Genomic DNA, 72,089 nt, shown 5'->3' on the forward strand with positions numbered 1-72,089 from the left:
TCCTTAGTTTTATAGAAAATATTTCATTTAAATTCTAAAAAAAATTATAAATAAATATATTAATGCATTTACGGTTGATTTTGTACTTTTGGAATTTGTACTTGTTCTCCAAATTATCAATCTTATTCTTGTAATGCTGTCATGTAGGACATTCCGATAATTATTTAATTTTGACCTCACAATAAGACTATATTGAAGTTAAATGAAACTTTTTTTAATTCAAATATGATACTTTAAACTTTAAAAACCAAAATAAAATTATATCCAAATGTAGGAGACCAATTTAGTGCTTTACCAAAAAAATAATACTACATGTACAAATTATTTTAATAACCAAGTCTAACTAAGTTAACTCATTAACAATAAAAGATCCTCTCAAAATAACACGCATATATGCGCTCTGCTAGTGCCTAATTAGAACATGCATTGCATTTTTTTACATTTTCTGCTACGCACACAAATTTTGAAGCATGGTACACAAATTTTCGAAGTATAATATACTAAATTTTGCACGTAACACAAATTTATTGATATAACTCACAAATTTTTGTACATAACACAAATTTTTAAAACATAGCACACAAATTTTTAAAACATAATACAAAATTTTGTCCAAATTTATTGAGATGTTCATGGTTTAGAGTTTTCATATAAAAATGTTATAAACATATTATAATGTAGTGCATCAATTTAAATTAATTTATAAAAATAAAATTAATTTTAATTTAATAAACCAAGTTAAATTAATTTATATAAAAAATATATTTAACTCTTCTTTTCTCTTTTTCTCTTTCCGTCTCTCTTTCCTCTCTCCATCTTCCTCAATTTCACTTCTTTTTCTTTTTATCATCATTTATCTTTTATTTAGTTTTTTATCATTATTTTTTATTTTAACACAAAAATTTTTTATTTAGAGTAAAATACTAAATTAGTTATCCACTTTTAGACGTAATTTTGTTTTAGTTCTTAAGATTTAAAGTGTCTTATTTAAATTTAAAAAAAATATTTTAATTTTAATGTAATCCTACATGAAGTGAAAATTAAATAATTAACGAGTGACAGTAGTACAAAAACAAAATTAATAATCTGAAAAATAAGTATAAGTTTCAGATGTACAAAATCAATCGTAGATACATCAAATACATTTATTTATCATTCTTTTTGTTAGTTCTATAGAAAATATTTCATTTAAATTGTAAGAAAAATAATAAATAAATGTATTGATACATTCACGGTTGAATTTGTGTTTCTTGAACTTATACCCATTTATCGATCTTGTTTTTGTACGGTTGTCATGTAGAATATTTCGTTAATTATTTAACTGTGACCTCATGATGGGATTATATTGAAATTAAATGAAACTTTGTTGGATTCAAATAGGATACTTTAAACCTTAAAAATCAAAACAGGATTACACCCAAATGTAGGAACCAATTTAATACTTTATCCTTTTATTTATTATCCTCCTTCTTATAAAATCTTTCATTCTAATATGGTCATAGATTGATCAAATTGAAATTGTATATTTATGGCTATACTGTAACATAAAATTTCTAATAATTTATACTAAAAAAATTGATTAAACTAAATTTTTTAAATATTTTTAGATATAGTATATAAATTTGTATATAGCACACAAATTTTTACACATGATATATAAATTTTGTTGTGAATATACTTTATTAGTTGGATGTGTCAATGTTTTGGATATGTAGTTCTCTAAAAATTTATGTATTGCACATCAAAATTTATGCATTATGCACTAAAATTTTTATATTATGCACTAAAATTTATGTACTGTGTGTATTTAATTGGTTGGGTGTCAATGTTTTGAGTATATAATTCTTTCAAATTTTTTGTGTTGTATACTAAAATTTATATGTTGTACACCAAAATTTATGTATTGTACTTCAAAATTTTTGTATTTTTTTTCTAAACATTTATAAAAAAAAAGATGATGATAAGTACAATGATAATAATAATAAAAGAGAATAAAAAAAATAAAATTAAATAACGATAACAACATCAATAATAATATAATCATCAACAATAAGAACAACAAAAAGAAACAATCGTAAAAACAGAGAAAAAATGCTGCATGAGTGATTTTTGAATTTCAACCATTTAATTAAATTTATTTACTCAAAAAACTTAAACACTTAATATTTAAAAAAAATAAATTAATATAACTAATTTAAATTTACCAGATAATCAATTTATTCATTTATTTAAATAACTGTTAAAAATCTAAACTTCATTTTATATATATTTATATATATACTAACAATCAACAGACTCTTAAATAAAAATTTAATCTGCTACAAATTAATCCCATTAACTTAGATATACTGTGGAAAACAAACTGAAGTGCATGTAATTTATATTGTAGGTAAATTTAATATCGTTTTCCCCTCATAAAACTCAAAGGTTTTATTTTTTTGGGAATTATTTCTCGCTAAATTCCGTAATTAGAGGGGAAATTATTAAGCTAAATCAGGTTATACTTGAGAAGTGGGTTCCACATGGTTTATAAATAAGAACAAGAATGTTCTATGGTTATCTATTTGTTCATAAGAAAATGTGGGAGTAGGTAAGTACCCAATCAAACATGGGGATTTGTATGTCAAAGAATGCTATCTAGTCAATAGAGAATGCCAATTTTTCAAAGCCCCCTATTCATTTTAGGCCAATTTTATGGTGTCTATAAATTTGTGTCTAAACTTTGCTTAACTTATCTTTTATAGTAAGTTTTAATTTTTTAAAAATTATTTATTATTATATCTTTTAAATTAAATATTATTTTTTAATTTTTTTTAATAAATAGACAATAATTTTTAAGCACCATAATATTCACCTTCATTTTAAGCTCTCATTTTTCAATGTCAGTCAAGATTTGCTGAATGCTAACTCTTTCTTCAATTGAGTAACCCAATTATAAATAAACACATTGGGAAGTATAATAAAATTTTCATGTTAAAATTAAGTTTAATTTGTGGTATGAAACTATGGCACGACTCACCACAAGCTATTAATTATGTATTGATGTACGTAAAGCATGATTAAATAAATATTTTTAAGGCATCTTTTGAAAATATGTAACGCAAAAATTGAAAAAATTGTTCAAAAGAATGCGACTGAAAGAGACAAGCATCTCAAAAATCAAAATATAGTTATTTTCTTATTGGAGTAATATATATAATAAGTGTATTAATAGGTAATAAATTCTATAGGATAAATTAGACTAAATTTCCATTTTGATACCTGAAATTCATGCGATTATTTATTTTGGTTTTTGAAATTTAAAATTATCTATATTGATCATCCAGATTTAAATTTAAGTACCAATGTGGTCCATCGATTATTTTCGGTGATGATAAGACAAACAAAGTGTTAAGATGACACATTCCTTATCACACTGGACACTGCAACGGCTAACTGATGTGGCGAGAGTTGTATTTGTATCCAATTTAGTCTCTGGAACTCTAATTATCTTATTATTTAATGACAACCTTCGCCACATCAACTAGCCGTTACATCGTTCAACGTGACAGGAAGGGTGTCATCTCAGCACTCTATTTGTCTAATCATCACTGGAAAGAGTCGAGAGACTATATTAGTGTCTAAACTTGAATCTAAAGGATCAATATAGGTAATTTTAAATTTTGGAGACCAAAATAAATAATCGCATGAATTTCATGGACCAAAATAGGAATTTAGTCAGGTAAATTATTATATTAAATCATTTCACATTAAATATTATTCAATTGTCTTGTTTTAATTTTTGTTATAAAAATGTCTTTATAAAAATCTATATAACTTAAACTAATTTAGTATTATAACTTGGTAAATTGTTTTAAATTAAACTGATTTACTCAATAAAGACGTCATTATATTATAAAAATCATTCTTAGTAAAAACAATTTAATAGGTGTTATCCAATTAAAATATTGACAATCGATCAAGGACGGACATACGGGTCGAGTGGAGGCTTCGGCCTCTCCAACTTTTTAAAAAAAAGATTAATAGCAATAAATTATTAAGTATGATTTAATTTTTTAAAAATTTATTTAGTATTTAATTTAATATAAATAAAAATTTAATCTAACTTAAATATCAATAATTTCTAATATCTAAAAAGTAAGTAACAATATTAAAAAAATCTAAAAAGATATTATTACTAATATTTTTAAATTAAATAAAAAATTTTAAATCTCATAAAGTGGATTTTTTTCTTTTTGTGAATGTCCTTTTTTATTTATTTGGTATTAATTTTCTATGTTTCAACTACTACAACTGAGAAATCTTTTTCAACTATAAATGGTGTAAAGAATAACTCAAAAACAAAATTAAAGATAAATTTCTTGCTAATTGTCTTTTAATTATATTAAAAAAATTGCTGAAAAATTTGACAGATTGTATTATCGATGAATTTTATGATAAGAAAAATCGACCACTTCGTTAATAAAAAATACATACATATTTTTTGTATTTTAAAATATATTTTCTATTGATATATTTTTATAATACATTTTACATTATATAATTTTTTGTATAATTTTTAATATTATATATATTATTGGCTCTTCATAATTAATAATATTCCTAGATCCATCCCTACAACCGATAAGTCAAATTTTAGATATTAGTAATGTTTATTGAGATAAAAAAAAAAATTTTTCAATTGGTAGAATTGACAAAACAAACGCTTATCTACCTAAGCTCGACAACCAAACAAATTGAATTAACTCTAATAGTGTTATAGTTTGATTTGGAATCGAAGTTGACTAGATGATAGAACAATTTTTGTCATAACTAAAAAATTGTTTAATACAAACATATTTATAAACAAATTTAATGTTTATTATAGATAAATTTTTTATTATCGATAAAATTATTGATGAATTTTGTTCTTCTATAAAAACATATAAAATTAGATTTATATATACGAAATTACTTTGGTAGAATTTGGTAAAATTCCTTTAGCCACGGTAAAAAAATATATATACAAAATGAGGAGCATGAATCACATCATCGTGGTTCCAAAATTATATCTAACATATTTGATTATTTTAAAACAAAAAAGAGTTTAATTTGTATAGAGATTATAACAACTATATTATACGCATATGAATATGAGATATTTTATTGTATAAGAATATATATTTGGTGTCTATAAAAAAGAATGTTTATGTTGTTATAAAAAAATTAATTATTCTGCTATTATAAATTTATTTATTTTGGTGGTTGATTATCTTTATTGAAAAAACATAAAATAATTAAATATACACAAATATATAAAAATTAATTTAGTAGTTCATTTTTAATATCTAAATAAAAGATACTTATTTTAATTATCTTTCAATGTAAAACTTTAATTATTTGTAAATCTTATTATCTTAATCAAAAGGTAATTAAAATATTATTTTATTATTTTATCAATTTTTTTCCTTAGAAGAGATTGATCTTTTCCATACATGTATTAATACAAAAAAAAAAAAAATCCCTTTTTCAAGCCCAAACAAATAATCCAATAATGATAGAAAAAAATCCAGTTAAATGTATATTAGTAAATTTTTTTAATATTTAATATTTTTTTGTATGATGTTGTATTTTAGTACCAAACTAGTATTAGTTTAGTATTATTATTCAAATAATCCAAAATTATCATATACTTATGTGAATACTCGGCATTCTTTTTCTCCCTATTTTAAAACAACTGTTCGACTGAAGAAAATGGATTGCTCGTAAGATCGAATGTAAGGTGGAAAGTTGATGGACCATTAGACGGATTGCTTATCGAATCCAAAGCATTGAATCTTAGCAGCAGACAAAACCACAAATGGAATAGTGTCCGAAAGAATCTCACCATAAGATTCACTTTAACATCGCTCCTACTACAGTAATTATGTAAAGCATTTCACCTCCTGAAGGAAAGAAGAAAGGCCGGGTTTCCTATTATATGAGGATTGGTTCCTAAACAAACCTTCCATTACTAGACAGAAGACAAAGAAGAAAGCAAAGTCAACCTAAATGAAAGGCTTCGGGGATGGCGCTAGACCTGCAACCGCATTCACTCGATCTACGACTTCGAAGACATCAACTGAGGGAAGAACGAAAACACCTTATTTGACTGAGGAGTTAAAGAGTCTCAAGACTAAGCCAATGCTCCTTCCACGACTAAGACACAGACGAACCGGGCCACTAGGGGTTCTTACACGAGAATTGATTCCCTTTCGGCCGACTAGTTGCATTAGTCAAACCTACACGCTACCTCTCCGCTTCCTCATGGAAGAAAAGAAGGAATAGCAAACAAATTAGATTAGGCAATTACCGATTCGACTGCTTGAACTGCTAATAGAAGGCTTGCACGAGGAGAGAGCTAGACGGACTAGGGGAATGTGGCAAAGGCTGCTTCATCAAGGAAGCGATAAAAGGAAGAAATCCTTGATGAGGGGCAAAGACCGGGCCCTCGCTTCAACGAATATGCGGAGGGATAAGTTAGCCTACGGGACTCTTAGAGGATTTCTGCCCGGCGGGGCCGGTTACACTGAGACACTACTTCGAATCCTTACGGGATGAAGAGCTAACGGAATGATTACCGAATCGACTGATATACGTAATGCAAAGCGGGCAGAGAAGCTTAGACCGCTGAAGGAACTTTCTTATAGAGTGGGGAAGAAAGTCAACTTAATCCACTCCCTATACGAAAGAAATGAAAGAATGCGGGAAAGAGATCAAAGAGTAGTCAAATCAACTTAAAGGAGGTTAATGTGCCAGGCAAGAAGCCGCTTACCAAACAAGAAGAAGATCGATAAGGGTTCACCCAACGGAAACCCGCGCTACAACCCAACCAGAAGAATCCATTACAAGACTTCCAAGACTTACCAAAAATCCATACTCTTGCTTAGACGGGCATATGAAAAAAATTACCATACATACGTAATGGAGTACTTTTCAGACAACAATCTTTCCCACTTTGACTGATAGCCCTAAAGGATTAGGCCAGGACTCATACGATTACAAGGAGTAGGATGCTTGAAAGGCTGGCTGATGTGCTTTTCCCCAAAGATGGAATATTCCTTGGGGGCCCAAGAGAACGGAAAGATGGAAAGAATCAAAAGATGGGGATGAATGCAATACGGAGAGAGGTAGAAAGGCAAGCCCCTGCATTTCTAGGCGGGGCCTCTCTGATGCCTACACTTCCCCTTAGGGAAAGGGGGAGAGGATGATTGGTAGGTCCGCTTACAACAAAGCCACATACCTAATGGAACAAGTCAAGCTAGAAGGAAAGCACTTTTAGATCGGTAGTAAACCAAAAAGAATGAGCTGCTGCAATACCAAAAGTAAAAAATCAGCACTTGAGGCTATCGGTCCACGAATCATATTTTATTTCATCCCAAGCCAGCAACTGAGAAAACAGCGGATATTGGTGCTACTGTCGCAAACCCATAACATTGAAGGGTGGCGGTGATAAAGAGGGGTCATGCATTTACAGAATTCCTCATTGGTCTCGCAGCGCAAAAACAACTGGGAATTTGACTTCAAAGGCCTTCTGGGATATTGAATGATAAAAATATTTCTATTTTCTCTGCAAGCCCTAATGCCGCTGCAACAGAATTGAGTTGAAAGCTAACCGTCCCACCTTAGAAAGGCCTCGCTCCACGCTTTCTTTTGAGTCAACTCTATCCATTCTTGTTTCAAGCTAAAAGCTTGACTTCTTCAACTCGAGTTCGCCATAAAATTTATCTCTAAAATTAGAACCGAAATCAAGGCCCGAGTGTAGGTCAGGAAAAACCCAAAAAAATTTAAGGTAAATTATTTAAATAAATCGAATGTATTTTAATATTATTTAATTATAACTTTTGTAATAATCCGTTAACATTTCTACCAAATTACATAAATTTAAACAAGATTGAAATATAAGTTTTTTACGGAAGTTGTAATGGGATAATATTAAAACGTATTTGATTTATTTAAATAACTTATCCTATAATTTAAGAGAGAATGTTAGAGAATTAATACTTTTTAGCTTTAAAAAAAATTGATTAGTATAAGTTAAAATAAAAAAAATTGTAAGAAAAAAAAAAACATAGGTCATATAATATTTTTAACATTACTATTACGAACATTGGTTTTGTGTGAAAAGTTATTGATTAGAAACTCATCTTCCTGGAAAACATTAAATTTAACTTAATTCTTCTAAGTTATTTTGTTTCCATAAATATTACATGTTTGTTTGAATGTCATTAAATTAATAAAAAAGATTTTTTTTAATGAAAAATATCTTTTTTAATTTTTAGTGTGTTTGACAAATTTTTAATAGTAAAAGTAAAAGTACTAAAAAAATAAAAAAAAAATCTTTTTTGAGAAGTTATAATTTATATCTTCTTTTAAAGATTTAATTATTCTATTGGTTCCTATAGTTTTGTAAAATTTTTAATTAGGTCTCTATACTTTTTAATTGGATCTCTATACCAATTTTTTTTCAATTAGGTCCCTTTTAATAGTAATTGGTTTAACTGTATACGGACCAAACTATAAAAAAAATTGGTGTAGGTATTCAAATAAAAAAAAGTTTAAGGACTCAATTAAAAGAAAAAGAGTATAAAGACCTAATTAAAAATTTCACGAAACTATAGGAACTAATAGAGTATTTAAACCTTTTTTAAAAGATCTTTTTTTTTTAGAAAAAAAATCTTTTTCACATAATAAATGAACAAAAAAATATTTTTATCTTATTTTATTCAAATATAATTGATAGATAAAAAAATATTTTTATATAAAATATTCAAATATAAAATTACTTTATTTTTATAAAAGATATTTTTAAAAAATATCATTTAAAAAAATATCTTTTTTAAAAATGATACCCAAACAAATTCTATATGTATTTAGGACACCTTATTATGCATTTAAATTTCTAATGAGAAAAAACATAAATTTAAAAGCTATTTTCACTTTTTAAATAAAAATAATTCATTCTAACATGGCTTTAGAGTTTAGCCTAAACACCCAAGATAGATTTATTTATTTATAGTATAGGGTCAAAGTCTTCAAACAAATTGCCCCAAGAATCACAAAGTTTTCAATTTGATCAATGACAATTCAGGTTATCAACTAATTCTTTCAACTTTTAAGTTTCAGCAATCATAAAGAGGCTGACAAGACAACTTGGGTTTAGTTTAGACTTTAGATAACACATCGAGACAGGAATATTGAATCAGAAATACAAAATAAGAATGCGTTTGATTTATGGTTTTTTTTTTATTATTGAAATAAACTAAAAAAAAGTAAAACAAACAAAATAAAGGAACTATTTAAATAGAGAAAGAGTCTCGTTTAAAATTATTTTTAAACTTTTTCTAAGGTAAAAGAAGTTTCATATGAAAAAATTGTAACTTTATTGTCATCTTTGTCATAGTGTCTGCGACTGTGTTTGCATCTCTCATAATTAAACAAAAATCAACATGCCAATTTCAATGCATGATATCTCTTATTTTTAGCACCAATTGATGGTGATTAGTAACTAGATTAAACACTTTCACACAGTCTGTTTCACAAATAACATCTCGTTGACCTACATCTCAAGTTAAGAGATATCCTCTTCAAATAATAAACAATTCCTCTTGAAAAATACTATTACTCTCAATTATTCCCAAATACTCTCTTTCCCAACTCTCATTACAATTTTTAATATCACAAGCAAAACTAACACTATCACCCGAACCAAGATAACTAGTATCATAATTAATCTTGAAAATACCAATGGATGGGAGATTCCAAAAACTATTTAGAGTTGAGGGAAGGGACATACGTTGTAATTCAAAAATATTTCTAAACCTCTTTTCTAAAGTTAATGCTAGACAAATCACTTTTTTCCAAAGGTCAAGTTTCATGAGGATTAAAGATGTCATTATTCTTTACTCGCTATATCTACCAAAGTCTCGAAAAGAACTTGAACGGATGCTCTCTGCTATGATACAAGAACCAGTTCTTCAAATCCAAAGGATGATAAGAAATATCCAACCTATGCCATACAAGTTGAGCTTTTGGACAATCCCGAATACAATGTAAAATCGATTCCTGGCTAGAAAGATATCTTGGCACCTATCCGATGACGACATCCCTCTTCTGAAGCGAAAACTTGCAGTAGAAAGAGCCTCCTTAAGACACAACCAAATCAAAAATTTGTACTTTTTCGGAATAAGCCGGTGCCAAAGCCAAAGCTAAAGCCAATTCTCCTGCTCCTCCCAACCAAACTGTTGCTTATACAACCACAAATAATAATTGCCTGAGTCATACACTTTGATAGTAGGCTCAAACCAATACCAATTGACTTCCGAACTCGCTTACACATCTGAATTGTAAGAGATAATATTACTTTTTATTTTTATATTTATTCTTTTTATTTTTAGAATTTTATAAAAAAATAAAAATAATAAAATTTTAATTTCTATTTTTACTCGTATTTTTTATTTTTTATTTTGCAAATTTTAACAATAAAAATTACTAAATGGATATAATTATCCTTAGGTAGTTAGGTACATTGATGGTTCGGCAATGGTCTAGTAGTTTTTAGCGGGGTAAGTGGTACTCTGGTGACAACTGGTAGTGGTTGGCAGCGGCTGAGAACCGTCGGTGGTGGTTCGACGAGATGACGATGGCTGTGTTGGTGGTTAATTTGTTTGAGGTTGGTGCAACAGCAACAGTGGTTCATGGAATCATGGTCAATTAGTCACAGTGTGGCAAATATTGTGTATTAGAATTTTCACCAATGTCACGACTCACGAGACATAGTATCATTACTTAATTGTCATCATTACTAAACACATTTTAGTATTGTGTTTTGTTCTAATAATTAAAATAATAATAATAAAACACTGATTTGATAACAACTTTCACAAGTGTACCGAGTCATTTAAGTTTGATTGATAAAGTGGAAAGAACCATGCACCCTAATCAAAATTTGATTTTTGCCAGTAATTGCAAAATACCTTGGTGTGGGGCAAGCACCCCACTACAATTTAAAATTTTTTTGAGTGATATATAATAATAATATTTATTTATTTTTATTAGATTATTAAATTTGATCTCATAATAATTTTTTATTTAATTTTTAGTACTTAATCGTCAATTTAAAAATTTTATATTAGATATTCGTTAGAATGATCAATTTTTGGATTTAAACGAAATTAGTGTTCTTTTTTAAAATTTAACTCAAAAGAATATTATTTATCTTCTTTTCAAATTAGCTTTAATTTTTGCGTAGTAACTATATTAATTGAAAAAACTTTTTAACTATGAATATCAATAAGAGTCGGCTTCTAATTGTATTGGGAAGTGAATTTTTAAATAATTGTTTAATAATATATATAAAGAGAAAAATTTTGATGACAGTATTAAAAAAAATGACAAATTTTTAAAAAATATAAAACCTAAAAGAATAAAATTTTAAATTATATATTATTATTTAAATTACTATGTTAGTGTTTTAATTTGTATATTAAATATTTTGAAGGCTAATTATATTTTACAATAACAAAATATAATCATAATAATAATCATGCTATATGTACATAAAAAATAATTATCTGTATAAAATATATATTAAAATATAAAATACACATTAAAAATAAATTAAATAATACATATATTTATATACAGATATATAATAATTAATAAATAATTTAATATTTAATTTTTTATATACACATATTATTTTTATTATAAAAATTATTACCATATTATATAAATTTTGTTTCCATTAACAAAAATTTTCTAGATCCATTGCATATGCTTTGGACCCATGTACGAAGAAAAAGGAAATTTTCCTTGGATTAAAGTGCAAAAGCTCTTAATACCCCACAAAAGAAAATAAATAAATAAATAAATAAATAAAAAGGTGCAAAAGCTCTTGTCATAAGTGGACTATTTTTGCTACTGTTCGAGGAAATCTCTCGAGTTCTACACTTTTTTTGGTTAGGTAATGATTTTTTATATGGTTTTCTAAATTTATTTCTTTCCTTTGATTTTGTTTGAACAAATTTGTATATTTATTTTTAAATAAGATTGAAATTTGTGATACCAATAATACATAGCTTGTCTTGTTCCTGTTTGTTGGAATAAGAGAGGAGATGTGAATAAATAGATTAAATAAGTAATTATAATATTAACCTGAATGTCACGTCTTAACCTATATGAGTACTCTATATTATATATTTCTCACTTAATTATCTATTAATGTGCATGTTAGATAATATTAGGATATTTGTTTGTTAGTTAGGATAATATTAGGATTTTTTTTCATTAAAATTTGTTTAAAATTTTTAAAATATTTTAAGTTTGTCAAAAAAAATTATTTGTATCAACTGTATTTTTAAAAATTATTTTTTAAAAAAATTTAAAATCAATTCATAAACAATTGCACAAAGATAATTTTTATTACAAATAATTGATTTCTAGTTATCAAGCGTTATGCCATAAAGAGTAACTAATTTGAGTTTGTGTAATATTCATTTTTTTGATGAGTCAAGTCATAGATCAATGCAAAATTTATTCTCTTGTTGTAGAATTAGATTAATGTTAAGTTGACTGACTAAATATTTACTCGGATAAAATTAGATAAACTATTTAAATTTTATAATCATGCATGCTAAATTGTAAAAAAAAAAAAAAAAGAAGTGGCGACAAAATAAAGAACAGCCAGAATGATGTGGCACCAAAATAAAACGGGCACAATGAAAATTATTACCATAAGTATCTCAATAAGTATGTTGGTATATATCTTCTGAATATATAAAATATAAATCATAAACAGTATTTATGTACTCATTAGGGGTTTAATCATATGTATATGATAGCTAGATAACATTGTACATATTGTTGCAACCAATAATCACGGAAGATTAGAAAGTGCTTATACACATTAGCTGTGTTTAAAAGAAAAATTGAGACCGAAACATAAAAATTATGAAACTGTGATTAAATTAAATTTTTGGTATAAAATATATAAAATTAAGTTATATCTTAATATTTTATTTAATTTAAAATAAATATAAAAATAAAATAAAAATATTTATTAAAATACTGTTAATTATTAAAAAGAACGTTATTAAAATTTTAGTTTTTGTTTTTAAAATTTTAATTTTTATATTTTTATTATTTAGAAGTATTGAAAGAGATTAAAACTTTATATAAAAAAGGACTAAAATTTTAATTTTAATCTTTAATTATTAAACACAATATTAATTTTCTATTTTAATTTTAATTTTAAATTTTGAAAACAAATACTACCAAAAAGACAAATGAAAAAGTGCTTTGATTTCTTTGTCTGCCAGTTATCGAAGTTCTATATATAATGGCCGAAATCATGTTACTGATGTACTTATTTTTTTTCTTCCTTCCCAACAAGAAATACTACCATGTAACTTAAACTGCAAGTATAGCGGAATTTATTTTTCTTATAGATGCTATGGTGGTGTATTGGCCGGATATTGACTAAGAAAGAGAATTGTTGATGGGTGGAGCTCACTCTCAACACGCTTGGGATGTAGTGGCTAAGCGGGAGAGCGACGTGGCGGCACGTCATCAACACGCCAAGGACATGCTGACTCACCACGGAGGGGCGTGCTACCTGGAGGCTCCTGAAGCGCAACAGGATTTCGCGGAGTTCTAATGCTGCTGCTGCACCACGCGGGAGGCATGTTGCAGGCCTGCCTGCATGCAAGGGACAGCCTCCCACCCCGGGAACCAGCGCCAATGTGCCTCCTTCATGTATATATATGCATTCTTCGGCTCTCTTCTTCTCCCATTCATCACACAGAAGCCCAAAAATAAGAGAGAAGGAAAGAAAGAAGTGTGTCCGTGTTAGTGTGTAGGTTGTAGTGAGGAGAGTGTAGTGAGTAGTAGTGAGTTAAATTTATACGGCGAAAGAAAAAAATATTAGTTTAAGGGATTAAAAAAAATGGTACGTAATTATATGACGTCCGAAGAACATATTATCAACTATTTGGATCATCCTATTTATGTAAGTTGACAAATTTTAATTTTTTTCTGTATTTAAAATTTATTTTATTTTTTATGTATTTATATTTTTTTATGCATATATATTTTGTAATGAGAATATTATTTTGTGTATTTTATAAATATTTTAAGAATATAACAATAGTTTTGTATCAATATTTTTTAATTAATAAATAGAAAGAAAACAAGAAGGTAAAGTGAAAGTGGAACGAGTAATCTATTCTTAATATATAAAAGTAGATACATAAGTTTACCCACATTACTTTGAAGCTATTCCTCTTCTTCTACGAACGTCATGTCAGCAACATTGCTTACTTGGCAAAATGTTAGAATCAACCAATCAAATCTTGCCAAATCAACTTTTATTTTCAAACAAAAAAATACAAAACAAAACTAAAAAACACAATAAAAACCAACAACTTAACTTTTTCCAAATCAATCCTTATTTCTAAAAAACAAAAACACAAATTAACATTTACCCCAAAAAAATCGTTTACCTTTCTCATACTTCTAGAAACCCTCCTCCTCTTCGCACCTCTCCGTACCATCCCATGAGCCATTGTTTTTTCCTACCTACATCCTCTTCCGGTCCTATGAGCCATTGTTTTTTTCTCGAAACAAATTGTCCATCGCGATGTCCATCTTCAATGGAGCCACATTGCATAAATTGCAGAAACCAGGCCAAACTCCATTCCTCCTGTTGCGGTTTTCCTGTCGGAGCTCGATTCTGGATCTCAGCAGTGGTAATGACAGACTGGAAAAGTTAATACCCAAAATTGCTAGATTAAAGAGGCGAAAAACAATCCTTTCAAAAAAAAAAAAAAGAAGAAGACAAGAAGATATGTGCCTCCGACATATGATTCTGCAGCTTAATTTGTTTAACATAATTTTTATTGCACCTTCCTTATTTTATTGTAAATTGATTCATAAAGTAATTTTGATGCCTATTTTAAAAATGTAGAAACACAATTATTTGAAACACTTAGATCTATCCAATTTAGACAATGCAAAATGAGGAGAAAGCAATATCTCCGGTCGAAGAGAGTGCCAATTTAGCTTCCAGTCCAGGTTAGTACAAAAGAGTCTTATAACATATTTTATTCTTTTTTTGTATTGATTTTTGGTACGAATAGAAAAAAGTTTCTTTTGTAATTGTTTAGAAATCATTGTAGGATTTAAATAAAATATTTTGTATTATATTTAAAATCATAAAAATCGGTAAAAAAAGGATAATTTTTAGGTCAAAAAATCACATGAATAGTAATTTTGCAATCCATAAAAAAATATGAATATCTTTCCAATTTTATTGTGTAATAAGATTGTCCAATCCATTAGTTAAATCAAATTGTTGAGAAAAAAATTGAGAAGCCTATTTGTATTTTTAATACTTCATGGGATAATTTAAAAAAAAAATTACTTCAATAATAATTTTACAACCTTTGAAGAGAAAGCTATGTCTTAGATTAATAAATATTGCCAATTCAGCTTTCACTTTAGGTGTGTATAAATTATTTTATAACATGTTTTATTCTAATTGTTGCTACTCATAGCTAATTAATAGGAAAAAATCCGTATAATTTGTTGTAATTGTTTGCTATGTAGGATGAAAATGAAATCATTTGCATGTATCTATCTATCTATTTATCTATCTATCTATCTATCTATCTATCTATTTAAAAGCTGAAACCAACTCTATCAACAATGAGTTTAAGCCATCTTTTCTTTGCTAATGATGCCACATCAACAATTCTAATGACTTTGACAAAAGATGAAAATCAATCAATCACTATTTAGTAAAATGTTTTAAAAAAATTAAAACAAAAAACTCTTATATATTATTATTCAATTGAAACATCAAGTTCTAATTAAATACAATAAACATACATTAAAAGTGTCATAATAATAATAGTTATAAAAACTTTCAGTTACAAATATTCAAATTCTACAACTTATACATATTAAGACTCTTACTACTCTTCATTTCTTAATCTCTCATACTAATTGTCAAAAATTTTTTAAATTTAATATAATATCCACAATGAGTTTAAGCCGTCTTTTCTTTGCTAATGATGACACATCAGCAATTCTAATGACTTAGCAAAAGATGAAAATCGACCAATCACTATTTAGTAAAATATTTTAAAAAAATTAAAACAAAAAACTCTTATCTATTATTATTCAATTGAAACATCAAGTATTAATTAAATGCAATAAACATGCATACATTAAAAGTGTCATAATAATAATAATTATAAAAAATTTCAGTTAGAAATATTCAAATTCTATAACTTATACATATTAAAACTCTTACTACTCTTCATTTTTTAATCTCTCATACTAATTGTCAAAAATTCTTTAAATTTAATATAACATTTTTATATATTTTTCATTCTCATTTATTTATTATTTTTAATTATTTACAAACAAAAAAACTACCAAAAAAAAAAAGTGTAGCCATTAATGTAAATCAAAAAATTAAAAAAAAATGAAAAATGCAGTTTTGTATAACTTTAATATAAATAACTTATGTCTCTAAAATATTTTTAATATAACATTTATTAAAATATACTATATAGTATAAATAATCTATCTCTCTGCGTATTGCACGGATCTCACTCTAGTTAATAATAATGACAGACAGATGGAAGAGGTAAAGAGTAGAGAAGAAAAAGGGATGGAATTATGTAGTGCAAATTGTATTAACATACATTAAGAATAACTGTAAATGTCATAATTTGCACAACTAGATTAAACCAATAATCTTTCGTTGCTTTCTTCACCTCACTCCAACCAATTTGTCTCAATTCTAATCCCAATCCCAATTCCAATCCCTTCCATTCAAAATTCTAATACTCGCATGATTTTTTCTTTTTTGTCGTCCTTTATCAGCATCTCCTTTTATTTTTCTGCACCACTACTCTTTCACCTATAGTAAAAATTTTGTCTTCAAAATTTAGTTACCCGTGAATAACTCGGATATTCCTTCCTCACATTCATATCTAATTTCCATACATGCTCCTCCAGGGCTTCTCAACTCAAAACAACCTTAACCAGTGAAACTTCCTTAATACTCAATATAAGATCCGCAAACTTACTTAATAGTCCTTTCTCCTATATGGTGCAATCGTAGTTGGTCATACTTTCGGCACTAAGTCTATCGCAAATTCAATCTCTCTCTAAAGTGGAAATTCTAGTACATCCTTAGGAAATACCTTAAAAAACTCTTTTATGAAAGGGATTTGATCTAAACTTTGCTCCTCACCTAACAAATTAGCAGTTAAAAGGATAAATTCTCGATATTCCTCTCCACTACAGTTCACCTATACTAACAACACACCTTAAATCATATTTCTTTCACGTCATAATAGCTATAATGCTATCAAGTCACCATGTACTTAGCATCATCAGGTTCCGACCATCGAGGACTACACTTCCTTCAATTTTCGCTACATCACTTTGATTGTTAGCAATTAAGAATCTAATTATTCATCCTAAAACTCAAATCACAAGTTAGGGCCTTAGTGTATCTCTAGGTTCAAATCAAAATCTTATTCCTCGAAATTAATTTAAACCTCAAAAATCCTAAACCTTAAGCGCCTTGATGCCTTAATCAACCTGAGAAAAATTCATAGTTATTATTCACATCAATCAATCATGATTTTGTACTCTAATCTTCAACGTCAATAGAAATCTATATTCATCAATTCTTGTTAAAATTCTCAATTCCAATAATCACATTACCTAGGACCTCAACAACAATTAGGGTATCCACTCATCAGGTTCTTCACCTTCAAGCACAAAATCGTAACTTAACATAGTAGACAACCAATGAATTCCATTTACCATAATTAAAATCAAATGCCAATCAATGTCAAACTCGACCAAATTCAAGCCTAAGCCATGCTCACTCATTTTCCTCTATTTCTACCCGCCTCTTCACTAAACAATTTACCAAATATCAAATGTTATCTCAGTCACCATATACTCCAATTAAATCCAACTTAAAATATGGATATCCACATTAAAATTTCACTCTCAACCAGTTTAGGCTATAATCACTCTCAATCTCGTCCTCGACTGCGCTCACGTCCACGAGATGCTATTTGTGTCTTGTCCACACCGAACAAGCGACATCAAGGTGATTAGCCTCGATATCTCAAGTAAATGCTTCAAATTCTCAAAAGTATGCTCATGAACTTTGAGCTATGTTTATCAATCAGATATCCTAAATAACACATAACGTGACTCAGAATATGTTGAAAGCATAGGCAGTCCATCCTCAGGTTCACAAGGATGAATTGCTCTTATACCATAATGTAACATCCTACCCTCCAAAGTCATATACTTAAGTCATAAAACAATGGGGGGTTTTGGTGCTATGACACAAAGATGAGATATAAATACTTATGTATAGAAGAAGATATTAAGCTAGAAGCCTATAAGAGGATTTAAACCTCGGATAAAAGACAAATCGACAAACATTCACGCTAAAAAACATGCGTAAGCGCGTCGGAAAAAAAAATAAATAAAAACTTGAATGAAGAATAAGAGTAAGAGACATATATAAGTATATATAAATATCTACTAGTCTCAGCTCATGAAGATTAGACCGGCTAGAGTTACCACAACAATAACCCGCCTTGTGCATGCAGCAATCCGTTGGCCAGCGGCAAACCCTTAAATGGAGCTCAGTACCGCGACGGATTATTCCTTGACCTGCCGGGTTGGGGGATACCGTGGGAAACCAAAAAGAGTTACCACAATAAAATAGTTTGATAAATATGCCCTATCTCTCCAAAATACATCATGTAAGTTCTTTTCTAAAAGGAGAAGAGAATCTAAAACCAAAACGGAAATAAAAGTCTTCTTCACTATCTTCCAAGTAAAACTCTTGCTCACTGAGGAGCGTTGGGACCTACATATGAAAAAAAAACAGAAATAATATATGGGTGAGAACCCAACTCAAGGGGTTCCCAAGAGGGTAAAAATGCTGAATCGATGCAATATAAGGTAACAGGAACTCTCTAAAAAATTTTAATCTCCAACATCTCATTGATCCACGCCTAAGGTTCTCATTAAACCGAAAATAGGGTAATTAAGCTAAGCATTCCACTATACTACAAATTTATAATCTCAGTCCTTCACAACACCTCTCATCCTTTCACTTTTCAATATCACAGTTTATCAGTATATGATTCAGTAACTCGGTATAAAAACTTAATTTTCAGCAAACCTCCAACCAACACATTCTCATCAAGAACAACCCTCAGCGTCACCACTGCCAGTATGAGCGATTTCTCAGTTGTTCAAACACATACAAAGCAATACAAGGAATACACAAATATAGAGAACAGATAGAACAATTAGATCAAATAGCATATAGATACAATTAATCAATAAGGCAAGCCAAATACAAGATGCACACCCAATCAAAATACACAAATGTAAATTATGCATGTCGGTTATACAGCCAAACCCAACATGTCCAGTAGCGATCCCTGGACAGTCCCTTAGGCAGTGTTTGGTTCATGTATCTCTTGAGACAAAGACACAGAGACATTGACATTAAAGACATAGACACAAATTATTAGTGTCTATGTACTGTGTTTGGTAAATATTGAACAAGACACAATAAAATTAGAAAAAGTCCATATTATCCTTATAAAAAAAATCAGCCACCATTGTTACCACTATCATCCACCATCTCCACCACTACAGAATCATCATCACACACAATTCACCACAAATTAATTAGCAAAAATTTTATAAGAATCAACAAGAATTTTTATTTTTCAACAGAAAAAAAAGGAAGAAAAAAAATAACTGAAGAGCAAACTGTGAAAAGAGAAGAATCAAGGTAGAGGAAGATGCCACAATAGCAAACTCGAAGAGGAAGAGGGAAAAGCGGTCGTGGGCATCGCGAAGAGGGAGGAGAGGCAACAGCTGCAAATCTGGACGAAAAAAGAGACGTAGCGGCGACGGCAGATCTGAACGAAGGAGGAGCGAGTGGCGGCGCGCGGATCTAGACGGAGGAGACACAGCGGCACCGCTCGGATCTGAACGGAGGAGGAGACACAGCGGCACCGCTCGGATCTGAACGAAGAGGGAGACGCAGCGGCGGCGGCACGTGGATCTAGGCAAAGGGGGGAGACGCGGCGGCGACACGTGGATCTGGGCAAAGGGGGAGTCGCGGCGGCGGCAGTGGTGGATCTGGACGAAGAGATGCAACGCTGACGGAAAATCTGGACGACGGGATTCGACGGCGGAAGGAGGAAGAAAGGAGGAAGGAGGAAGGAGAACGGTTATGGTGATTGGAGAAGGAGAAAGAGAAAAAAGAATTAGGATTAAGAAATTAATAAGGGGTAAATGAGTAAAAAATTGTGTCTAATTGATTGTGTCTCTGTGTCTCAATATTTTGGAAGTACACTGAATACATGTATTTTGTGTATACTTGTGTACTAACATGTCCATCGAAAATTTGTGTCTCAACAAACAAACACAGAACATGTTCTAGCGTGTCCATGTCTCTGTGTCTGTGTCTTTGAAACCAAACGCTGCCTCAGTGCACGCAACCCCCTTCATTTGGAGGAATTATCTAGAAAGGTCTAAGTGCCCAACCACATCTTGCGGGTCAACAAATACCAACCCGGAGCAAGCGGGACAAACCTCAATCCTTGCGTCTACCCAAAAAGCTCAAATTTTGACTTGGAGTAAGAGGGATAAAACCACAATCCTTGCATCTACCCAAAAAATTTAAAATACCGACCTGGAGTAAGCGGGACGTAACCACAATTCTTGCGTCTACCCAGGAAGCTCAAATACCAACCAGGAGCAAGCAAGACGAAACCATAATCCTTGCATCTACCCCGAAAGCTAAAATATCAACCAAACTCATTCTCTTCATCCAATTATATTAACTCATTCTCATCATCCAATCATATCAACTCATTCTCATTATCCAATCATATCAACTCATCCTCATCATCTTTTTATATCAATTCCTTCCTGCAATCACTTACGACTCACTTCAACTCAATATTTTTCTTCCCAAAACTTTATACCCTCTAATTCACCGGCTTTATACCCGTTATAGGATTTACGAAAGTTTGAAAGTTAAGAAAATTGTTTAAAGGCATAAGATTCTTTCCAAATCCTAGAAACTAGTTATCGGTTCTCAAATAAAGGTTACATGGGTTAAAAGTGAATTGGATAGGCTAAAACAATTAAAAACATATTTTTTGAAAAAAGGGTGGTCGCGCGTGCGTACGCACGAGTCCATTTTTGGCCGTATGCATAGTACTGGCACAAAATCTTTTAAAATATGGAATGTCCATCATGCATACGCATGACCTCAAAATTCTACAACTTCTGCAGAATTCTGTTTTGAAACCAAATTTTTAAACGTTCATAACTTTTTTGTTAAAAATTATTTTCTGTCCGTTCTTCGAATGTCATAAAATAGACAAACTCAATTTTCATTTAAAATAAGTTTCATAGAATTTAGAGGTCCGAAGGCCAAATTATGGCTCGTCAAATTTTGTCAAAAATTCATTTTTACCTAAAAATTTATGCATAATAATTTTCACCAATTCCAGTTCTAATTCAGTTCAAAACGGTTCCAATACCACTTCTAACTCCCTCAACATACATTTATCAATTATCTACCCTTTCTAATCATTCAACACCCGTTTAATCATTGTCTCAAGACAACCTTAACATAAACACTCATACAAACAAAATTCACAACCAATCGTCATTAAATATTTCATTCTCATACAACATTTCACACCACTTACCTTAACTTACCTCATAGGGTATTCCTCATCCTATCACGGCTTCCAGCTCAATTTTCATATCAATACCTCAATAGGCAATCAATTCACAATATTTATTCAATCTCATTCAAACTCAATCATCAACTAACATATATCAAAATTCTACTAAACCAAACAACTAACCACAACAATTTAACAATAATCCTAAGTCCACTAGCTTAGAATTTCACGTCACACTACATGGTACTTATCCAGAACTTAAACTCATACCTTAATATCGCAAATTCCAAGCTTTCAAGCTTTCCTTTCCAAATTTTCCAAGCCTCAAGTTGGTTCACACCAATGTCCAAGTCCAAGTTCTACAATTTCACCAAGCTAAACTCCCAAATACTCAATCTAATACCAAATCATACAATTTTGCACAATATAAAAAACTAGGGTTTACATAAATTGATGAAACAAGAGGGAAAAAAGGAATTCTTACCTTTACCCAGTGAAATTGGTGATGGAAACCACCAAGAACACAAGCTAGAGAACTCATATAATATCAAAATCACCAAAAATCCTCAATACCCAAACTCAAAGGCGAAATTATCTTTGAATGGAAAACAGAAGCTAAGATTTTAAGTTACTCACCAAGATATTCAGATAGAATTGAAGAGAGTTCCAAGACAAATGTAGCGCCACAAGCTACTTGTCAATCGGAACTCCGGATCAAAAGTTATAAGTGATTAAAGTTGGAGGAGAATGGTAAATTAAAGTTTTCTCACTCTCTACTCTCCTCTTGTCCGCCCCCTCCCTCTCTTAATGTGCATAACTGAACTTTGGTGAGTATGGGGAGTATTTTAAGTGATTGGGCTTGGGTTCTTGGGGTCAGCATGGGCCAGGTTCACTGTTTTAGCCCGTTGGCCCAATTTTGGGCCAAAACCTTTAAAATTAGCGTTTTAATTCGTATCCTAATTATTTTTACTCCCTCAAATTATAAATTTTAGTTTCTTGACCTTCCTCACTCATAATTAATTGTCTCACTCGTAGTACCGGACAACTTTAAACTGGTACAATTATTTTAACGCCAATACGCATTTTTTCTAAAATCATTATATCTTGGCGCTCAATTTAATTTTCTTAATTCAATCTTTACCGTACATCACTAAATTTTAAGTTCTAATATTTTTATATATTCCGGACTTCTTAATCCTAATTAATGCAATTTTAATTAATTAATTTATTAAATCTAATTTTTCTCAGATTTTACAACATCCCTTTCTCAGGTTCTCTTAACTTTTTTTTATGTACAATATAGTGATGTTGCATCCCAACGCTTCAATTTTTTCAAAAAATTACGTCATACAAATGAAAATGCCTCCGATTTTGCACTTCTCTGATTCTCCTCTAAATTTCTCTTAACTTACTTTGCTGCTTCTAGAATTCAAGTTGCAGGAGAAGAATTGCATTCTAATCCGATTAGCATTGATGTTGTTTAAAAGGTTGAATCAGTTATGAGAATCAATGAATTTTCATATAAAGATGATGAATTTGATTAACACTCCCGTACAAGATTTTACTTTCATCCCCGTGGCCATTTAAGACATTCGTAACGATAAGGTTCTTATTTTTGTATGACCACAAAATGGCATAGTTTTAAAGTATGGGGTCCTATTCATCCTCAAATTTGTTTACACGAACCAAGTAAGTATCATAATGGACATGGCCACATGGACGACACGTAGGCATTTTAGTTTTCACATTAGCTTATTCTGTTATTTTTTGACTAGGTAATTGCACAAAAGACCTAAATGTCATATATTTTATAAGGTGAAGGATGGTTTTATATTTTTTAATTTTGAAAGACAAATTTATTTTTGAATTAAAAATTTTAAAATTTATCTATTTTTTCTAATATTTATAAATAAATAGATAAAAACAAGAAGGTAAAGTGAAAGTGAAAGGAGTGATTAGTAATAATAATAGACAGAGGATAGAGATAGAGAATAGAGAAGAGAAATGGATGGAATTATGTAGTGCAAATTGTATTAGTATACATTAAGCATAACTGTAAATAATATAATTTGCACGACAACTTGATTAAACTAACGATTTTTTGTTACTTTTCTTCACCACACTCACTTCAGCCAACTTGTCTCCATTCCAATTCCAATTTCAATCCATTTCATTCAAAATCCTAATACTCGCATGGCTTTTTCTTTTTTATTGTCCTCTATGAACATCTTCTATTCTTTCGCACCACCACTCTTTCACCTGAGGTAAAGTTCCTTCCAACTCTATTAATTTCACATCTCTTTCTCACATTCTCTTGACTTATTTTTCTTATGTCCAATGTAGTGCTATCGCATCCCAATGCTTCAAAATTTTCAAAGAATTGCTTTGTACAAATGAAAATGTCTCTAATTTCGTGCTTCTTCGATTCTCCTCTAAATTCTCCTTAATTTACTCTATTATTTCGAGAATTCAAGCTGCGGGAGGAGAATTGCATTCTAATCTTATTGGCTCTGATGCTGTTTAAAAGGTTGAATCAATTATGAGAATTAACGAATTTTCATATAAAAATGATGAATTTGATTAACACTCTCGTACAAAATTTTACTTTCATCCCTGTGGCCATTTAAGACATTCGCAACAATAAAGTTCCTATTTTTGTATCGTCACAAAACAGTATAATTTTGAAGTATGGGATCCCAGTCATTCTCAAATTTTTTTACAATGGACCAACTAAGTACTATAATGGACATGGCCACATGGACTACACATAAGCATTCTAACTTCCACGTAAACTCACTTCGCTACTTTTTTATTAGGTAATTGCACGAAAGACTTAAATGTCATGTATTTTGTACGGTGAAGGATGATTTTATATTTTCTAAGAAGAACAAATTTATTTTTAAATTTAAAAATAAAAAATATTTTTCTTTTAATATTTATAAATAAATAAATATTCGTAATAAACTAACATCTAAAAAATACTTTTTTAAGTTGTATGTGGATGAATATAAATTGTTGAATAATTTTAAAATATTGTAATTGTCTTAAAATATTTGAAATTTTATTTATTGTATAATAAATTATTAATTTTAGAATGTAACTAAATATTTTTGAAAATAATAACAATAAAGATAAATTATTATGATTTTTAATAATAAGGAAGAGGAAAAAGAAAAATGAAAAAAGAGAAAACATGATACCCCACTTACAAGAACCCACTGAAATGAAGTATGATTGGTCTGTTAAGGGCCATGGCGTGGGGCGGTTTGTCCCCTACCCCATCTCCTCCTCAGCTATGCAACAGCAACTACTAGGACAAAATATCCTATTAATTAATTATTCATTTATAACATAAAAGTTTTAATTTTTATAATAATAGAAAATTTAAATTTTAAGAATGTGAGTTCGAATTTTAAGAATTTTTTTAAATAAATAAAATAAATATTAAAATTATAAATATACACACGCATTAAAAAATTTATATTTTAACACTTTATTATTTATTCTGTCATCAGATAAGACGAATTTATTTTTTAATTAAAAAATATTTTATACATGACCGGATAAGATATAAAATATATGTACATATTACTTTAATTTTTTTTATAAGAACACAATATATATAAATATAACATAAATTTATTTTTTAGATTAACTATAATAATATTTTATTATTCTATTAATATGATGTATAAACTTAGTTTTTTATATTTTAAATATTTTGTAGTTATATAAATTATTTTAAATACTCTTTGCTTCGTTTCTTTTTAATTATACATATTTATTAAAAAAATTATTACATTTTCTTACACATATAACTAATAAAAGAGAAAAATAAAAGTACTTTGGTATTATTTTTCTTTTCGCTAATTTTAAATTTTATTTAAAATAGAGAATATAATAAGCAAAAATTAATTAAACTCTTTGGAATTAAAAGACGGTATTTGCAAAAGTAAAAATAAAAAGAAAAAAAATTTGAGAAGAAGGGAATAATTTTTTATATTAATAAATAATAACTAATAATTTTAAAAATAAAATCGAATAAATTGTAATTAATTGTGTTAAAAATAATTTAAAATATATTATTTTTTATTAAAATACAGTAAAATATGTAGCCATACATGTTAAGCAAATAAAAAATATTAAATGAACACTATTTTTATAATTAAATCTTTCTTTTTCTACTTACGCTCTTTTTTTTAACTAAAATATATGATTATCAATATTTAATTTGTTAAACTAATATGATTAATCTTAATTACTAAAATGACTTAACTAGATAGAGCATTGCTGAAACAAAATAGATGTCATGTTTAACATATTTCAGACACACAAATCCCATAACTCAATCAGGTGTTTGTATTCCATGGTTTGTATTAACTATTAAATTAAGTCCTTTTTTTTTTACGATATTTTTCAATCCAACACGTTAAGAATTAATTCGTTGCAGATCTAAACTCTATTTAAAGGTCTATTATTGGCCAATAAATTATTGCATGCACAAAATAGAATTCAAATTCCTCACACTTACTTAAGCGAACAAGTGAACTCTCTTTTTTCCGACAAAAGATTTGGTTTTGTAGTAACGATAGACGGTAGTTACCTTGGCAACCAAAAAAAAAAAAAAAATACAAGCTTTATTTATTTTTCTTATTTTTTAAATGCTTTTTTTTTTCTTTAATTAAATCTTTCTGTGTGTGTAGCATTATCCCTTATAATTTATATAGGCTCTTCCAAATTCTAATTACACTACTCGCACTTGCACTCTCTGATTAGGCTCCAATCCATGTACACACTCACCTGAAAGGTTTCATCATTCTCAGCAGCCACACTTTTTCCCCCTTTATACAAAGTTCACACCTTTATTTATTTTTCTTTTTGTCTTTAATTTTCTTTCTGCTGTTGTTCTTGTTGTTTCTCCATCACTGCCTCGATTCAGGAACTGGGTCATCATCCTCTGACCTCTGATTGTGAATAAAACCACTTTGACTTTTAAAGCAAGGACAGGTAATGATAATAAAAGCACACCCTCTTCTATGTTTGAACTTGTTGAGATTTCTTATTATTAGTATTATCATGCTCTTAATTGTGAATTATTGTTATTATTATTATTATTCCCGCTTTTTTTTTTTCTTGTTTGGATTGTAGTGCTGGAAGGAGGAGTAGTAGTGTGGTGTGATTCTTGTGACATGACTTTGGTCACCGTGCCCCTCTTTCTTTGTTTTGCTTTTCCCTGTTTTTGCTCCCTTGGATTCCGCTGAAAGTGTGTTCTGTGAAGCAGAAGAACAATTAAAGTTGTCAGCTTTATTGGAATCTGAGGAAAATTTGGCACTACCCTCTTTTGATTGCCCCTGTTCTTATTTATATCCTTGCTGCATGCTGCTGAATTTGAGTGTGTTTCAGTTTCACCACAAACAAGTTTCAATTTTGGGGGGTGCTTCTGCTTCTTGATTCTCAACTCTTTTAAGTAAATTCAAGTTCAAAGGCTCAAAGCTTCCCATTTTTGTGTCAAGTTTAGTTCTTCAAGTGTTGGTTGCTGCTCCCTTTCTTCTACTCTTAAATTTTCTTATTTTCTTTTTAATTTTTGTTTCTGTTATTTGCATGTGCTGAAAGTTTGTTACTTTTCTTGGATCTGTTTAAACCCTAGTATCTGATATAGTACCTTTTTGTTGGGAATTTGGATATAAGAATCATTAAGCCTAGGTAGTACTTTTTTCTTTGTGAGAGTTTTGGATTTAAGGTTTAATCATCATTTGTGTTTAGATTTATACTTTAAGTGACTTTATTATTATTTTACTTCCCTCCTTGAAGCTATTGTGCTTTGCCAGGTATACATTCACCATGGATTCACCACATTCTGTTGTGTCACCATTCAAGAGCTTGGTCTTGAATGAGGGTACTGAGAAGCACAAGCATGATGATGTATTTGAGGTGAATGGAAAAGAGGCTGTGATGTCAAATGGGGATGAAGATTCAATTGGCATGCTTGATGTATATATACACCAAGCTAGGGACATTCAGAACATCTGCATATACCATAAGCAAGATGTTTATGCCAAGATTTGCCTCACTTCTAACCCTGATGACACTGTTTCCACCAAGACCATCAATGGTGGAGGAAGGAACCCAGTGTTCAATGAGAATCTAAGGGTTAGTGTTAGGACTATTGATTCCTCACTCAAATGTGAGATTTGGATGCTTAGCAGGGTCAAGAATTACCTTGAGGACCAGTTGCTTGGTTTTGCTTTGGTGCCTTTGTCTGAGGTACTGCTAATTCAGGATGGGAAATTGGAGAAAGAGTTCTCTCTTTCTTCAACTGATTTGTTCCATTCTCCGGCCGGTTTTGTTCAGTTGTCGCTTTCTTACACTGGTGCTTCGCCAGATGTTATGGCGATTTCTACAATTCCTAAGGAGGTTGGAGCGCAGGACTCCGAGACGGGTGAGTCGCTGACGAGGGATTTGGAAAAGATTGAGTTCCCTGATCCGAAGATTGTGAATGAAGATCACTTGATGGCGTCGGAGTATTTCGGCATTCCCTGTGAGGAGACTCAGTGCTCTGCTGATAGCTTGGCAACTTCTGATGGTGAGAATCAGAGCTCTGAAGCGGGCGTTCGCCTCGTGGAAAGCTTCTCTGCTTGCAGTGTTGAGTCTGTTCAGCTTCCTCCCAAGGTTGATTCCCCACCCAGCAGTGTGTCAACAAATGGTGTCACCTCTCCTGTGCCTGCAAGCTCAGAATCATCTGAAGCTGCTGCTGCTAATTCCAAGTCTCCCGGTCAGGAACAAATTTCCAGCACCAAAGATGCTAAAAATGTGGATGCTATAGATGGTGAGAGTGATTCCTCAAATGGGGTTCTTCCAAGTGTGTCATTCCCTAAGCCTGTTGTTACTGTGAACCTTGTCCCAGAACCGAATTTGGTGCAGCAGGATATAGTAGACATGTACAACAAAAGCATGCAGCAATTTACTGAGTCATTGGCCAAAATGAAGCTTCCTATGGACATAAAAACTGAGGCAACTAGTTCAGGGAATTCGAGCACTGAGGAGAAGACACCGAAGAGTAACAACTCGCGCGTATTTTATGGTAGCAGGGCTTTCTTCTGAACTTTTGTTTCAATGGTTCAAATTCAATGGAATACAAGGCAAGGTGATTGTAGATTCTAGAACAAGAACTTATGTTGTAATAATGTGTACTATCCAGTGTGGTTTCTCCTTCTGTGTACTTCTTCAGAATGTTGTAGGTTATAGTGAATTATAACTATGTACTCTCTCTCACAAGCTTGTTATCTTAACTTCTATGTGAACTTTTTCTTTTCTTTTCCTTTTTCTTTTGTGTTACCTTTACCTTCTTTATTTAAATTATGGTTCTTTTTGTTTCAATGTCAATAATTGTGAAATCTGATTTCAAAACACAAGATACTAATCATCTGCATAATCACTAGCGATGATCATATGGTCCCACTCATTCACATGGTGAATGCTAAAGTAGATTAATCAAAATCTTAGCATACAAGATACTAATCATACTCAAAATCACTAAAGATTTTTGCTTCTTTCCTTTTCACATGAAAAAAGTTCATACTGTACTGTTTATATGGTCTGCATCATAATTCAGCCTATACTTTTTCTCGTTCCAATTCAAGAATTATAGAATCATAATTCATAAAACATTATAGAATTTTTGGATTGAGCTTCTTTCTTGTGAGAAATTAAATTTTAATGATGCAACACTTCAAATCCTTTAAATGCATTGGAACACTTAAATAAATGTCAAATTCAAGGAAGAAATACACACAATGACACAATAATGAGTTAACAGGAAATTAGAAAGCAGAAACTTTTGGTACTTGAAATTCCTAGTATTATACAAGGTAGCATGCTATTTCAAACAGGCACTTCAACTATCTCTGCAGATCTTGCATACATGTGCCTCCTACAGATCCAAGCAATCTGACCATTATCCCTGTACCGAACTCGCCATAGTCCAAACTTCTCTGCAATGTCCTTCCCTGTGGAGCACCTCCTTTCTCTTAAGAAATCAACCACCCATTGTTGTGCTGCTCTTAAATCTTGTTGAATGTCCCTTGAGCCTTCTGCAGCCCTATTTCTACGGCCGAGAACAGCTGCCCCTACAGCACCAGCTGCAGCTGCCCCAACAAAAGCTGAAGAGCCGGCCAAATGAGCCATTTCCTTGCTCAAGTCCGGTATCATTTCTCCCATTCCGGCCGCAAGATGCGCACCTATCTTTAGCGCTAAAGTTACCAACTTCATGAATTTCTTCATATATGGAGCCAAACATTGCACAGCCCTGTTATCAACTTGCATGATCTCGCAACCCATCTGATCTTCAACAACATGCATTTGTCCCTGGAACTCACATAACATGTGAAGCCGTAGTGCGGTCATGCCAGAAAGCATGGTAGTGATCAACCTTCTAGAATAGTTTTCTGTTTGAACAAAATAGAACAGGTTTGGAACTTTCCTCTCCTCAACCTGCACATTGTAGGTTGCTAGGTAGTTCACTTTGCGATGAAGTTCGAGGAGGAGCCTGTGCTCATAATATCTCAGCCCCTGGATTTCCTGCTTCAAGTCTCTGATTTCTTGTTCAATAATCTTTAGCCTGTGTAAGACTGCTTCAACTCCTTTTGCAATTCCCCCAAAGCTTGGATCAACTGTTTCAGCTTGATTGCTCAAAGCCAAAGATTGATCTTGTCCTTCTGGGTTATTTTCAGGTGGTACTTGCAATTCTTGAGCAAGATCATATAAATCATGATATCTCCGATGCAACACTTCTCGGAAGTCATCATCCGATAAAAGGTCTCGTGCTAAATCAAAACCAGCTTGGAGGATTGTCCTACCAGAATCTAAGACTGGACTCCATGTGTGCTGATAATCATACATGCTGTCTGCAGAAAGAGACAGAAGCGCTTGTTTAAGTAGCTGCACGGAAGCAGATTGTGTTTTTCTGTATCTAGGGGGTGTCAAGTTTCGGACACATTCGGGCCTTATGATGCTTTCGGTCAAGGTGATCCCATGGCAAAGGCTTTGGATTGCTGGAATTATAAGCTGCTGAATGACTCTTAAAGTTTCTGTCAAGTTTTTGGTGGAACATGCTAGGATGTCAATATAATAACCTAATTGTCCTCCAAGCTCTACTCTTATGTAAATTCCATTGATGATGATTGAGATGAGGTGCTTCTCAAGGCTATAAGTTGCTCCATGTTGATTATTTAGAGTCTTTACTCTGTTGTGAAGGTGCACCTGTGACATCGGATAAGAAGGTTTAGTTAGAAAATCATACAGACCAAAACTTCATGAATTTCTAGGTATTGTAGCTACAAATACTTTAGACTTTTGAGTGAAGATCAAAACGTGAACAATTTAGGAAATGAGTAGTTTGTACTATTAGAATTTAGTAGACCAATTCAATCTTGAGTTAAACCACATGTAAAGGAAATGAGTAGCTCTTGCCTGCAAACGAGGGAAGAATCCTGGAGTTAGAAACATGTGACTAGAATCGTCACACTCAAGATGACGTCCTGCGTACAGGCAGTCCGGTGTGCTTAGCTGCCACCTCGGAGTCTTCCCTCTTCCTTCTTCAAGAATGGAGGGAAACAATAGCAGAGAATTTGGATCTGATGGATCTTGTTCATAGCACAACTCGAGTTTCAGCATCATTCTCACAAGATCACTAGCCTCTAAGTTCTCAGATACCTTTGAACCCATACCAGGAATGGGGCTCTGCAAACTTCCTCTTAAGATTTTCTCCAGCTCCTTCCTGCTAATAAATCCATTGTTTTCTGAGGAGTATTGCTTCCTCACATTTAACTTTACAAGCTGACCAAGTGCTTCGCCACAAAACCACTCACAATCTAATATTAGAAACCCCAACTCTTCAAAGTAAATCACCTCACCAATGTGATGAAGGCAAGTAGCAATAGCTCTTCTCCTTGTTTCCACTTTCCCTTTGTTATCATTTCTAGACCGGATTCTCAAAGCCGGCACTTTCGCTTGGCATAGCTCGCCAAATTCCTTCCACTTCATTGCTGGCTTGTTGTAATTCTCAGTTCTCCAGTCTGATAAAATCTTTATCAGATCATTGCAAAGTTGATAAACTCGCGGCACCCTTTCTAGAATAGTCTTGCTTGTCTTTCTGATGTAATGAGTGAGTTTACTAACAGATGCAGAAGATCTTGCATCAACTGTGAATATTGTTGGATAGAAATCAACAAAGCCATGGAACTTGTCTCTCAATCTCTGAATTGAATTGACGGTATGCTGCAAATTATGGGACGGTTGATTGATCTTATCAAAGTGTGTGAGAACAACAGCAACACTCGGTAGCATGCATTGTTGTACTGCTCTTTTTGAGTTGGAAACTATGAACCTGAGCCAATACTGCAGATCTTCTTCAATCTCTGTTATGCTTTTTGGTTCTTTGTTACCCGGTTTCCTAAATAAACTAGATATTACAAGGAAAAATGATGCACTACCATGCCCTGGGAACATAAGATCATGGAGGGAGAAAAACTCATGCTGCCCAGCAAGATTCCATACTGAAATCTTTGTGTCCTCATCCTTGAAAGTTTTTATCTTCATCCCTGCTGGTTTAACAGCCTGCTCCACTGGGTTTACTATTGTTCTGACTTGATCCAAGTAGGTTAATGCCGAAGCAGAGAAATTATGAGATATTGAATTACAAAGTGTTGCCTTACCTGAAAGATGAACTTAAATTATGATTATAGTTGATTTTATGGTGTTCAAATGACAAACAATTAAGCTTAGTTTTATTTTAAATGAACTCCCAATCTATGAACTACAAGACGAAATGCCATCCATATACGGATACAACAGTGTTTCGACAGGATACGGAGGGTATAGTATAACACATAAAACTGACAAAATGCAGATATAAAAGCCAAATCTGTGCTTAAAGAGAGGAATAATGATGTTAAAATTATTGTAGATTGTTCTAGTTAATCATAACAAAATGTTATCATCCAGTTGATCATTCTGGAAGTTCTACTTGTATAGGTATAAAATTTCAGAAAGACTAGTATAAAAAAATTGTAAAAGTATAAGTAGAAGAATCTAAAAGTATCAATGGAGTAGCCAACATGACATGTATCCGATGCGAGTATGGCACCGAGTTTGAAGTAATGATGCATTATAGATTCTGATATTGTTTTATTTATAGATATGAGATGATCTTCCATGAAAATTAATAAGTATTAATTAATGCACCAAAGTTTCAAGCATAAATACTTATATTCAGCCTTACCTGCAGATTCTTGCCCACAAAAGAAGACTCTGCAACTCTTGGGCTGTGTTAGCGGCATGTTGTTGAGCAAATCCATTTCTGGTTCAGTCTTCTCATTCTGCCCCAATCTTTGATAAATTCCTTGAGTCTTTCCAGAATTATGCAAAGGTGTTCTTGAGAGATCAATGTCTTCAATCCAAGGATTTATCTGTAGTGTCTCCATCATTGTTTGCAGCAATGTCTCTCCTTGAACACCTTTGCAGCCTTGTAGAGACAAGAGTTTCAAACTAGCATTCTTCTCCAAACTCTTGAAGATTTTGACAAAGTCATCTGGTCTCAAACTCTCATCCTCATGAATCCCGAGCTGCCGGAGAGTCTCGTTTGTTGTTAGCATCTTTATTATTGCGGCTAAACCTTCCCTACCTATGTTGCATAAGTAAGGACACGATTAAACGAAGCGAATATGATACAACAATAATTTATAAAAGGAAACTACAATATGTATGAAATAAAAAAACATATTTGCACATAATTTTGAATCATTATAGTTGATCAGATCCTATTCCTGAGAATGCTATATGGTAAGTGTGTGTAAGAAAGCATTTCAGCATTATAGAAACCTGAACTTTTGCAATATTTTCTGGTCATTAGCATAGACACTTTCTTTTTGTGTTCAAAAACATTATTTTCTAACCTCTTTTAAGCATCACTTGACATAACTATTTGTTTCTAACCTTTTTTTTTTGTGTTTAATGTAATGCATGCTGCTTTTTTATTTTTTATGTCATAAATATTAACTATATTAGTAGAGATAAATTAAAAACAAAAACACAATTTCTTCTAAACAAGATAGAACAATAGTTAAATGAAAAATCTTGCTTTTTGGTTCAAGAAATCAGTTGACATGTAAAAATAAGTCTAAGATACCAGAAGTTGATGCAAATACACATACATAAGTAAAATTGAAGTATCCATGCATCAATATAGAACCCAACCTATTTTTGTTCTGCCACCTCCAAAAGTAATACACTTCAAAGTAATGTTGGCTTGCCTTTGCAGGGCTGAAAATCTACTCAAAGGGCAAAGCAGATGCTCCACGCCTACTCCGGCGAACCAATTTCCTGTTAGATGCAATGTCTGCAAACTCCGGTTCTTGAAGAGTCCAGCCGCAACATACACAATGCCCTTGTTTTTAAGACAAGTTCTTGATAAATTGAGCTCTTTAAGTGTCTGGTTTTGTTCCAAAACCCACCTTAACTCCTTAGCACACCGAGACTTAAGCCGGACTCCGGTCATATCCAGTGATTTCACTGTCAGATTCATTCCTAAAGCGCAGGCGACGCGGCAAGTGCCAGAGAGATTAAGCTTGTAAATTCTTAGAGTACTATTCTCAGGAACAAACTCAACAACCTTTGAACTTCTTTCCCCCTTTTCACCACTCCAAACATGAACCTCCATTGTTCTGTTCCTTGCCAAAACAGCTGATATAAGAGGGGTAGCAGTGATCGAATTCGAGTCGAAAATGGTCAACAATTTCAGAGTTGGATTGACTTCAATCATCTTTGAAAGCTCTTCAGCACCCCTTGAACCAATTGAATCATCCCAAATCTGAAGCTCCTCCAAACTATGATTCACCATGAGAGCAGAAGCAATTAGTCCAGCTCCAACTGCTCCAATCCCAGATTCCGAAAACGTAATCTCTTTGATCACCCTATTTGTCTTCAGAATATCACAAAGCTCTGAGAGGCTTTTCCCATTGAACCTGTTTCTTCTAAACAAAACTTGCTTTATGCTTTGATTATTGTTACTGTTCCCAAAAAGGGTTCCAAGTTTTCTTACCTCTTCTGTCTCCCACACAACTGAATGAAACTCAAGGTTCCTCAATGTGCATTTGGTCCTTCTGGATTCAGCCAGTGTTGCCAAGATTTGAGAGAACAATGGGAGATTCTCTTTGGAGATGTTTATGTTTATGGAGGCTTCTGTTTCTTGGTAACAGTTTGAGGTTGGTTGGGAAAGGTAGAAGGAAACACATTCAAGATTTAGGGAGTCGGATTTTAGTGATTGAAGTGCCCATTGTAGCTCTTTCATGTTCTGGTTTGAAGCCATAACAGAACAAACTATGATGTGGGTTTAAGGGTTTTGTTGGAAGACATTGTCGTGGTTTTTGAAAATGGTGTTGTTTGATTGAGACACTGTAAGAATGTCTTTTAGTCACACCTGCTATATTCTTAACTTGTCTTTGAAGGTGGCACTTGGGAGAATATGAGTAATCATCCATTGCAAAAGACCATGAAGGGACTCCAATAATGGATTAACATATTTTAAAATTATGTTAATAGTCAAATTAGTCTCTAAAAGATAAAGTATTTTTTAAATTCGTCCATGAAATTTTTTTTAATTAAATTAGTCCTTTAAAAATTACGAATTAATCGTATTTGTCCTTTTTAGTTAAAATTCAAGAAAATTTACAAATTTTGCTTCAATTTCAAACTTTACAAAATATTAAAAATTTGTTACTTAATTATATTATTATTATTATATATGCTAAACGAATTGCTTCTTAAGCGTACTACATGTAAAGATTATAATAAATTTTTGTGTGTTTCATATGTTTGAGATAAATTATATAATTTTTCTTTTAATATCACTACCATTACATCTTATATGTAAGTAATACCGTAATGAAAAAAAAAAGATGTAGTAGAAAAAAAATAGTGGTATAACTTTGTTTAGATTAACATACATAAATTTTAATTTTGAGCATATAACTTTGTTTAGGTTAACAAATACATACATTTTAATTTTGAGTATATATATATATATATATATATATATATATATATATTATATATATATATATATATATCCAGCAAAATGTAATAATATAAGAAAAATGTTTTAGAATATAAAAAAATAAGAGATTTTGAGAATAATTAAAGGAGAGAGGTAATTTTATTGAAAAAAATTTTTAAGAAAAAAAGATACAATTACTAATTTTTTGTTTGTCAATTATATTTTTATTAAAATTAGTAATATCAAAAAATATTTTAAATTTAATATTATCAAGAAAAAATAAAAAAGTTATATAAGGACTAATTTGATTAATTTTTAAAATTTTAGAAATAAAAATGATTTATGTCTGAACTTTCAAAAACTATTTTGATTATAAATAACTTTTTTTACATGTCAAGTGAGACGTAGCAAGTCCGCTGACACGTCAATCAATTATCTTGTGACATGTGACATTAACCCACCACGTGACACTTAACGTGATACGTTATCATCCAATTTATAAAAAAACTAACGTGACCAAATCGTATATCTTTTGCGAACGATTTCAATTAATTTTGTTTTTCAAAGACTAAAATAAAAATTGAAATATTTTTCAAAAACGATTTTTGACTATTAACTCATTTTGTTCTTCTTATTCTTGTTGTACGGGTGGTATTGCGGTGGCAACATGGGAATAATATGAAAGAATGGCGGTGGAAGATGTATTAGTGGTGAGGATAGGATTGATGGTCAAAAATTAATAATATGTATAAAATTGAAATTAGTTTTAATTATAATAATAAAATAAAATTAAATTAAATATTAAAATTAATTTTAAAAACATGCATTTTATTCTATTTTTTATCTATAAAAAAATATAACCCAAGAGTTTTTTTTTAGGGATTTTCGCCACCAACATTTAGCCTATATTATCAAGAATTTCATCAATCCAGCTTGGAAAGCTATTACGTTTCCTAATACGAATTTTTCCCATATGTTAAACTCTAAATCAAAACCTTGAATAATGGGTGAGCAGTATGTGTATCATTGCTTCAAGAGTGATGGTCACGAGATCTTATCTAAATAGAATAAGTAAAAGAAGTAATTATGCGGTGTTAATGTAGAATAAATAGATAAATAAATAAATAAATAAATAAGTATTTTTTATCAAAGTTCTGAAAATTGGATCAGTTATCAAATCGTTTTAGTTATTGGTTTATTAGTTTATTGGTCCAATCGGTTCAACTAAAAAAACCGTTTTAGAATAAAATAATATTTAAATTATAAATAAATATTCTAAAATATCTTCCAAATTTAAAACACTACACAAAAAATCATCAACCAAAAAGGATTTTAGATTAACCAGATTAACTTCGTGATAAAGTACCAGAAATTTAATGGATTTCAGACTAATAACATTTATTTTTTTATCTTTACAGATGATATTAAATTCCGTATATATATACTATATATGTGTTTATTTTTTATTATTTGGACCGAGTATTAGAAGCATTAATTATTACACACTGCACTCTTTCCTGCTACTGTTTATTGAGCTCAGCCAATAGCACTTTCAAGTTTCAATTTGTCTACCAATTAGCAGTGATTTTTTAATAACAAAGTCAACAACCAATTAGTTATTTTTGGTCTTTCATCATATATATATAAGTATGTTAATTAACAGGGATAAAGCAACGTTCTGAATAACAAAATTGTTAGCACAAAAATTAATAAAGATTAGTAAAGATAAATATAAGGGTATATCACAACAGCATTTAGCAAAGCTAATCAATAATCAATCAATCATTCAATAATCAATATAATATCTGAACAAAAAATAAAAACAAAAAGAAAAACAAGCATTAGCAGTGAGCAGAAAAGTCATTGCTTTCTTCGATCTGAGCAGTCTGGGCAGAGTATGAGAAAAAGTGGTTGAGCGTGACGGACGACGGTGACCAGGCGACAAGCACGATGATGGACGGCGGCAAAAGCGTGGCTGAGCAGAGGTAGACCAGACGACGGACGCGGAGAACGAGGAAGAAGATGTGATTGGTGAATGAGGAGAGGAGTTGGAGACTTGGATCACGACGACAACGACCAGACAAGGACAGAAGCTCCTGAGCACGACGGACGGCGGCAGAAGCTATTGTAAGCTAGGGTTTCTTTTTGGGGGAAGATAGCTTCGTTTAAGAGAGTGAGAGTTGAGAGAAGTTGGAGTGAACAGAGGTTGGAGAACCAAACCATAATATTCCGGTTCACAGTTTAACTGGTTGGACCGATTCGGTTTTCAAAACCTTAATTTTTATCATTGTTATTAAAATTGGATTGAACCGGCCAATTCAACCGAAAAATCAATAAACTAGAATCTATATCGATCCGGTCCAGTATTTAGACCGTACAAGAAATCGAATCGGTACGAACCGATCAAACTCGGAATGAACCGGTGCGAATCAGTCAAATTCGGTGAGATCGATTCGACCAAAGTGAAAATATTTTTAAAATGCTTGAGGTAAGGTTTGAACCCTACCCTCAAGGAAACAAAAGCACCCTACAACCACCAGGCCACTATATTTCTTATTAAAATTTATGCAAATTATAATACATATAGATATCTTTCATCAAATAGTTTACTTTTATTTAATTATTTTAATTTCAATTGTAAACTCATTTATTCTTAAATTAATTATATTTTTATTTAATTATAATTATAAATTCACTTATTTTTTTATAATTATATAATATCTATTAATATTATTTTTTAATAAATACTTGTAGTATATAATAGTATAATAGATATAAACTAATTAATAAATTATTAAAATTTAAAAATAATAGTTATTTAAATATAAAAACAAAATAAAAATATTTATGATAGAGTAAAAATAACAAAATATTTATTGTTCCTGTTCCATATTATTTTAAAATAACTTGATATTTTTAAAATATTAGTAAAAATATGTATTTTAAATTTTAATTTTAACTTTTGACTATTTTTTATTTTTTATTTATATAAGACCGGATCAATTAGTTCAACTAGTAATTTACTGATTGAACCAGTAACTCAGTGATCCAATAATATGACCGGTTTAATCACCGATTCGATTCTAACAACTATAATTTTTATTGATTCTACATGATTTGGATGAAGCCTTGAGTATGCGATTATCCCCTTTTAGAAAATATAACTTCTTGTCATTTAAACATGGATTAACAAAGAACTCTTATACAGAGATCCTTTCTCTTTGTATATTTAACAAGAAATTAGGCATCTCTCCACCTTATAATAACGAAAAGAATAAAATATTTTTTTTTAAATTTGCTAAAATTTTTTAAAATATTTTTAAATTTTATTTTATTTTAATTTTATTCTAAAAATTTTCGATTTGAATCAAATTTATTTTTAACGATTAATTTTTCAATAAAATTATAATCAATTTAAGAATAATTTTACAAGAACAACTTTTAATATAAGCAAAATAAATATATTTATTATGTATTATTGTTAGATTAATTCTAAATTTTTTTAAAATATAATTCTCAAAAATATATTTGATACAAATAAAAATTTTTTAAATTAAATTAAAATAAAATAAAATTTAAAAACATTTTTTAAATTTTTAAAAAATTTTAAAAATAAAAAATATATTTTATCCTAACAAAAACAGTCATTAAATTCACGTTAAGCCAATTGATGAGTGATGACTGCCGGGGGTATCTGCTTTTTGACCTTTTGGCCTCTTTGGGACGCTTTTGTTTCTTCTTTTCAAACTTTCCCATTGGAATGAACATAGAATCCTATAAAGTTGGTGCCTGAAAAGGGTAGAGTTGAATATTGGACAAATTAATCACTTTTCAAGGCTCTGATGCTGAACAAACTAAAAATCTTGTTTAGAAATATGAAATTTGTATACATCTAGAAATAAATTGTTTATAGAAAACAAACCGAACCAATACAATGATAAGGGGAAAAAAAAGTTTTAGTCAAGAGTGGGAGCTTCATAAATTTAACATTCTTAGCAGATGAAATTGAAACTAAACTTAGCTCTTCAAAAATGATTTTTCTTAGGTAATACTTAATTATTTATTTTGATATCTGCAATTGAATTAATAAGTCAATTTAATCTCTTAAGCTTTTAAAATAACAAAGAAACCTATTTTTAAAAATATGATTTTTATTTGCCAACCATAATGCAATGCTGATTTGAATAGGTAAATATCATTCCATTGTAATGGCTATTTTATGTAGACAACTTTAGAGTATGATGAATATAGTGTCCAAAAATGATTTATTGGGCCTCATTAAATCAAAATTGTTAGATGCTAATTAAGATTTCAAAATAGTTCATAAATTTGTAATTAAGTATCGAATTTGTCTCTGAATTTAAAATTGTCCTAAACTTATCTCTGAACTTGGCAATAGTCGTCCATGAGATATTTTTTAACGACGGATGATGATGTGGTTGGACGGAGACTATGTTGAACTTGTAAACATCGTCGTTTTTTTTTTCTGGCTCCCCAATACAACTAAAATGACGTCATTTTACGTATTGAGAGGGATTTAATGTGTTGGTATTATTGTGCCTCTGTCTTTCACAAATTCTCTTATTCTTCACCTAATCCCTGCAGCTACCTCGCAGTTGCCGGTGCCGCCACTGCAACAGCAGCAATTTCTTAACATAGAATTCCTGCCTCGAATAGACACTACAACTCTCTCACAGTTAGAGCTCCATGCCCTGTTTTTCTCCTCCATCTTCGCTTTTGATCTCTACTCCATCCGTTGCCACCTCGTCACTTCCAAAATTGACCCCTCTCTCTTTAACGAGAGCATCGGATCTTGCCGCTAGACATACTCCCGTTCCCGTTGCCCCAAATCCTCTCCCACTGGCCGCTGATGTTGTGTTGCTGGCCTCTTTTCCACTGCTAAGCTACCTTCTCTTCCTTTCAATGACCTTGAAAATGTCGAGAACCATGTGATCATCGATTATCTGAAACAGTTTATCAGGAAAGATCCAAAATTCGATAGTTTGCTCTGCCTTCTTCGGCTTCTGTGCTGGTCGCCTACCACGGAGGTGGTCCTGTTGAGGGAAGAGAGAGCTCGCTATGGTAGGGAGAGGAAAAGGAAAAGAGGGTAGAAGTTGAAGCTGAAGGTGAACTTGGAGAAATCTTACAGTAAGATGGAGATTATAAACAAAGAGTAGTGATCAATCTGATGGAGCTAGCAAAGGCGGGGGGATTACACTTTCTGGACCTCAAATTGAGATTAGGATTATAAACCAATAATAGGGACTAAATTAGGTCAAAATCTTATAATTACCATGTAATATAGCCGTTGGTTGTTCACTGTGGTTTTCCTCCATACACGTCATCACTCACTTCACGAATATTCGTCGGAAAATACCTCAGGGACGATAGTTGTTAAGTCCCAGGACAAATTTGGGACAATTTTAAGTTTAGGGACGAGTTCGAGATTCAATTGCAAATTTAGAAACCACTTTAAAATTTAACTCAAATAAGCTGCTTAAATCAATTTTGGATATCGAATTAACTATAATTGAATAGTGTTCATGTAAAGTAATTATTACAATGTCAGGATATCATTCAATTGCTTATATCAGCACTATTATAATAGTTGTGAGACAGATGATTATCTATGGACTAATAAGAGTCATATTTTTCAAAATTAGGGACCTAAATGATCATTTTTAAAAAGTTAAGGATCAAATTAACTTATTAAATGATTTGTTCATATCATAGTTCACAAGAATAAAATCATGGCCCAAAACCTAGTTGAACCTAATAAAAGGTATTTAGATTCAAGATCATTCTAAAGGTTATGCGAGCTGACCTACTCGACCTACTTGGAACACAGGTACTACAACCCGTACCCAATTTAATTCGTCACTTTACTACTTCAGATGTTATCGACCGATTAGCAATTATTTCTGTTGAGGAAGAAATCACCCTCTACTACAAGAGAAAAGATTCAGAAGTAGTGACCAATTCGTCACCTACCTCTATAAATATCCTATCAAATTTAGATATTTCTCAATTTCAATTTTCATAAGCTTGCATAAAACTTTTACTGATTTAAGTATCGGAGTTACTTACAGGTACCCTCTATCACCGTTTTGGAACTAACATGAAGACACTTATAGTACTTTTGTCACTACCTCTGATTTCTTTTTTTCAAGACTAAAACACTTTTCAATTCGTTTCAAGTACATTTTAGAATACGAATTTTAAAGACTAAAATAGACATCATCTTTTTTTTTCTTTTGTATTTATCTTAAATTGTTAATGTAAATTCACTTATAAATGAGAAATTCATGGTTATATTATACAAAATTACATTTAATAAAAATATAAGGTTGCATAATATATATTCTATAATTCTTGCATAATAAAAGTTTGGTTTATCTTTTGTATCATAAAAAATTATATACTTAATAATGACCAAAACATGGTACAAATATAATTTCTCATAGATAAAATATGTGCTTCTTTAGCCAGTCTATTCAAACGGGTACTTCTCCATAAATGCATCTAACCTCAATTTCATTGCTTATCTAACACTCAGAGAAGAACATCTGAAAATAGAATACTTATGTTCGAAACAACTCAATCTTCTCTTATTAAAAATATTAAGTTAAAACTTCTTTCTTTTAACTATTAATCTTGAGTAATATATCATCGATGATGATGAATAAAGACACTAAAAACGTTTTTTTTAAAGACGTTTACATGTGTCATGTTATTATTGGACATCTTTATTAAACCGGTTAATAATTTATTTTTTAATAAACTAGAACAAAATCGGTCTATTATAGCAACAATTATAACCTAATTGTCTGCATTATAATTATTAGACCCGATTTGATCTGATCAAATTACACAATCTAAACCGAATATCTTTAATTTTTTTATAACTAGACAAATATATCCATAACTTTTTATTTTACAGACATTTAAATCCCTAAAAATTAAAAAATTAAATTAAATTTCTAAAAAAAATTAGCTTTATTGTTATTTTATAAAAAAAATCGGTTTTATTCTAATTTATTAAAAAATTAAAAAATAACCAATTCATTAATACGTCAAATAATAATGCGACACGTAAGCGTCATAAAGACGTTTTACGCGTTTTTATGGAAACATCACCCAATAATAAATCATCTTGACAAATACCATTGCTAAAACAATTCAATCTTAGAGAAAATCACCGAACATTTTTTTTTTTTTCGGACACGACCGAGCATTAATTTCAAAACCATTTTTGGATGACCATTTTTTCATGTACAACAAAACCGAGGTTTGAAAATAGAAATCATTTTTGGACTTAGCTGATGCTTTTCCATAAGAAACCAAACATTGGCCAATACAGTTTTACCAAAAAGTGTTTTTTTTCCCAAAAAATAAAAGCAAATGAAATTGTAACGATAATGTCCAAAATTAAGATGAAGATAGAAGCAGAAGACAAATAGCAATCCATTTAGGGATAAGATAAAAGCTTGACCACACATAACTTTCAGTAGAAGATCCAAATCTGAATTCTTATTTGAAAGGATAGAATCCCACGAAAGTAACAACCACCAAAGATCAATAACCATAAAAGTTGCATCTCATAATAAGCATAAGCTCCACAAATATAAAATTTTACTATTTTTGAACCATACCATATTTCTCCAACCTATCAACATCAGATTCAATTAATCACTATATATATTATTCTTTTTGCGTCTGTGTTGGAAAAAACCTGAATGAATTACCAGAATTACCCATGAAATATTATATCATGAAGAAAATTGCTCACCAAAGGATGCCATTGATAAAATTAATATTAAAAAAAATAGAAAAATTGTGCACTAAGGACTTGATTTGTTTCTCTAATCTACCAAAAAATAAACGTTTTTGTCAGTGTGACATGATCTTTCAAGAGTAATTTTGTAGCAAGATGATTTTTTTTGTAAGTAATTTCGATATTTTACTCAAAATTATGCTTTGTGTATTAAAAAAATCTGCTGCCGATATAAAATACACATTGAAAATGAGTTAAACGCATGTATTTATACATAAATACATAATAACTGATTTAGGTCCAATTTGGAAAAACAACTTAATTAAGTTACTTTTGAAAAAATAACTTATAAATAAATTATTTTGTATTGGATTTTTAGTTTTAAAAATGCTTATTTTATAGAAATGTGATAAAAAATAGTAGTATTATGAGAGAAGTCATTTTTTTTAACTTCTCTATAAGCTCCTAAATAACTTCTTAAAAAACTGCAAATTGATTTTGAAAATTGCACCAGACATTAATACTACTATTTTTCATAAGTCAAAAATTCAAAAAAATTACTTTTGAAACTTTCCAAACGAACCCTTAGTGATTGATTTTTGGTATGCACATAACATTTTTTATTACTCTAACAACCAAACAAGATACAACCATGCTAAGGATACACCAAAAATTAGCCACCAAAATAACAAGTGTATATATATTATAAAATAAATATTGAAAATGAGTTAAACAACACGTATATTTATATATAAATACATTGGTGCCGATTTGGAGGGTATGCACATAACATTTTTTAACAGAATATAGACAGAAGTCAGAACTTTGATTCAAAAAATAGACTGAAGTGTAAAGTTACATAACTCTAAAAAAATTAATAAACTGTTCATAAACTTTAATTATTTGATTGGGATCCCATAAAGGCAAATCCCACTCATGTTTTCACACTTGATAAAATCAAACTGCACCTCAACTTACAATTTGATCTCAGAATTACATATTCCAGACAAAAAAAAAAAGAAAGAAAAAAAGAAAAAAAGTTGGTGACAAGAACAAACACCTTTGTGCCAGGCATTACAATGGCAAAAAGAAAAAAAGAAAGAAATTAAAAAAAATTAATAATCCTCTATAATTAAACAAACTAACAAGGGGAGAAGGCGTCTCTGCCAAGACGCAATAGTACACTATTGCAACAAATCTTCTTGAGTATATATCCCGCAATCTGATTTTACACCTCAATCAAATTCCAAGAAAGGAACCCTAGTTCTTGAAAAATATAATCCACAAAAAGAAGAACAAAAAGGGAGGGAAAAAAAAAAAGCGACCGATCGAAAAGGAACCGGAAACCATACACAAAATCACTTGTAACTGCTTTCTGTGTTTTTGGAATATGTATACTTCAAAACAAAAGAACACCTTTCTCTCTTGTTATATATATATATATGACTGATGCAGATTTTCTCTCATTATGAATTCACAAATACCTCATTTTAATTCTCTGACCAGTTTGCTTGATCTACTGTTACTGTGACATAACCAAATATCATATCTCCTAAGCAGCAATTCCTGAAACAAAGATAAACATAGCAGATGTTTAGCGACTGCCGAAATAAAATGAATCGAAAATTCTATATAGGTTATTGAACAAGCTTATACTTTTAAAGATTTTTTTTTTGGATTTCCCATGGTATCCCCTAGATCAATAGGCCAAGGACTGATCCACTGCAGATCTGAGCTCCATTTAAGGGTTTGCTGCTGGCTAATGGGTTGCTGCATGCACAAAGCAGGATTCGAACTCTCGATACTTGGTTAAACAGACCAATAAGCTAACCACTAGGTCAACGCAAATTAGTTGCTTATACTTTTAATTAGCTAAGCATCAGTCATCCACATTCAACATCAGATTGTGTGGTCTTGTCTGAATTTAAGCATTTTTCAAGTTGATATAGCTTAGAATTAAACATCGAATTACGACATGAATTTAAAAGGAAGTGATCTAGAAACCTAAGCATTTGGATCGACGCACGGAATAAATTCTACCTATGTATGCATATGTACAAGAAGGTGCAAGCAATAAATTCTACTCTAGATTGATGTTAACAGTTCTGAGAAAGCTATCAAGAGTTTATCGAAAATCAGAATGAAGCTATGCATTGTTTGAAATTCAGCAGCCAAGAATACTCGGTATATGCAAGTTATCAACTTGGTGATATTTAGCTTAAAGACATCTATGCAGAAAAGAAGTCCATCTTCGCAATTATAAAATATCTACCACCCGATATTTTTTCAGATATAAGAATGAAGAAAAAGATGTTTACCTCTATTAGATTGTCTACTTGTAACATTGTAGCTTCCAATATAACCCTCAGAAGTCTTTACAGGGTCGTCTGAAGCAATACCACCAAGACCATAACCAAAAGAGCCAGAACCATCCATCTCAGAAGAAGCGGTTCGCCAAGCAGAGTCATTGTAAACTGAACCACTGCCAGTTCGGTATAAATCCCCATAGGATCCTTCAAAACTACCAGTTGATGCAGCGAACGTAGAGGATGGAGTCATACCCGTACCACTGTTTCTTCCATACCCTCCCCCGCCTAACCCAAAGCCGGATTCTCCACCTTCATAAACATTATTCCCCGTAGCATAGCCCGAAGCAGCTCCTCCGGCTTGGGATGGAATAGATGGACCCCAATTAGCACCACTATTTCCAATTGAAACACCAAAGCTCCCACTTCCAGATCCCAAGAAAGAACCAGGACTGACTGCGTTATTAGCGTTATTCAGGACTCCATTTCCCCAGACATTTCGAGAAGGTGTGTTCATAATAGAGTCGCTTCTGCTATTTCCCCCACTATAGCCTATAGGAGTGGTGTATCTGCTCGAGTTTCCACTGTAGAAAGGACTAAATATTCGACCGTATCCTATATTGCTCCCGTAACTAGAAGTTCCTCCATAGCTTGGGCTCAATCCTGACTCAAGATTCACTCCCATTCCATAAGCAGTGTTGCCGAATGGAGTAAACCCGCTTCTACCACTAGTAAGAGGACTAAACCTACCATCCATCCTGACGCCATATCCTCCTATTGGACTCATACTATAACCCTGAGCATAGTTGTTTAGATAGCTACTGGCCCTATTTATACCATAGTTATACCCTATCAATGGACTTCGGCTGGGGCCAGGGGATAGCTCTTTCGGAACTGCTCTCTTGACTTCACCAACTTTCCATTCAGTTCATGAAAAGTTTTATAAAGAACTCGATCCACAGCTTCTTCCGAATCAAATGTGATGAAGCCAAAACCTCTTGGCCTTTGAGTATTGTGATCATACATTACTACAACATCAGTAATTGTACCGAACTGATCAAAATACTTCTTGAAATCGCTTTCTGTGATAGTTGATGGCAAACCTCCAACAAAGATCTTTTTCGTGCGCCCAGGACCAGGAGAGGCATTCGCACTACCGGACTGTCTATTTATGGACTGCTGATCATCCCTAGGAACAGCTTTCTTTGCTTCAACCTGAAATTTAACCGAATATCAACAAAACATTTTCCATTTCATATTCTGCTAAACTAAACAGGATCAAGTGTAATCTAATGTACATAAATTCAAGAACAACCAACTCTTGTTCCTCTAGGTGGAACAACTAATGGATCAGACTACACCATAACCCTGCTAACTTATCATCCTAAACATCCCCCTAATAACCAAATCATGGGAGAATTGATTTTCTTTTTGGGATTCCAAGACGTTGATTGTATTTATTGATACTTCTGGTCACATTGGAGAGGCTTGAACTCGAGACATCTGAGGGGAAGGGGGATCAAATGCCACTTGAGCTACGACTCATTGGCGTATTTACTTTTTATCATCATATAGTGATTAGTAGGATGTTTAGGAGAATTTTTGGGATGCTCTACCATTGCTCATTATGTTAGAAAGTACATAATCAAGCCAATAGAGCCGAATCAATGCAAGATTTCATTCATTGGCAAAGTAGAAAATCTAAAGAGTAAGGACACAATGATCTCTATCAAAATCACAAGTTTAGAAAGGGTTAAATCAATCTAAGGCCACAAACACACAGTAGCAACACAATGCCAAGCATTTATATCTACAATTAAGCAACTCACCGTGCGGCCATCGATTATGTGCTTATCCACAATGACTCTCTCAGCAACAGCAGGATCAGCAAAGACAACAAAGCCGAAACCACGAGCACGACCGGTGGTGCGATCTCTCATGATCACAGCCTCTATAACTTCCCCATATTTTCCAAAATATTCCTTGAGACGTTCCTCATCGGTGTCCCAAGATATCCCTCCAATGAAGAGTTTGCCAAGATCCGATTCCATCTGTTCTGATATCAAACAACCAGTTAAACCATCAATCACCAATTTTCTATACTTTCTATATCGAGATTAAAGAGAATTCAATCAATTTGAGTCAAAAGTTAATGCCAAACCAAAAACACCAAAATCAAAAGCACTAAAAACTTAACAAAAACCGAAATTCAATAATCATTTCTAAATCATCCAATGAGGGAGAAAATTCAAGTCTAGGAATCAATCTAATCGAATGGTTTTGAAGATTAACAAGCACTCAAGCTCAATCTGCATAAAAATCCAATCTTTTTTCCTCCATCAACAAGTGCAAGAGCAAAGGCAAAAGCAAAACCGATCATAAATGTAGATGAAGAAGAATCTGCAAAGAATAAAAAAAATCACACAAAAAGACACACCTTAACTTAAAAATTCAGACAGAACCCAGTTTGATGCTTCGATCAGATACGAAGTGGGTTTTTGTCAAATTCGATCTAACAGCATCGGATCTTCCGAGTATCAGTCAAAAACCAAACTTTGTTATCTAATCTCAGAACCCCACAAAATAAAAAACCAGATCAGAGATGAAAATTTTCAGAAAGCTTCTTATTAGATCAAGGGACGACAAAAAAATAACATAATCGAGAAACCCAGATGAGAAAAAAAAAATTACCATTTAAGGATGAAGATATAGGAAGAATCATGGGCATGGGAATTTCTTCTTTTTTTTCTTTTTTTTTTTTTTGATTGTTTTGGTTCTTTAAAATTTTCAATAAGAGGAAGAAAATCTGGGAATGAAAACAGAGGATGTGTTTATCATCCCCACTCTCGCTCTCTCTATTTATATATATCTCTCTCTTGCTTTTTTATCTCTTCTTCTTGGTAATTCCACTGTCTTAATTTAAAGGAAAAGAAAAGGAATTTGTAGCTAACAATTTTTATATTTATTTATAAATAGAGAGAGAGAGATTGCAATGGAGATCCTCTGGTGTAAGAAATATTTCGTTTGGAGGAGGCAAGAGATGACAACAAAGGTTGATTTATTTGTCTTTTTTTTTTTAAAAAATATGTAAATTATTAATTTGGGTTTGCTTAATTGGATTATATGTCTTTTTATTTTATTTTTTGAAAAATGGAAAAACAATTTTTACAAGGCTTGTGTAGTAAGACTCTTGTTGAAAATGTAGCATTTGACTTAATTTGATAAGAAATGGTTTTATCAAATACAATCAGGTCTTCTTATATATCTCTTTCTTTTTTTCAATTAATTTTTATGTTAATCAGTTATTGGATTAACTTAAATAAATTTGATTATTAAAATAATTTGATCATGTAGTATGGACTAAAAAAATATATGCTCACAAAAAATTAATTATTATATATTTATATATAAATATATATTTTATATAACCAGGTTTATTTATTGACTAATTTTTTTATATATACGTAATATAATTGATAATTAAATTATATTTTTTGGTTTTTTATTATATCTCTTAATTCGGTAAATTTATCATAAATTTGAGTTTTATCTAAAAATTTGTTATTGATTAATAAATTATGATATATACAGAAAAATTTAAACTTTTAATATTTATTTAATTAAACCAATAAAATAATTATTTAAATAATTTAAATTAGTTATAATTAAATTATATTTAAAGGACGGTCATTTCAATTTATATTAAAGATAGCTGTTTCTTTGAGTTAAAAATAATAAATTCTTATGCACATGCAACCAAGGAAATTCCATTAGTATTTGTAAGAAGGAAAGTAATAATCTAAAACCAATATATATAATTATGACATTATCAATAGAGGTTGGATAGCCTAATTTAGTTAGCCTTTTTCCACACCCATACATCATTACAATTCCAAGCAAACTTCTTATGTTTTTCTAGGTTACTTATAAGTACTAGATATATTTAATAACGAACATATCTTATTCTAAATTAAGATGTATCAACCTTAGCTTTTATTATTACTAAATACTTGTTTTAATATTCTAAACATGATTAAACGGAAACATGGTAGCGCAAGAGAATAGGAAAAGAAAACACCCAACCAAAAGAGAGTTTAAGGCATCAGTTTATGGGAGAAAGGGTGATTTTTGAGTTATTGAAATTGAGATTAGAAAATTAAGACTCAATATTATATTCAATATTTAAAATTAAAATTAAAATTTTAATTTTGAAATACAAAATTTTAATATATTTAATTTTTTAAAAAATAAAAATACAAAAAACTAAAATTTCTAAAGATAAAAATTAAAATTTTATTAATATTTTTTTTTTAAATTATCCTTATTCAAAACTTTATACTCTAAATTCACCTTTTACAATCTTTCATTTATATCTAACACTATTCTTCACAATCTTCTCCTAATTTATTTTGTCTTTCAGGCTCTTTCTTTTAATTTTACTCTTTTAATTTCAATCTCTACTCTTTTAAATATAGTCTTAGTGAATAAAGTGGTCTTAAGATTTCAATTGTTTAACTCAACCTTTTGGTATGAAAGTTATGTATTACGAAAGAAGTGTAATGAAAAATATGCATGTAGTTTTGTGGAAATGGCATGGTGGAAGAGATTTTAATCATGTATCATTGGTGTAAGGTGGAGTGAGGGTCCTCGTTTCGAACCTCCAATACTTACTTAAATAAATGAGCGAGTTAACCATTTAACTAAGATACTTCTGCCGATTCTCACACTTTAAAAAATGAATGCTGATTAGTGGCCCTGCTAGTTGCTAGTATGAAGAACCCATCAAAATTGGAGAAGCGCCTAGGATTATTATTTATTTAAGGACCAAAATTAGACGATTTCAATTATGATTTCAAAAGTACGATCGATTAATGTTAATGATGATTTTAAACAAAAATAATGTTAAAAATAATTTTAATTTCAGCCCCAACCGTAAAGATTAAATAGTACTTATCCCTAATATAAATTAGAAAGGGAGAGGGATGAGAGGTGGCTGCTAATTGGCGAAAAAATTAGGATTAGCGTGATAAAGTTTATATAATATAATAATGGAGTAATCAGCTTGGATTATTTTTGATTGGGTAATTGATTATTCGTACCCGTAAATAACCTTTGATATCATCAGGTTTGTTGGCTATGAGGTATAGAAGTAATTAATCTAATCATTCTTCTATAAGTGATCTTAGAGTCACTTTCTCCATCAATGATCTAAGATGGATGCATAGAGTTCTCATCGCCTTAACATCTTGCATATTAAACTTATTGCTCCTTCTACTACTTTGACTAATGGACATATATTTTTTTCTCAATTCGTTTGATCTAAAATCTAAGTAAAAAGTTCTATTCTTCCATCATATTTATGTTAAATTCATTTTTCATCAGTTCAACAAAGTGTTTGAATAATGATATCCGAGTTGCTTTAAAGATGACGTCGTCAATATAAATCTGAATAAGTGAAAAGTTTTCTAACCAATTTAAATACACAATTAATTATTAACAACTAGATGCTTATTTCGGTGTCAAGAGTATTTGGTATATAAATAGTATTTTTAAGAAGTAAATATCAAATTGATATTCGAAAGATTTTGACACTGATAAAATAGTACTTAATTTTTATTATTGACAAAATAGTCCCTAAAAGATTTTAAAATTTGACAAGCGTGTCCCCAAGTTTGCTGGAATAAATCTCCAACAAACACAATACTAATATGACCACTGACCTGACAAACCATCCCCCAAACCCTAATCACTTTCTCTCAATGCAGACTCCCCCTCCATCTCCCTTCCAATTGCAACCCTCCCCCTATCCAATGCAACCTCCTCCCTCTTCTTCTCCATCGCAGCCCCCTCTCCAAAGCACACTCCTCCCTCCCTCTCTCAACATTATCACTCACAGCAATAACAACAACAACCCCAACACACACTTCACTCTCTCTCTATTGCAGCATTAGCAACCTCAACTGCAAGAGCACCATCAAAGACCACCACTACCACCATCAGAGCCTCAACAAGGCCTGAAATAGTCACATCCCCTCAACTCCTCAACATTTCTCTCTTTCTTTCTTTATATTTATATATGCATGTTACGTGTTTGTGTAAATGTCTGTGTGTGTGAATGAATATTGTTATTGTTATTGTTATGAGTCCTTTGAAAAGAGAAGAAAAGAAGGAGAAAAAAGAGAGAAGGAAGAACAAATAAGGTTAGGTTCTGAATGTGCAAGTTCTTCTGTTGATTCTATTTGAATTTTTAATGGTGTTGTTTCTGCTGTTATTATTGCTTTTACTGCTGCAATTAGGGAGGCAAAGGGAAAGAGGAGTGTGCGTTGAGAAAAGGAGCTGCGATGGAAAAAGAGAGGGAAGGGGGATGCAATGGAGGAGGAGTGTGCATTGGGTAGGGGAAGGGCTGCGATGGAGAGAGAGAAGGAGGGAAGAGGGAAAAGGGGGGAACTGCGATGGGAAGGGAGATAGAAGGGGAGTCTGTGTTGGGAGGAAGGAATTAGGGTTTGGGGGATAATTTGCCAAATCACCATAATACGGTGGCCATATCAGCATTGTACTTGCCGGAGATTTGCTCTGGCGAGCTCGGGGACACGCTTGTCAAATTTTAAAATCTTTTAAGAATTATTTTGTCAATAACAAAAATCGAGTACTATTTTGTCAGCATCAAAATCTTTCTGATACCGATTTAGTATTAACCACTATTTTTAATATCAAAAGTTTTCTAACCCTGCCATGACTGTCGCAAAAGTTTTCTCAAAATTAATTCATTCTCGTTCATAGTCTTAGATATACTAATCTTGCTTTGTTTTTTACAAACTTTCCATCTTTAAGTTTGTTTTTTATAGTCCTAATGATTGTTTTTCTTTTAGGTCTTGAAATTAAGTCGTAGATTTAATTTTCTCAAACTGTTCAAGTTATTTTTAGATAGTCTAAACTGGATTTTTAAAAGTTTTAGATATGTGATCTAACTCAATTCTATATATCAATGCACATTTGTTACTAAAAGAGAATCTGATTCAAACTCCTTCTAATATCTCTCCGAAGAATAAATTTCTAGACAAAATTTTGAGATCTACCACACCTTCATAGTTTTGGAATATCTTAGATTTTTCTCTTTTTTTTTTTTTTTGCTTCATCCTTTTATTTCTTAATGAGTTGAGGTGATGATTTTTGGTAAAGAATCTTTTCAAGATTCATCAATCTGTTATCCAATGGAGCTACAATAAGTATATAAAAAAATTGTGATTATTAAAGGAGATTTCTAAACTAGATCTAATTTTTTGTAAAGATCTTTTTATTTATTTCTACAAGAAAGATCCAAACTAAAAAGAATACAATAACAACAATAACAACAACAAAGCCTTGTCCCACTAGGTGGAATCGGCTACATGAATTAAATGATATCATTGTGTTCTATTATGTATCATATCAAGAGACCGTTTATATGTAAATCTCATTTGACCATCTCATGAATAGTCTTTTTAGATCTTCCTTTGCCTTTAAACATTTGTCCATCTTTCATTTCATACACTCTTCTAATTGAGTGTTCTGTCGATCTTCTTCTCACATATCCAAACTAAAAAGAATAAGAAAAGAATTAAGAAATCGAATTTTTCCTTAATTTTTGCTGCATTTTTAAAATAATTAGTGGTAGTTAATGCAAAAAATTGAATCAATAAACAATATGTTTGCTGCTTATGAAAAGAATGATATTTTTTTTTTCATTTTTATCTTTTTGTTGGCCAAAATTTTTTTAATATTATTACACAACGCTTCCAAGTTCCAACTAAGTAGAAGTTAAAACAAAAACAAAAGAACAAATAGAGGAATATAGGAACTACAAATACCAATCATGAGATGGCAAATTTCCAAGTGAAAGTGTAACTCTATCAAGAAAAAAACACAAACACACGAGACAGTTGACTCCACAAGAGTCTCCGAGACTGATTGCACGACTACACTTTCACCATTAACCTTAGCTCTACTTCAAGAGCCATATTATTTGCTCCATAGAAAATGAGCAGATTTTAAGCTTTAATATTTCCATTTGTTTTGAGGAGAATAACCCACTATCAAAAAAAGAAAAATGTTACTCATCCTTTAAATATTATCTTTTATTCGGCCTTTAAATTTAATATTTTATTATTTTAATTTTTTAACTAATCATATTTCTTATTTTTAAAAAACTATTTTTATTTTATTTAATTAATTATTATATTTGTCACCATAAAATTTATAACCACTTGCAATATATTGATTTTTGGCAAATCAAATCATAAATTTTGTAATGAATTTTCGTGAATTGATTTTTTAAAAATCACGGAAGTTTTAAAAAATAAATTAAACTCACTTTAATTAATTTTTTCTTATTTAAAATATTTAAATTTTATGTCAAAAACACAACTAAAATTAAATAAATAAGATAAACACATCTAAAATTATGTATTGACATATCTAAATTATTGGCATTGTGGTTCTAAATTACATATTAGATGGAGAAAAAATTAAATTCAAATACACATCTAAAATTATAAGAATGCACTCTAAATATTTTATCAACACATCTAAAATTCATGTAAAAAAACTTATATATGGACATGAAAACATAATGAACAACGTAAACACATCCAAAATTAGATATTAACACATCCAAATTAAGTTAAAATTACAACTTCCAAATTAAACATATGAGTGTAAAAAAAAGTATAATTACAAACACATTTAAAAAAAGATAAAAGATAACACAAACATTTCTAATATTATGCATAAATTAAAAAATATAACCTTTTATTAAACTAAAAAAAGGATAACATATTTTCATGAATAAACTCAACAAAATTTTTTTAGATTTGTACAAGTAAAATTACCAAAGACAAAAAAGGAGTGAGACGCAGGGGAGGAGATAGGGGGAGGCGCGGGAGGAAGGGGCGGTTGCGTGCGGCGCGAGGGAAGAAACCGGGGACAGGGAGGTGCGCATCGACGAAGGAGGTGAAGGGATGTGTGCGCGGCACAGGAGAGGTGTGTGTCGCCAAAGAAAAAGATCGTCGCAGAAGAGATGCGCAGTATAGAAAAAGATGAAAGTTGCCACAGATGAGGAGGGGGAAGGGCTGCAGCTCTAAATTTTTACGGGAAAAATCTGATTTGGAATATTTAAGATTTTGTTTGGAATTTGTTAAGGTTTATAAGATTTAAATTTAAAATTTTGACTTTTAATTCTAATTAAATTATTTTTGTAGATTGGTATTTAAATTTAAAAAAACAATAAACCTATTTTGATGTGTTGTTTTATTTTTTAAATTAATGTAATAAAAAGTTAAATGAATGACTAATTTAAAGGATATCTAATTGCAATGTAGAAAAAAAAAAAGGTCCTTGTCATTAGCAAACAAAAATCATGTTTTAAAATAATAATAACAAAATTGCTTTGTATTTCAGCCGATACAACAAGTTTACAATCTCAAAAATTTTAAAAAATATTATTTGTATATTAAAATTAATCACTAATTAAAAGTATAAATATATATAGAATTTAATTATGTATTTTATACTAATAATTAATTTTAATATACATATAACATAATTAGACATTAAGAAGGGTAAGCCCATCTAAGAGTAAATTGAGTGATGAAGCTAAAAGAAAAGGTTTTGATGATAACTAAGAATGAAGGTCATGAAAGAAAGGGTCGTGAAGAAGCTGGGCAGCAGAAGGTCTAGCAGAGGGCGGGTGAGCGATGCACTTGTGAATGAATGACTTGAGCTCGGAATTGTTAATCTTATTCAGCGACTGCGGCCTCGCGCCTGACGTCACCTTCTTGTATATCTTCACAACACTTTCACACTCGCTGTACGGAACCTCTCTCGTCACCATCTCCAACACACACATCCCAAACGAGTATATGTCCACCTTCTCCGTGTACTTTTCCGAGTACAACTCCGGCGCCATGAACTCCGGCGTCCCCAGAACCGAATGCGCTGAGTGACTCCTCCCCACAACCGCCGCCAAGCCCAAGTCACCGATCTTAACCTGGCCGGTATTTCCATTGACAAACACATTACTGCAGTTGAGGTCTCTGTGGATGATGCAGGGATCATGTGTGTGCAAATAATTCAAACCTTCTAGAATCTGCTTTGACCATTTCTTCACAGCCTTCATGGAGACATTCTTGTGCCTCTTCCTATACTCCCTCAGACTGCCGCTGCTGCATACTTCCGTGATGAAATTCAAAGTGTCGCTGACGTCATCCTTCCAGGATGCGAATAGCGAAATGATGTGGTCGTTCGAGAAGCCTCTTAGCAACATGATTTCGGAGTGAAGCCTATGAACCATGACAGGGTCATCCTTGAAGTTCTTCAATCTCACTTGGTTCCAGGCCACTTCTATTCCCTCTTCTTTGTCAAATGCTCTGTACACTCTCTTCACTGAACCTGATCCTAGAAGCTCCGGGTACCTCACGTATCTTCCCGTCGGATCCACCTCAATGAATGTCTCTGACTCCGCGTATGATGGATGAACTTTAGCGCCGGGCATCTACCACCAAAACATTGATCGCAAACATCATCAAAATGAAATCAAATTGAAATAAAATAAAACATTCTTTCTGGAAATAAAAGGCTAGCAATTCATCATCATTTCATACAAACATTCTACATTTTCTTTAAAAAATGAAAAAAAGTTCAACAAACAAAGTAGAAAATATTACTGTCTAAAGAAACAAAGACACAGAGTACTTAAACAAGATATACTCAACTCCTACATTGCCTCTACATTTTTATTTTCATTAATTTTTTTGTTAAGAAATTAAGATAGAAGAAATGGCGGCATGCATGGTATTTGTGATCTAACATAAGAGGCAAATTGATTAGCATAGGGAATTCAAGTTGTATGTATTTTTGGAGTGTTGGAACATTTTTATGTATATGAACCCCACACTGATTGTTACCATGAAAATCCAATTGCTTTCTCTGTAGAAAGAATGAAGGTGCCAAGTGAAGAGTAGAATGTGATATTTGGGACAAAAGCTCAATGAAAAAGGGGGCTACGTGAATTGAGTATTTATATTGAAATCAAGAGCATAAGTTAAAATGGTAGTAGTACTTTATTTAATATTGAATGGAACTCTATATGGATTTGCACATATTCAATTCAACTTTTCCCTTGGATTTGAACATACTTTTTTATATTTTGACTCTTATGGTAAAACTTTATTGAGTTTGACCCAAAGAACAATTTTAGCCCTCAACCAATGAGTGCAAGAAAAAGAATGCGTTATTTATTACAGTATCTTATTAAAAAAAAAGAATTCTCATGCCTATTGGTCATGCATAGTATTATTATTAATTAATAGTTATTCTATTAACCTTAAGTGTAATAAATTTAGGCTGAAATTTTTTTAAAAAAAAATGTTTGTACTTTTTAAAAATTCAAACTCCTCATTTTTGTTTGGTAAATTAAAAATATTATATGTTTATGCTTGCAACTTTCAAAAGATAAGAATACTTTTAAAAACACCTAAAATAGAGTTTTTTAAAATTAGTTGGTACTTTTTAAAATTTAAAAGTCTAATATAACTTTATATGTTAATTAATTTTCTAATTTAATGTTTGCATTTATGTTTATTATAGTATTTTTAAATTTTAAAAGCTATTTTACCAAACGCAATTATTGTTGCTTGTATTTATTGAAAGTTATTTTTAATTATATTTATCAAACATAAATACTACAACTTTTAAAAAGCTATTTTTTAAAAATTGACTTTTATAAGCTACTTCTAAAAAATAAAACTTTATCAAACTAAGCCTTAACTTGTCATAGAAAATAGTTTACACTTAATAGGCTTATTTTAACCTTTCCTTCATGTATAATTTTACAATAGTATACTAAAATTATTTATTAAAATTACTTTTTATTAATTTAAAAAATATATTAAAATATAAAATATATATTAAAATATAAAATATATATTAAAAAATTAATTAAATAATATTTGTGTGTATATATATATATATATATATATATAGTGATTGATTTTAGTAATTAATTTTAATGTATAAATAATATTTTTTATTATTATATTATAATTTAATTATTATAACGGTCTTTATAGTTTCAACAATTTTTTAATTAAATTCTTATATTTTTTTTAATTGAATGTCTATGCCATTTTAGATTTTATAATTAAGTCTATGCTACGACAAAAACATTAAAATTAACAAAATATTCTATTAAACAAAATAGAATATTCAGTCAAATATTATGTATATTTATTTAATAATTCAATTATATTTAATTAAATATATCAATTCATCTAAATGATTATAACGTAATCTTTATACCAAGACATCATTGTTGAAGTATCACCAATTTATTTTAGAAAGAGAAAGTATCTTCTTTGAAATTATGCGAAAACTAACATTTAACTATTAAAATTCTACTAATTGTCAACCATGTTAATAAATCTAATTTATATCTTTCTTTTATTATGTATCAATCTTAGTTAATGTGTTTTATAAATATATATATATATATATATATATATATATATATATATATATATATATATAATATAATATGATGTATTATCATGTTAACAAAAATAACTATTTTTTTTAATTAATTACGTAAATAATCATTTAAAAGAATAAATATAATTAAATAGTTATATAAAATATTTTATATTATTACTGTATTAAAATTAAACTCATAAAATATATACATCTCCTTCTTTATTTAGTATTTAGTCAAATGTCCATTAAAAAATAAAACCTACAAATAATAATGCACACATCAGATCTATGAATCATAATCATGTTGATTTTTATCATTGACAGGGAGCTAGCTAAAATTTGCTTGTTTTGGTTGAACCTATATCAAATTTTAAATATTTCTTGAAATTGTATTTTTAAAAAAATTATGAAAATATTTATAATTAATTTATAATTATGAAAATATGTTTATAATTACATATTAAGTAATTAATTGCATACGAAATATAAACGTTTTAATTGTAATGTGAACTGTTAGTTTATTATTTTATTTAAACAAGTGTTGAAGAGTTTAAATTATATTTTATATATGTAGCAACCTATTAGAACTCATATCCGCGATAAATTAATTCTTAATCTGTACTGTAAATAACGACAAAAAAAATATTTAATAATTAATAGAAATAATAAACATTCATTAAATTTCTGTGAATCATATTTTAGCGGAAATAGACAATTAATATTTCCGTGATTCAAGTTTTGGACATTTAATATAAACAATAAACATCTAATAAAATTTACCTTAATAATGTTTTGACAATTAATATTTCCGTGAATAAGAATTTAGACATTTAATAGAAATAATAGATGAAAAAGTATAGAGACTAACACTTTTATTAAAATTTGGTTCGTATTTAATCAGTTAAAAAAATTGAATAATCACATATTATTAGATGTAATCTCATACTATTAAAATACTAATAATAATTAATTAATGATTACAAATTACAAACTCTACTAACTCCTAGCACTCTTCATAATAGATATCTAATAAGATTTACATTAATAATACTTTAGAGAAGTATCTTTGTGTCTAATTCTATGCGCAATTTCTATTGTTATCTTTTGAAATTAAAGCTAAACTATTATATGAATGCATAATTATACACCAATCAATTACATAAAATTAATGTTAAAAAAATGGATATGAAATGAAACTTCATTAAAAAAAAAACTATCATATATTATTAATATTATACATCAATCATGAATAATTATATTATCTTACAAAGATAGTATTTTGGTATTAAAAATGTTGATGTAACGAGTTCTAAAATCAGTATGTATACCTATCTCATCTCAGAATATTTTAGAAAAAGTATATTTTTTGAAATTATGTGAAAATTGATATTTAACGACTAAAATTTTATTAATTATCAATTATTATTCTAATAAATATAATTTATATCTTTCTTTTATTGTGTGTTAGTCTTAATTAATATAATTTATAAATAAAATATATACATCTCATTATTTGAATAAATTAATTAATTAAATATCTATTAAAGAATAAAACTTACAAATAATACCCTCGTCAAACATATGAATAATAATTATATTGATTTTTATTATTGACAGGGACTAGCTAAAATTTGTTGGTTTTGATTAAATCTCTATCTATCTTCAAATATTCCTTGAACTATATTTTTTTTTAAATTATAAAAATATATATGATTAAAAAATAGTTATGAATAATTAAATTTCCATAAATAATATGTTGGTTTTAATTAAATCGTCAATTTTTTAATTAATAATTAATAGATAATAAATATTTATTAAATTTCTATAAATCATGTTTTAGCAGAAATAGACAACTAAGAATGCGTTTGATTTGCGTTTTTATTTTTTATATTTTTTATTTTCTAAATTTTGAGAAGAAAAAAAGTGAAAATAGGTGGTGAAAACAGAAAATAAAAATGCAAACCAAACGTACCCTAATATTTCCGTTAATGAGGTTTTCAACATGAAAAAGTATAGGGAGACAATGAGAATAATAAACAATATGAATAATAGAATAAAAAAAATTAAACTTAAAATCATAAATCAAATTATGAATTAATTATTTTTAATTTCAAATTTTGAAATTTGAAAAATAAGGATTTGCAATTAAACTCAATTACAATTGGCACCGTCACTCCCAATATCAGCTAACCTCTCATTCTACATTTGCGATCTTCGGTCCGCAGAGTCACCTCAGCGCCACTGCACTTTTCCGCTATCCGGTCCGACGCCGCCCATCCTCTCGCCAACGCCGCCCAGCCTCTTCGCGTTCCGCTTGCAAGCCGTAGCAACGGAATATCATGCTGCAGCAGTACCGTGCGTCCTCGTTACCGCTGCCTATCCACCGCTGGCTGTGCAGGTCCCACCGTAGGCCGCCGCCTCTTGTCGCGCCATTCGAGACGCACGTTATTTCCATCGTCTGCCCTCCCCGTCGCGCCGTTGTTGCTGCTGTGTCGCACCTCATCGACGTCGCCCTTCCTCCCACCGATTCGACTCCTCCCCCTCTTCCTTCTCTGGTCGCTGCGCGTTCGGGTTCGAATCCTATGGAGCAAATTCGCAACCTCGCCTAGCCGAAGTTGTCGTTGCATGGTTGCTCCGTCGCCGGATCTCTTCCCCTGCCTTTATGCGTCACCGTCGACTCTCTCCACCCTGCAAATGTGTTGGATGTTCAATTCACAAAGTATATAGATGGTTTAATTCTTAATTGGATGGTTATTTTGTTCGATTTAGTTTAAGTATATACAATTAACAAATGTTGAATGACCATTTCACTAGGTAGCCGGATGCTTATTTAAATAATTACGTGGATGGTTGTTTGATAACGATCCCGCGACGGTGATGAGGTAGGGGCTACAAGGGTGGATGATAATAGCCGGTGAGGAAGTTTCTAACGTCGGAGAGGTGTGATTATTGATAAGGGTGGGGATGACAGACGGTTTGGGGGGAAAAGGGTATTTGAGTAAATTCCTTTGGTAAATTAGGATTGAAATGGTTAATTTTTTGAAATAACTATTTGGATTTTTTGGCTTAGATAATTTAGAGAGTTTTCTTACTTTTTTTTTCTTTATATTGGGACTAAATTCAGAGCCCATTATTCACATTATTTAGATTTTTCATTATCTCCTTAGCGAAATTATTTCAACATGTAATAAAAATAATAGACATCTAATAAGATTTACATTAATAATGTTTTAGAAAAGTATGAAGAGCAATAAATGATGAATTAAAAATAAATAACAAATTATATACTCTGTCAAACAGGACAAAGTCAAACTGCTGCCTCCATTGTAGCAATTTGTGTCCCATCTCGTATCTGTATTTGGCAGTCTACCCAACTTGAGAAAGAAAAACCATTAAAAACTTTTAACAATGATGTAAAAAACATGAAAATTTATGATGTACCAAAAAATTTAAAATAAAATCCATATCTTGTAGCTAGTGAAAATGACAATTGTTGGAATAAATTAATTTTCATAATCCATATCATCCATATTAAATCACCAAAAATATAACATAATGCGGAAGCGTATCTTTACTCGTAAGAGTCAGAAATTGATGGAAGAATTTGGATTTTGTAGTTCTTTCGATCTTCTTCAACCAAAGCCTTATGTATTCTTAGATGGCTGAACTGCAACTCTTTTGATGGGGAAAGAGCAACAAAGACGACTTTGGTATATTGGGGACCGAAACCGTGAAGGCCTATTTATATTTGAGCATGGCACCCATTAAACCCTAAAACCCAAATAAAATAGTATTTAAAGTCCAAAAGATAATATATCTAAAATCTAAAAGATAATTATCTAAGGAATAAAAGATAATATCTGATTTTATTCTCATTTAATTCTAAATCAAAAGTAATAATGACTTATTCAATTTAGCATTTATAACAATAAATGAGATCACCATTGTATAAGTTATTTAATTTGAAATAGCATAATTTGTGATTACAATTAATATATGTATTACCCACAAACAAATAATTTCCTAACAATCTCCCACTTGGGCTATACATATATTATTTCTTGACATAATCACATCTTATAAATTTTATGTGCGCATCTAAATGTTATTTCTCTCATTACTTCAACAATCTGGTTTGTCTCATATATTAGATATGGAACTACCGCAGCTTTTATCACATTAATGTCGTGACTAAACCACGACAATCACCATCCTAACATATTTAACGACATAGATCAAATTTGAATGAGTAAAATAGAAATTACATACCAAGTGATTTCATGCATGTCTATTTCCAGCTGGTCCAACTTTAAAACTTTATTGAGATCAAACGCAAAACAAATTTTGCAAAATGAACATTTCACATAACATGAAATAAACCATCAACTTAATTCTGCAAAAAAAAAAATAATTCAATATCTGTCATAGGATATATAGCATAAAATAAACTCCCATTAAACCAATACATCACAAATATTGACACCCATCTGAGCAGTGTGCTCATGAAAGACTTTAGGGATCAATTCCTTAGTTAATGAGTTTGCTAACATATACTCTGTTCCTATATGTCCTATGGAAATTTGTTTTTCTTAAACTTTCTCCTTGACAACTAAAAACTTGATGTCTGTATGCTTCAATTTTGTCAAGATCTTATTGTTATTGGAGTATAGTACTGCTAACTTATTATCACAAAATATCTTTAATGACCTTTCAATGTCATCTACTATACGAAACTCAGTGAGAAAGTTTCGCAACCATATGCCATGAAATCGGAATCAGAGTACCCAATGATCTCCAAATTTTCTGATCTCCGATAAGTAAGCATGTAATCCTTTGTTCTCTTTAGATAACGCATTACGCGTTTAACAACTATTCAATTATCCATACCTGGATTGCTCAAGTATCTACCCAACACTCCCACTATAAATGATATATCGAGACGTGTGCAGACTTGAGCATACATTAAGCTTCCTAGTGCTAATGCATAAGGTTTATCATGCATTGCTGTCCTCTCAAGATCATTTTTAGGGCATTGCTTGAGACTGAACTTGTCTCCTTTAGTTACAGGTGTGTCCCTTGGTCTACATCTTTCCATGCCATATCTACTTAAAACCTTTTCGATATAGTTCTTTTGTAATCATTCAAGAATACCTTGAGAGCGATCTCTTAGTATCTCGATTCCTAATACAAAAGAGGCATCACCAAGATCTTTCATTTTAAATTTGTTCGATAGAAATTTTTTAGTTTCATGCAACAAGCCTATATCGTTAATGGCAAGTAGAATATCATCAACATATAAGACCAAAAAGATGTATTTACTCCCACTGAACTTCCGGTATACACACTCATCTATGATATTCACCTCAAAACCATATGAAGTAATGACTTGATTAAACTCGTGATACCATTGACGGAAAGCTTGGTTGAGACCATAGATGGATTTTCTCCTTTCTATATTGGATTTCCTTAATGACACTTCTTAAGGTTGTTGAGCTTGCTGTATGGATTGGGATTGAGAAGGATTCTTATTATTTTCCTATAGTATAGCAGTATCTTGAGCAACAACAATATTCTCATTGTTCTCTTGTACTGTAACTGGATCTACAGCAGGATTCTCATTGTGCTCTTGTACTATAACTGTATCTTAAACAATAATAGGCAAAGGACCTGATCATTGTCAGTTACAGAATCCTCTTCAAAAGCAACATTCCTAATATTTTCTTCCCCCAAACTCAACATTCTCAAGAAATCTCGCATTTTCCGTTTCAAAATAAACCTTTATGTAGGATTGTAAAACTTATACCCCCGTAAACGCTCAGCGTAACCAACAAAGTAGCAACTAATTATCCTTGAGTCCAATTTTCTTTCATGTGGCCTATAAGGTCGCGCCTCAGTTGGACATCCCCAAATATACAAATGCTTTATACTGGCCTTTTTCCAGTCCAAATTTCATATAGTGTTTTGTTAACTGCTTTGCTTGGCACCCTATTAAGGATGTATACTGCAGTCTTTAAGGCTTCTCCCCAGAGTGATTCAGGCAAGGAAGAATGACTAATCATACTTCTCACCATGTCCTTAAGAGTTCGGTTCCTTCGCTCTGCAACACCATTCATGCTAGGTTTGCTTGGTTTGGTGTATTGCGGAATAATACCACACTCCTCTAGGAAAAGAGCAAAAGGCCTGGGACGTTGCTCACTTGAACCATCATATCTTCCATAGTATTCACCACCACGATCAGATTTGACAACTTTAATTTTCTTTCCAAGTTGAAGTTCAACTTCAGCTTTGAAAGACTTGAAAACATCCAAGGCTTGGGACTTTTCATGAATTAAATATAGATACCCGTAACGAGAGTAATAATCTATGAACGTAATAAAGTACCGTTGTCCATTCCAAGAGACAGTAGGGAATGGGCCACATATATCGATATGTATCAGTTCTAATACATCTTTAGCTCTCTCGGCACCTAATTTCCTTTCGTTTGTCTTTTTCCTCTTTATGCACTCAATGTAGATTTCAAAGTCCACCCAATTTAAGGGTCTAAGAATTCCATCCGACACGAGCCTCTGAATTCTCTGTTTAGAGATGTGATCTAGGCGTTTGTGCCATAATGATGCCAAATTCTCATTTAGTTTTTGTTTTGTACCTATTTGCAGTATTTCATTATTATAGGAATTCAAATCAAACCCATATAGATTATCCATCAAACAACCAGAGTAAATATTATTCGAATTATAAAAGTGACTGACTATATTGTCTCCGAATGAACAAAAGTAACTTGATTTGTCCAAAGAAAAAAACAGAAACTAAATTCTGTCTAAATGACGGTGCATAAAATGTCTCTAATAAATCCAAGGAAAATTCACTCGTGAAACATAATCTAAAGGTTCATATAGCTTCGACTGCAACTATATTGACGTCTGCCACATAGATGTATCTTTCAGCATCACTTGGCGGTCGGCTCCACAGGCAACCCTACATAGTAACACTTACATGAGTAGTAGCAGCAGAATCTACCCACAAAGTATCAACAAGTGCATAACTTAAACTAGCGTCAGAACAAACGAAGTAAGAATTATACCATTCTTTACACGCTAGGTGGCATATTTGGTACAATTCTTCTTCATGTGTCCCACCTTCTTACAGAAGAACCAAGTTAAAACTTGATCCTGTTTCTTAGCCTTTTTCTGCTGAGAAGGCACATCCGCAGTAGTATCACGCTTTCTTTTAAACTAAGAAGATGAAGCCATGTGAGCATTTTCAGTCTTATCTTGCTGTAACCTCTCTTCTTCTTGCACACAATGAGATATAAGCTCATTTAAGGACCAAGTGTCCTTCAGAGTGTTATAACTCACTTTGAATTGCCCAAAGTGTGCAAGAAGGGAAATCAAAATGAAATGCACGAGTAAATCTTCAGACAACTCTAACTTTAGTGCTTTCAATTTTGAAACAAGATGAGACATTTCCATAATGTACTCGCTTATGTTCCCTTTACCTTTATACCTCATGGAGACAAGTTTGCTCAAAAGGCTACTTGCCTCCACCTTTTCATTCTTAGTAAAGATTTTTTTCAACATCTTTTAGGAATTGTTTGGCATCTTTATCCTCAGTAATTGAGCTCCCAAATGTCTCAGGAATTGAGCATTTCATGATTATAATGCTCATTCGATTGGATCTCTCCCACTTCTCTATTTTAACCTCATTGAGATTTTTCGGAGTGGAAGTGGGTTTCTCCTCTCGAAGAGCTATATCTAAATCCATACAACCGAGGACAATCTCCACGGTATCCTTCCAACTTTAAAGTTTGAACATTTCAGCATAGGGATACTGCTAATTTGTGCAGAAATATTGGTAGCTGAAGCCATAGTTTCTGAATTAGAAAAAAAAGAACATACAGTAAACATTAGTTAATTAATGAAAAAAAATTCATATTGAGATATCTAGCACAACATTAATTTTCAATCTTTGGATAGAAAAATTAACTGTAAGTGATACTCATTGCAATAATTAAATATTGTCAAAATTTCTGTCACACATTAAGCCTTTCTTTGGACCGACTTAATGTGCACATGAAAACTTAAACATCATAACCTATTTATTACCGCATATATTTTCTATTAATTGGCCAAACAATTGAGCCGATTATTGACTGCATAATTAATAGAAAATAAACAAAAGTGTGCAATGCTTATTATTTGGCCAAACAATAAACTTCCTTTGAGCCGATTATTGTTCGCATAATAATAAGCATTACTTTATTTTTAATTAGTTACCCAAATATGTATTTACCATCAATATGTGTATGTAATTCGGCCAAATATAGACCTTCCTTTGAGCCGACCAATATTCACATGAATTACATATCACCATATTCCTAATGTTTTAAATAAATCAATTTTCACAAAAGAGGCTATTTTGGCAACATAATGTTCAATCAATTTATTTCAAACCAAATCTTTATAAAATAGATGGTATACTAATTCAAATTGTTACCAATTTTTTATGTAATAATAAAAAAATACTTAAATCCCAAAAAAAAATTAAATTTTAATAGTATCTTTTAAAACCTTAAAGAAAAATATAATTATACCTCGTGTCGAAAAATTTTGATCCTTTAACATTAAAATTAATCATTATAATTCAATAATATTCTATTAATGTTTTAAAATAAAACATTTATTTATTATATAAATTAAACGTCAGTTCGGTCGGTCTTTTATATATATATACCTTAAACAATGATAATATATATAAACAATCATACATGATAACACACGCATATATAAGGAATTGCAATATCACGGCACAGGCATTAACAAAAGGAAATTAATCATGTGTTTGTGCAAGAGTACCAGTATACGACTCATACACATCATATACGTTTGTTTCTTTATACGTAATATTATCAAGTTAGGGACACAAAATATACATCAATCCATATATATTGATTCAGTGAAATAAAACTGAATATTTTCGATGATTAAATTATGGATGGCTCTGATACTAATTTATTGGAATAAATTAATTTTCATAATCTAGATAATTCATATTAAATCACTAAAAATATAACATCATACGGAAATGTACCTTTACTCGTACGAGTCAGAAATTAATGGAAAAATTTAGATTTTGTAGTTCTTTCGATCTTTCTCAACCAAAGCCTTTTGTATTTTTAAGTGGCTGAATTGCAACTCTTTTGATGGGAAAAGAACAACAAAGACGGTTTTGATATATTGGGAACTGAAACCATAAAGCTCTATTTATATTTGAGCATAGCACCCATTAAATTCTAAAGCCCAAATAAAGTAGTATCTAAAGTCCAAAAGTCCAAAAGATAATATATATAAAATCCAAAAGATAATTATCTAAGGAACAAAAGATAATATTTAGTTTTATTCTCATTTAATTCCAAATCAAAAATAATAATGACTTATTCAATTTAATATTTATAACTAAGATCATCATTATATAAATTATTTAATTTAAAATAACATAATTTATTATTATAATTAATATATATTACCCACGAACAAATTAAAAAATTAAAATAATTTTCTAACAACAATTTGTTTTTGTTTGGAGAATACTAGTCTGAAAATCTATGATTTATCTCAGATAGAAGAAGGGGAATACAACTAGTTAATTCATCCACTTTATAATTGATAATCATCTCTATGAGTATATATGACCGACATCTCTCTAAGTAGAGAAGTAATAAGATCCAGCTTATATGCATGTTAGCATTAGATTTGTCAGTTATCGAGACCACCAATTAACCTAAGAATATTATTAGTAATGTCATTCTAGTTAAATGCATGTTTATGTGTTTTGATGGATGACAATATGTGTTTATGATTCTTATTGTAATTAGTATTTTGAAAAATGATAAATTTATATCTGTTATATGACATTGATCTAATCTATTCATTAATTGTATGGTAAATAAAAACGAAAATATATGACATATAATCTATGACATAACATCTAGTTTGATGAATAATTTTAATAGATATATACAAAGTTTTGAGGAAAATTCAAGGTAAAAAGTTTTTGCCATTTTATAGCGGATAAAAATAGAATTTTTTTGGGTTCTTGTACAGATTTATAGATTTTTTGTTTTTATTTAAAAGCGTATCACTAAAAGTGTTGCTTAAAGAGAAAGTGTTACTCTTAATCGTTAATTTGGCTCTAATACTAATTTTTTATCTTTGACTTTTCTTTTAATTTCTTTTTCGAAATTTCTATTAACTCTTCATATTTTACTTTGAATAAGTTTATAATTTATATAGGTGCTTTATTTAAAAGATTTTGATAAAAAGTATTGACCATTTTTACTATTTCTCTTGCATTTATTATTAGTCTTTGATGTTTTGATTTATAACTTTTCAATCTTGTTTTAGTTTATAATATTCTTTTTTGCATGGATTATTGTATATAAAATCTTTTATCTGTTGGTCTTTTTCTTTAATATAATTTCTCAAATCCTCAATAACTTCTTTTATTTCTACACTTTCTCCTGTTTCTAAATATCTGTTTAATTTTTCAATTTCATTCTCCATTTTTTCTTTCAACAGTTTTAATTTTTTTAAGTCATAATATGGTTTTCCAGGCATTTATAAATTTTTTAAGTTTAATTCCAACTTGTTTATATTTATTCTTATTTCTATCCTTTTTATTATAAGATCATCAATTTCAATCTAAAGATTGTTTAATTCCCTTTTATACTCCTTTATTTTACCTTTTAATTTTCTCGTCCTATTTCTTTTTATTTTATTTTCTGGTTTTTCAATCTTTTTATGCTTCATTATTTATTTTAAAATTTCTGCAAACTCTATCATTGATTCATCACTATTTTCTAGAGATTCTATTAATTTCTCTAGCTCTTCAACTTCTCTTTTCAACTTGTCATAGATTATTTTTAGGGCTTCAAATGCTCTTTGATTTATTTCAGAAAACTGTAAATAATTCAAACGATTTTCTCTTTCAAAGAGCTCTTGTTTCTTGTCTTGATAAGTTACATATATTTCTTCTTTATTTATTGTTATAATTTAGTGTTTATGGTTTCATTTAATTTTTCGACCTTTTTTGTTAGTTCTTTTATTTCAGAATTTTCTTCTTTAATTTTCAACTTAGATAAACTTAAAGGGCTATTAATTTTAGATTCTCTTATTTGAAAATTCGATGAAACTAATATTCCTGATGATTCTTTTAATAATAGAACTGGGTTTTCAATAGCTTTATATTTTGGTATTTCTATTTTTACAATTTTCTGAAATAATTCATCAACATAAATTCTTTCTCTGTTTTTAAATATTATACTATGATGGCTATTTGTTAAAGCATAATTTATTGCATATGTAATTGAAAATGGTTCATCATCTTGTTCCATTAGATTCTTTCTGTGAAATTTATAAGCTAAACTTATAGATCTTCCAAGATTTTCAGTTGATAAAGGTATAGCATATCCAAGATGGGCATTGAATTTAACATTTACGTTTGCCAAGTTTCCATGAACAATTCCAATTATTTGATCTATTGGGTCATCAGTAATTCTTTTATCACATATTGCTAAGCTTATTGGTGAATTAATTCCTTTCATATATGTAGATTTGATTAAGACTTGTATAGTACTAATATGAATCCATCCAATTTTAGATCTTTTTTGTTGATCCTTAATTTTCTCAATCTGTTTACTCAATTCTTCATCATTTATCAAAGATATTTCAAGTTCTCCATTGGCGGATTTTATCTTTATAGGGGCTTCAAGTTGAATTTTTCCATAATATATTATATTTTTTCTATTAAAAACTTCTTTAAAAAGATTTTGTTTATTAAAATTTTTATTTGATTTGAGATTTAATTCTGTTTTTAGAACAGCCTGCTTTTCATTATCTAATAAGGCAGATAATCTATAATAATCAGATTCTTCCGTTAATTCTAAGCTTTCTAAATAATTCATAACTAAGAGATTAGGATAAAGGCGTACCTTTCTGGAGAAAAACTTCCTTTATTTAGTATATTTTACATAAGATGTTTTTATCTCCAGAGGGGAGATTATAGATATTATCTCCAGAGGGGAGATTATAGATATTAACTCCAGAGGGGAGTTTAAAACTATTTTTTCCTAAGGGAATTCTTTTTTCAGACTACAGAATCGCCTCGGCAGCTTCCTCCTTACTCTCCTAGCATATGAGTACTCTTAGCCTCCTGCTTTCTGTTTTCTGATGCCTTCTACAATTGCCTAAGTAATTTATTTATAATGGTTAGGTCTGATGGACAATTCCCATCCTTACCCTTTTTATGACGTCATTGCTTACGTCATTGTTTATTATCTTGCACCAGCTACATTGTTGGTGCTCTATGACCTAAGCGCTTACGTCATTATGCAATAATGTCGAGAGATACTTCAGATGCGCTGTCCTCTTCTTTTATGTGGGTGGATGAGCTGTCTTCTTCTTTTATCATGGGGGTGGATCCCATTTCATTATTGCTTTCTTCAGATATTTCCGAGACACATAGCTGGCACTTGTGGTCTTCTCTATTTTTTATCAAATAGCAGAGATTCCTTTTTATCCCCTCAGGGAGTTTTTTTAAGAGTCCGGATAGATTGTAGAATGCAGATTCAAACTCTACCAAGAGTCTCATCTCTCTTTCTTCAATTTCATTTCTTTTACTGGACACAAGCAGAGTATTTCTGCTTTTATAATTGATTCTTGTGTGAGATTCCCTTGTTATCTTTTGAGTTCTTTCGAAGACCCTTGCTAGTGTGCTGGCTAGTCTACCTTCATGACTGTAAATTGTTAAATCTTGAACTTGATCAATTGGTTGAAAATTTTCTGGGAAGACGGACATGAATATTACTTGATGTACTGGAACCAAGCATTCTTCTTCTTCTTTAAAAATAGGTTGACTATTTGTAAATTTTAGGGATATATCCATTGGATTTACATTGTCAATCATATTTTTAAATCTCTTTACTGCATCAACGAATCCTGTAGGAAACTCACTAATAATTTTTAGATCATTAAAAATTAAAATTGTATCAATTAATCCATACTGGAAAAACTGATATGTGTCCGATGGGGAAGCATCTGGAAATATAACCAGCTTTGTTAGTTGTTCTTTGGCAATAGGATAATATCCCAAAATTGCCCTTTTTTCTTCAGTCCAATTTAGGACTATGTTAAGGGTTTCTCTGAGATTTGATCTACAGACCCTTTTCTTTTCCTTGATTTCAGCTCTTGTAGGAATATTTCTCATTATTCCTGTTCTCTGGGCTTGAATCGGAGCTTTATCTGCTCTTTTTAGAGTTTGTTCTGGATGAAGAGCTTCATATTCCCTGAAGGATTCCTTTGCCTCTTCTAGTGTTGAAAATCCTCCTTTATAAATTATCCTTGATTGGTGTGTGAATGGTGCTACTTTTTCCCAGGCATCATATACTCCTTTCATGGGGCCATTATAAATTACATAATATTTTTTATCTTGGGTGGATTTTTTAATGATTTCAGCAATTGTTTTATTTTCCGAAATTTTTTCAGGTATTTTTTCTTCACCTGATTTGTCCACCATGCTTAGCTGGCTGAACTCTGATGGTTTTGCTTGTTGTGTTGATTTCATTGCTTCAATGGCCTTCTTGAGAGATTGGATCTGTGTCCTTA

General features: G+C 30.7%; 3 protein-coding genes and 1 pseudogene across 3 annotated transcripts; 1 reads left to right on the top strand and 3 right to left on the bottom strand.

Annotated features, from left to right (window-relative positions):
• Positions 1 to 26,536: 26,536 nt before the first annotated feature.
• Positions 26,537 to 29,115, top strand: LOC130968551 (uncharacterized). Its single transcript, XM_057893896.1, has 2 exons — positions 26,537 to 26,804; positions 27,626 to 29,115. Exon 2 carries the CDS (start codon positions 27,639 to 27,641, stop codon positions 28,896 to 28,898), a length of 1,260 nt encoding a protein of 419 aa, XP_057749879.1. The 5' UTR covers positions 26,537 to 26,804; positions 27,626 to 27,638; the 3' UTR covers positions 28,899 to 29,115.
• Positions 29,116 to 29,546: 431 nt separating this feature from the next.
• Positions 29,547 to 35,292, bottom strand: LOC130959641 (protein TORNADO 1). Its single transcript, XM_057885313.1, has 4 exons — positions 34,050 to 35,292; positions 33,076 to 33,477; positions 31,266 to 32,509; positions 29,547 to 31,055 (listed from the first exon to the last, which is right to left on the bottom strand). The coding sequence occupies exons 1-4, from the start codon at positions 35,158 to 35,160 to the stop codon at positions 29,679 to 29,681; spliced, it is 4,134 nt and encodes a 1,377-aa protein (XP_057741296.1). The 5' UTR covers positions 35,161 to 35,292; the 3' UTR covers positions 29,547 to 29,678.
• Positions 35,293 to 44,495: 9,203 nt separating this feature from the next.
• On the bottom strand, positions 44,496 to 48,931 carry LOC130972002 (heterogeneous nuclear ribonucleoprotein 1-like; annotated as a pseudogene).
• A 6,651-nt stretch (positions 48,932 to 55,582) lies between these two features.
• LOC130967982 (probable serine/threonine-protein kinase WNK11) lies at positions 55,583 to 56,933 on the bottom strand. Its single transcript, XM_057893411.1, has 2 exons — positions 56,868 to 56,933; positions 55,583 to 56,455 (listed from the first exon to the last, which is right to left on the bottom strand). Exons 1-2 carry the CDS (start codon positions 56,868 to 56,870, stop codon positions 55,583 to 55,585), a joined length of 876 nt encoding a protein of 291 aa, XP_057749394.1. The 5' UTR covers positions 56,871 to 56,933.
• Positions 56,934 to 72,089: the final 15,156 nt, after the last annotated feature.

Source organism: Arachis stenosperma, chromosome 1 (assembly GCF_014773155.1).
Source record: "Arachis stenosperma cultivar V10309 chromosome 1, arast.V10309.gnm1.PFL2, whole genome shotgun sequence".
In the NCBI taxonomy this organism is placed as follows: Eukaryota; Viridiplantae; Streptophyta; class Magnoliopsida; order Fabales; family Fabaceae; genus Arachis; species Arachis stenosperma.

Coding starts and splice junctions, on each gene's coding strand:
- LOC130968551 (XM_057893896.1), top strand. CDS start 27,639: ATGGATTCACCACATTCTGTTGTGTCACCATTCAAGAGCTTGGTCTTG.
- LOC130959641 (XM_057885313.1), bottom strand. CDS start 35,160: ATGGCTTCAAACCAGAACATGAAAGAGCTACAATGGGCACTTCAATCA. Junction 33,478..34,049: donor AGGTGGCAGAACAAAAATAG/GTTGGGTTCTAT, acceptor TATGCAACATAG/GTAGGGAAGGTTTAGCCGCA. Junction 32,510..33,075: donor TTGTGGGCAAGAATCTGCAG/GTAAGGCTGAAT, acceptor TTCATCTTTCAG/GTAAGGCAACACTTTGTAAT.